Source organism: Pleurodeles waltl, chromosome 3_1, assembly GCF_031143425.1.
Source record: "Pleurodeles waltl isolate 20211129_DDA chromosome 3_1, aPleWal1.hap1.20221129, whole genome shotgun sequence".
Classification (NCBI taxonomy): Eukaryota; Metazoa; Chordata; class Amphibia; order Caudata; family Salamandridae; genus Pleurodeles; species Pleurodeles waltl.
In genome coordinates, this window is record NC_090440.1 from 1,095,589,975 (window position 1) to 1,095,662,063 (window position 72,089).

The window sequence follows — 72,089 nt, forward strand, 5'->3', positions numbered from 1 at the left end:
CATCATTCTCCGCATTTCTGCCAAAAGTACTGGATGCCATCATTCGCCTGACACCCCTCCACATCTGCTTCCCTAACACACTGCAGAAGCAGCAGGAAACAAAACAGGGGTTCTATGCCATCAGTGGCTTCCCACACATCCTTGGTGCAATCGACTGCACACACGTACGCCTTGTGCCACCTGCTGCAACTGAACACCTCTACCGCAACAGGAAGCACACACATTCAATCAACGTGCAGGTCATAGTCGATCACCAGGGATTGATCACCAACATCGTGGCTAAATATCCTGGGAGTGTACATGACTCATTCATCTTCCGTCACTGCACCATCAACCAACACTTCCAGGATGGACGGTATGGCAATGGACTACTTGTTGGTAAGTACAAAAACCTACTTATATACACACTGCACAGCAACCCTCTAGGACACACATCACATACACCACAACAGCAACATGTCGACAGGAACACACTGAGGTCCTGACATCGCTAGCTTTGTTTCTTAACTCACCATTGAACCTGTCACACATTGGAATTTACTGTACAGCCTAATGTGAAGACATTAATGAGTGTGGTTGCCTAAATGTCACCTTGCAAATTGTAAGTAAGTGTCACAATGACCTTTACATTAATACATTGCAGAAGTTTCAAGGGATGGGATGTACAGGGTACTTTGATATGAACGTGTTAACAACACTTCCAAATTTAAATGTGCATGGAACTATCATCTCACCCTCAGTGAAGACACACGGACACCTGTATCACAAGTCACAATGCTAGGGAGGGCACACTCTACTGCAAATCCCAAAACATACTGCTGACAAACGGTTAGCAGACAAACACTTGCTCAGCCAAGGAAAAAACACAATGCAGATGGTATAGCCTACAAGTATAGGATGTCACATTAGTACACAAAAGAGTCACAGACAACACAAGACAACTACTGCCATTAAAGGTCTTTTCAATAGTGCCAGCTACATCTACATGATCCCATTTTGTGTTTTTCTTTCAGCTGATCAGGGGTATGACATCCAGCCATGGCTAATGACACCATTTGGGAACCCGACTACTGCTGCAGAGCGGGCATACAACGATGCCCATAAGAGGACACGCAGCATTGTCGAACGCACCTTTGGGATCATAAAGTCAAGGTTCCGCTGCCTTGACATCACTGGCGGTAGCCTACTATATTCCCCAGAGATGGTCTGTAGGATCATACTCACTTGTGCCATATTGCACAACATTTGTGTAAAAAGGAACATTCCCCTCCTGGAACCAGACCCATACATGCCTGAAGACGACGAAGAGGAGGATGCTGGCCTGCAACAGGAGGGGGAACAACCAAACACGGCTGCTGGAGTGCGTAGGCGCCAGCACATTGTAAATAATTTATTTTCATAATTATCACTATCACCACTTAATGCACTATTGTAAATAAACACTGATAACAAACACCACATCATGGTTTGGCCTATTCTTTTCTGCCCACCTTTAGCTTGAAATAGCTGAAGAAGAATGTCGTCTCATTGAGCAATAATGATATAACAATCATGACACTAAAAAATACACCACAAATGTAATGGCCACCATACAATGGTCAAATACACACACCATGTAAATGACAGACATCCTGTACAGTTCACCTTTGAAGGGCAATAGCTGAGGACCACACATATGACTCACATACATGTAGGAAACATGGATCATCGCAGCAGATGGCACACAACTAAAACACCATCACTCAACTAGGGGAAAACAGGCCTCATACATCAGGCAGTTCACATGCTAATGCTTCAGGAACAGGAATGTAGTACTAGACTCTTGCCAACAGTAATTCCAACTACTTACTATCATTGCAATGACTATCTGTCACTAGAGTTACACATAAGCAGAACATACACAGCACAAGTGCTACACCTATGACAAGCATCCAGCACATCACATCCCATCTACATGTCAGCCCTTTTCTAAAAACATTACACACACTTGCAGCTGCTCACACCCCACCTGTCTGAAGAGGTCCCTGGAATGCCGATTTGGGTACACTGAGATTCCCTCATCTACACACACACACTCACAAGAGTCATCCAGTGTGCCACACCCTTTACTATGCCTACCATTGTCATACTACCATCTCACTGCATGGAACTCAGCTCATATAATACACTGCCTTGGAGTTTATAAGGCCTGGTATCACCTGTAGATTGATTCCTCTGTGAAAGGTACTGTAGGCTATTTATCAGCAAATCCCATCTGACAGGACTAGTGAGACACAGATGGAGGCCACACCTTTGATCCCCTCCATGCACACCACCCAAATGTACATGCCCCGTCCCTGCAGATGCCTCCTACTGCATACATGTTTGAATGTGGGCTATTACATCATTAAGCTTTGACACAAATGTTGCCGTTGAAAACTTTAACAGGGTTCATGTGTCACCTTCAAAGCAACACAGGACATACACAGTGTGACATCTCAACTGTCTAATGCTCCCTCTGACCAGTCCTAGTCAGAACACGTGATCATGTAATTACTGAAAGAACTTGCTCCTGATTGACCCAGCATCCTGTCAGCCTGACTGGCACCTGTCCGTGGGTCACTCTACAGATACCTGGGGTCCACCTATGGACCACACGTGCTGTCCAAAACCTTTTGTACCTCAGACACTAATTTGTCATTAGCCTCATCAATGTATACTCAAATACATAGTAGTGCATCATCTGACTGTCATTTGCATCCGATTTGTGACAGTGCCCATGAATAGCCAAATCTTGGCCCTTCCGTTGTCTGACCTTCATTAATGCCTAAACTACAAAGTGTGACAGTGGACCAGGACCATAGTGTATGATGGTGTAAATGGCCTCCATCAAAGCCAGCAACCTCAGATAATGTCCATGAAAAGGTTACACATATGAGGACCCTGACTGTTCAAAACGCTGAGTAACACTTTTTCAAATGATAAAGATGAGTCGTGTGTTGAATACCAGCCATTTACTTCTGCACAGAGGCTATGATGTTTCATGATACATTACCATCCACAGAGGCCAACTGGAGTAGAAATGTTGCAATGACACATGCCAAATCCAGACACCTGAGACATTCTCTCACTCAGCACACCAAGGTTGCCCATTCGAAAGTCTCATTACACGTGTTCAGTGACAGGGTGGGACCATCCATGTGTAGGTGACCATGTCCTCAATGGCTTCTCTCCATTTTTGCTACAAACAATGCCCAATTGAAACAAGATTAGCTGCCACTAACTCATGAGGAGACCTGGAAGTTACAGTGACAACATACACCCTGACAGTTGATACTGGATCAATATTGGACCAAACACATAAACATGTACCATCCAATCAACAAAATATTTGCAAGCAGCCGATCACAGTAGTGTCCCAGTTGTAACCTAGCAGGAAGAATGAAACATGCCACTAAACCAGGTAATGCATAAAGGGCCACATAGATCAACAACCTATTTGTCATCAGCACATGAGGAATGTTGAGATTTAGCTACAAATATCAATGCAACATGGTATGTCAGATTTCTCCAAAGAATCAATAGGGCAAATGTCAAATGGGCAAATGGGATTACAGAATGACAAACAGTGAATCATACCCTATTTGCTTCCATGAGCCTGCTGCTGCAGGTTTAGCATTACTGAATTTGGGAAACCCTTGGATAAATTAGCAAGTCTGGAAGAGCAAACCCTAGGGTGCTGGGGGCCTAAGTCCACCTCTACCGCCCCCCAAATATACATGATATATGCACATGTGAAGCACACACATGCATAAGGCGCATGTGTGCCCTACATGTCAAAAGTAAAACACATATAAGATACATAAACTCGTAATTAGGACATGGTTACCCCCTTAAAAAGTGTAGGTGACAATTGCACTACCTATTTGGGCTATATATAATTTTGATTACTGTGATAAATGTGGACACATTTTTGCTAAGGAATACATCCTGGTATCCCATTCATAATTTGAAATTAGCCATCAGCAATTACCCACATATGTGTACAATTATGAGTAATAACCATTCTGAGCAATCATTACTATTGCACTGTGAATACCTTCTATACATCCTATAAGGGACATTTGCCATAGCTAACCCCAAATGTGTATCACTTAGCACCGTTTGGTCATGACAAAATTCTTTTCACAACTTGACAAATTAAAGACATATTTGTCATAATGCGTCATATTTCCACGCATACAGCTTGTGCGTCATAATTTTTGACGCATAGGAGTGCACATAATGCTGAGTCAAAAAAAAAAAGAAAAATAGATATACTATCCAGCATTACATGTCCTCTATTTTTATCCATAATGCGTCATATTTCCACGCATACAGCTTGTGCGTCATAATTTTTGACGTACAGGAGTGCACATAATGCTGAGTCAAAAAAATCTAATAAAAATAAATATATTACTAACCAGCATTACATGGCCACCATTTTTTTCTATAATGCGTCATATTTCCACGCATACAGCTTGGGCGTCATAATTTTTGATGCACAGGAGTGCAGATAATGCAGAGTCAAAATTAATTTTCATATTTGGATATCATATTTGCCAGCGGCTTACATTTCAACTCTAGAACTGTAAAATAAGCATCAAACAAATATAAGGGAACAATGATGAATTTTTTTTGACTCTGCATTATGTGCACTCCTATGCGTCAAAAAATATGACGCACAATTTGTATGCGTGAAAAAATTACGCATAGCGGAAAAAAATTAACGGCGGCCATTTTATGCAGGATGTGATGTAATAGGATATCCTGTTTACAGATTCTGTACTGTGGGTGTACTTTCACTTTCACTTTGCAGTCTCAGATTATTCTAGACTGTGTGGCTGTGTGGAAAGTGTTGTCCTGTGTTTTAGTGCTTTTGTGTCCAGTGTACCTTCTCTATTGTGCTTTTGTCATCATTGTCTTGTTGTTGAATACTGTCTGAGTCTGTATTGTATTATTTTGTCAAGTCCAGTGTTTCTTTTATTGTCTGTGGGAGTCTGTTGTGGGTAGTGTAATTTAGGGGTTAGTTGGGCTCTTCTTCTTAAGTTTTCTTTGTTTTTCACTACTCTACCTTTCCCCATTTCCCCCTTTCCTTTTTCTCCAACTTTTTCCACTTTGTCAGTGCTGATATGTCAGGTAGGCCACGGCTTGCCAGGATGGGTGAGGAGGAATTGGGGGGATTTATATGGCTTGTTTGCCATTTCCTCCCACTCATGCTGGAGGCTGGGGGTCGTGTGATACAGGGGTATCACACGGAGGCCCGTAAAGTCCGGTGGGGGAAGGTGCGCCATCACTTGGTCCGTGTCTATGGTAGCCTGAGGAATGACCATCAACTTAAGCACCGCTGGGCTGATCTGATATCCAGGGAGCAAGATCTGCTGGACCACCTGGGAATCAGGATTGGTGGCCATGTTGATGAGTACACATCAATTACATGTGCACAATTGAAAGCTGTGTGGGGACATGTGATGATTGTTACCCAATCTGCCAGATAAGTAGCTGACTGTGTGTAATGTTAGGGAAACCTACTGGGTAATTGTTGCACAATGTGAAGGAAGACAAATGCTAGCAGTCAGGTAGCTCATGTTTTCTACACATACCGGTTGCCTGTAGCAGTATGTAATGTAGTGCTGCCTTTGTGTCAGACAAGCAACCCGTTAATGACTCAATTTGAACTCTACAGGTCACAATAGCCAGTGAAAAATGGATGTTGAAACATCATACCTACATATGTAGACGCCATAGCTAGACTGACATTTGTAAACCCAATATGATGCTATAAATGAGTGCTGCCTTTACGTCAATTGAAGTTAGCTGTGTTGTCCACACATATGTCACATGTGTGTCTGGTTGGTGTGTGGAGAAAATGACCACATAGGCTGTTTGAGTTTGAGGGGTCATGCAGTCCTCAAGTAACCAGCTTTTGGATGTCTCTCTTGGATGCACATGATGAGATGAATGCACCCATATATTGTTGGGGCATACTAATGGAGGTGCATCTTTGACACCACATGACTGTCCAGGCCACTGCATGTGTGTAGTAGGGTGTGTATCTGTAGCAGGACACTCATCCAATGTAAATGTTGCTCAAGAATTATTCCATGAAGTATGAGCATGTGTGAAAGTGTTTCATTACGCATGTCATATTCTCACATTGTCTTTGTAATTGCAATTGTTTGTCAGTGCACGGATTCTGAGTATATTCTTCCTTCCATGCTTTGCAGGTGGACCTGCACCGTACACAGTGGGAGAGGTGGCTCATTTTGCGGACCCCGACACCTACAGTGAGTGTTGCATGTGTGCTATTTTTATTGTTTGCTGGTGATGCATGATGGACTACTGTGTGTTCAACAGAATTCAAGGTTTGATGCGCTGCCCATTCATTAGTATTGTTCCATTAGTGGGATTTCAAATATCACTTCAGTTTGAGTAGACCTATGCTTATCCATTTCTCAGATTTTGGGTCTGTAGGCCATTCTAGTAGGGGGCCGCTATGGGGAATGGGATGAGTCATGTGGAATACACTGGTTAATGTAAGAGTTGCTCTGGGACTTGTCTCGGACTGAGTCTGCATTTCAAACTGACATTCTCCCAGATAGCTTCTGCAAAAGGCTTGTCTGAAATATGCTGCTTCCCTAGTTAAGGATGGACTGAGTACACTGTAGGCTGGATCTTCCGGGGGCATGTACTTCCACAAGTTGAACTAGAAGTGTGTGGGACTAGAGTGCAATGGCCTAGGTGTACATTCTACTCATGATCATGGGTGTTCTTGCTCCTCTGTGTGTGTGGTAAAATATGCCTCACTGGTAGTATGTGATGTTGGCCTAAGTCAGTACATTTTGACATGTGTGGACCTTGGATAGGACAAGGTTTAGCTGACTCCAATTTGTTGCTAGCCCTTCACTGGTGTTGTGTGTGGAGGCAAATACTTGTTGACCTTTCTAGACACTCCTGGGTGTGCATTGAATATGGGATTGTTGGTTGTTCTTCCCACCCCACCCTCAAAGACTGCCATGTGTTTGGGAATAGGGTATTTAGGACTGTAGCAACCAGTATGTTACACATACTTGTGACCATTTGCAACTTTGTTTTGAACCTAGTGAACACACTCGGTTATGGCACATGAGTTCTATACTAGCAAAAAACAATTACAAATGGCAGATATTGAGGGTTGTGATTGTTATCACATAGACTGACATATGTAGTGAAGTCAGTAGGCGGAGGAGGTGCAGCCATAATGTCAGCTGCATTACCAATTATTTGGATGAGAAGTTTAGGCTGATGTCACCCATCATGTAGAGACATGGATATGCTAGGTGTGAGATGCCCTTTTGTATGCAGGCTTCTCATGTACTTCCTCTGAGACTTTCAATGATCTATGTGGTGAAAATAGCTGTTACAACTACAGTAAAAGCAATGTGCAATTGACCCATTGTGCTATTCCACCCAATGCATTTCCTATGGTAAATAGTTGCCCTTTCTCTTCACAGCTGCAAACATGAGTGCCGCACAGAGGCATGATTTTGAAAGGCGGGCAATGAGATACCGGCACATCCTGCAGGTGCAGTCGGGGTTCCGACGAATGGCCCGAAAATACCATGCGGATCGGGCCTCCGGAGCATGGTGGGCCTCACCACAGGGTGGCCCAACGTTGCCCACTAAAGCCACCACCACCACATCCACCAGTTCTCCCCAAGTGGCCCCAGCAACGGCGGGGACAGTTGACCCTGCCTTTGCAGCACGAACTGGACCCAGCAATTTCAGAGCTGCAGGACAGTCCAGTGGGCTACCAACAACTCCCACACCGAGCACCTCTGCCAGCACACAGACAGCAGCAGCCCCTCCTATTGACCCTGCGGCATTCCAGGCTTTAGACAGGAAAATGGACAAGTTTATTCGTAAGGTGGACAAGCTGAGCCAGGATGTGGCGTACATTAAGAAGCGGGTTAGGTCCATCAGGCGGACCCTACGGAGGGCCAACCTCTAGGACTTAATTGATTCTTTTAAATTTATCCCTCCCCTCTCTCCTCTTTCCTTTTTGTCATGATAGTTGGGATTTGGGGATTAGTGTTAGGTTAGTATAGGTTGTTAGCTTAGTTAGTGTTAGGGAGAAGGGTGGGGGGTCCTTATTCTTTCTATTTTTCATTTTTGTGTGGGTGGGTGGGGGTCAATGTTGGGATTCCTGTCTGTTTAAAAAAAAAAAAACACACAAAAAATATATGATTGTTTAGGATAGTATAGTATGTGTGTAGGTTAGTATGTGTTGTCCTGCATGTGACCTGTCTCATAATGGTGGGTGGGGGTTTGATGTTTAGATCGATTTGTTATATATGTAGAGTAAGTTTAGCTTAGGTTAGTTAGGGACAGTTGTGGGTTAGGAGTAGTCAGGTTAGATTAGTGTAGGTATGACTTTTCCCTTAGTTGCCTCTGGTGTGAATACATATGAATAAACATATAGTTAACCCTTTGCATTATGTGTTAACTGCTACTTGATCATGGCCTTGAAATTAGTGTAGGTGATTGTTTTTCTATGACATTTGGGTCCTATGCTACACACCAAAGAAAATAGAGGTTTAAAATGGCAGCTACCCCTGTGCTAACTTGGTAAGTATCCACCATTTGATAGACCACCATTAGTAGTTTACATGGATCACCAAGGATTTGTGTTGATGAGTAGGTATTCTACATCACAAAGTGTGCTTCCAGACTTGGTATTGTGGGTAATTTATTAGGTCGGACTGCAGTGTGATGTTCAGGGACATCTTTGTAGATGAGGTGTTGTTAACACTCTTCTCTTGTTGTCTTCATTGCTGACATAGATCATGTGTGCAAAAATTCACCATGACTTCCCTTCATGGAAGTATACTCAGAAAGGGTGATTGATGCTGTGTTTAGTTGTGTTTGCTTAGATTATACTGCATAATTTCATGTTTTAGTATTGCATCGTGCCTAAATTTATCAGCCACCATTAGTTGACTTGGATTGCTATAGTAGGAGCATAATTCTGTCCAACACAGCATAATTGTGTGTGGTTTGTCCCTTCATCAGTTATTCTCCTCAGGATGGTCAGGCTATGATGCAATCCTGGCCACTGCACAGATGTATCAGACTACATGATGTAAGGACAGTTGTATTGACAAGCTACATGGTTGTCACACAGGCACTTTAGAGTTATCTACTGCACAGTTGATGTGTCAAATAACGCAGAGACATATTAGGTGTGCAAGTGCTATTTATTGATAGGTGCTGTAGTGCAAAATGTACATTGTCCATGTTTGCTGAGTCCGTTCTGGTGCATTCTTACATGGTGATCCTACAGAAGGGGTGTGGATGATGCTCCTGACATGCTGGGGTGAAGTAACAGACAGTGCAGAGGGACAGGATTTGCCGAATAGTAGGAGAGAGACATTCACTGGCAATGCTGACAAGTCATACAGTGGTTAGCAGAACAGTCATTGAGTATAGTTGTAGTGAGACTGGCAATTGACAGAACGTAGGACCTTGGTAAAAGTAGGCCATGGTGCAGGGACTAGTGCTTCCGGGTACTCTTCCGTGTGAATGTGATCTGTTCCATGTCTTCTTCTTCTGATGTGTGTGTTGCCTGCTTTGTCCTTGTTGTTGTTGGTTGTGAAGGGGCAACACACACCTCAGTGTTAGAAGACGTGGAGTCAGACATCCCGGTGGCTGCTCCCTGTGAAGTTCTTAAGGGCAGTACTGCAGCAAGGAGGGCCTGCTGGTTTTTGAGAATAGCAGCTACATCACGATGGTAGGCAGCCACGTCAGCCCTGAGGGAGTCATGATTGCATTCGTGCATGCAGTGGAAAGTTTGGGGTGCGAGGTGTTGTGGAAACTCCCTTACTGCAGTGGTGAATTCCTTTATAGTTTCTTGTAGTCCTTGCAGTATGGATGTTAGGGCTTGCATAGCTGCTGCCTGATCTGCAGATGACATCATGCACGAGCGCACCCCCTCAAGGCTGGCTGCCATAGTTTGCATCCCCACCAGCACCTCCTTGGCCAGCTCCCGCTGTACTCCAACTACAGTTCTTTCAAAGCTGGTGCCAGTGTCGTCAGAGTCCTATGCTGTGTAGGAGCTGGCAGGTCTTGCATTTGGGGTGGTGGGTGGTTCTTCTGTGATGGCTGCTTGTTCTGTGCTCCTCCTTGTGACTGAAGGTGGGGTCTGGAGGGTTTCAAGGGCCTTTTGGATGGTCTCCTGGGGAATGTTTATGGGCTCGTCATCCATGTCATCAGGGAAATAAGGGACAGGCATATCGGCAGGAGATCCATGTTCCTCTGCAATGAAACAGGGTACAATTAGTGTGTCTGTGTTGTGACATTTTTGCCGTAACATGCAAGACTTTGGATGAATTTACTTTGTGATCTTGTTTGGTATTGGTATCTGCTGTCCTTCATATGGGCATTGTTATAGGCCTATGGCCCACCTGTGTGTCACATGTATGATATAGAGTTATCAGACTTGTCTGCCTAATCGCCTCTAGGTGTTGCTTTGTACCAATTAGGGAATAGCCATCTTTTTGTCCTACTCGACCCTCCGTGTATATCTATTCTTATGGTGAGACCTTTCACTGGCTGTGGGTGTTGTGATTGCCCTGGCAGCACACTTGCCTCTCAGGACCTGCCCCAATCTCTGATTGTTCACATTGACCTAATTGTAATTGACATGTGGCATATCCTATGCATGGCAATGTTACGATGTGATATGGATGTAGACATTGTTAATGTTTCCAGCTGATGTTGGGTAATGTGTGTTTAATTGGATTGCCCTGTTTATAGTATCAATGTCCTATTTGGTACTCTGACTGTGCAGGTGTATTTCAGTGACCAGTTGCATGTGTCCCCTCCTCAATGTTGTTGTCTGAGCAGTATGACATTTGTGATGTTGCCTTGTTAGCCAGGCATGTGAAGGACCCTGACATATGCAGCATGTGTGTGTCCTTAGTGCTGTGTGGCTCCTATTGCTGTTTACTTCGGCTGATGTATGTGACAACTATGGGCATTGACATTTGAGTGTACTGGTGCCTTTGTCTTATTTCTGGAGATTGTTGCAGATGTCATCCTCACCCCCTAATTTAGGTATGTATGTTCCATGGGGAGGTTACTGCCATTGGCTACTATAGCTGCACAGAGATCAGAGGTGTTAGTGTCAACTGTTGTTGCAGTTACATTGCAGTTGTTGTTTTGGCTACTGGATTACTGATAGGGACCTAGTTGATGTAGGAGATATTTTGGCTGACGAGTGCCAGGATGTAAGTTTGACGTAGTGGCCTTCCCACCTGTCGAGGCTTTCCCTTAGCTCCATTGTTGTCATGACAGGATGCCCCCATGGGACTGTTGTTGGTGTTGTGTAATGTCGTGCCCCAGCTTCTGTCTGTGCAGGGCATGCCCCCCTGCCGTGCCCCTTTACCCATGCCACTCCATATATATGCTGACTTACATGCAATGTGTAGTGGTATTTCCCCCCTACTTACAGTCCACATTATTGCATTATAATTCCCCATGCGACTTACTCTGCATGTGCGTTGTCTCGTGGTAGTCTGCGCTGTCCTGTCCTTGAATCCCTGTGACGATCTCCTCAGGGATGACGGCTGCGACCATCTCCTCCATGTGGTCCAGGGCCTCCTGGTGTGCTGGACTCCCCCCTCCAGTCTGCAGTGTTGCCTTCCTGTTCCTGGCCATTTTTTCCTTTGTCCTACGTTTGCAGTCATGCCAGCGTTTCTTACACTCGGTGACTGTTCTGCATACTTCAGCCACACTGTTGATCTTGTCAACAATTTGTTGCCATATGGCCTCTCTCCTGCTGATTGGCAAATTAGAGGTGATGAAAAGTTGGTGCTGGTGTTCTGTCACCTCTTTAACCAGGATTTCCTGCTCCTCTGCACTGAAGCAACACTTTCTTTTTTTTCTATATATGTCCTGGTTCCTGTATGGATCATCCTGGCTGGTTCCTGGTCTGCTGTCATCTTCCTGGGGTCTGTAGTGGCATCTGGGATCCATTTTGTCTCTCCTCTGCTGAAAGGGCAGTGTTCCCGGGTATTTTTTACGCTATTGCGTAAAAAGAAACGGCACTTTCCGGGTTGCGCTGTCGTAAATCGACCCACAGTCATTTACGTCGCCTTAACAACGTTTTCCTTTACGACTTGACGCTGCGATGTGCGTAAAAAAAATGACTCCCACCTGGTGGTTGCGCCTCCGTGAGTCAAAGTATAAATTTGACGCCTGCACAGCGCATCGAAATGGCGTTAGCCGGCGGTAAAATTTTTGGCGCAAAAGTGCTCAGAGTCCAATAGCCAAGAATAAGAGGTCAGAACAACTAGAAGGAAGGCAAAACATTTAGGGATGACCCTGTAAAAAGGGCCAGGTCCAACAGCTGCCATCACTTTTGCTTCAGGCACCTCTGCCCTGGTGTGCCAGGCTGCACTCAATGAGGATGCTGTTGATCTTTTAAGAACAATAGCTGAGGCCACATCATACTATTGAATGTCAAGGGGGGCTGGCTGGCCAGAACATCAAGATGCAGGCTTACATGGATGGCATTCACAGTGCCCTGTATTGCCCACAGCGGTCTTTCCAGGGTCTGGCCTCCTCCTTGGCTGCAGCGTCCCATCCACCCCAACCTCATGCCCAGACTCACACCCCTTTCCCATCCCAAATCCCTTAACCCAGCACTGTCAAAAGCACACACAAACATATACATAAACCACCAACAACAACCACAAGTAGCACATACCAACACAGCAAAAAACACAAGCTCAGTCACACACATGCAGACACCACACACACTACTACCACCACTGCACAACCACACACCTCAACACCACCCCAGCCATAGACACAACACCCACCACCACAGCAACACCCACTCACACCACAAGCACACTCTCAGTCAGTGCACCCATCATGACACAACCACACATACCCAATACCACCACACCACACCCACAGACACAGCACTCACTACTACAGCAACACCCACACATACCACTAGCACCCCCAATCACTGTACCCCCATAACATAACCACACCCCCACCATCAGTACACCCACCACTAGAGCAACACCCATAGACACCACAGGCACACACCCAGTCAGCACACCTACCACCACACACACATGCACAGTACACCCACAGACACCACACAATACATACCACATCCACTACACATACATCCACGCGCACACATATACTCAACACAAATACCCATTAGTGTTGTACATTAGTGATGGACAAATTCATTTTGGTGCAAGCATTCATGTGTTACTGGACACTTGCACCAAAATTATATGTGTTTCTGTTTTAGTGAGTAGGGAATGCATCTGTGTTTTGTTTTGACATGATGTGTCAATAATATGCACATATGCATTAGACAGATGACCTGGCACTTTACAGTTGGATGGAATCTTATGTTTGTGATATATTGCACACACATGTGACCTTCATTCATCTCTGCCATGTTTGCAGTTCACCAATAAAAACTGTATTGCATTCTGTGTACACTCACCTGCAGCATGTTGTAGTGTAATTGCTACATTATCATGGGATTGTTTGGTTCAAATTGAGGATACTGTCTGTTTAAGCTGATACTTAAGATATTTTGGGGATGTGATTGCACACACCTTTACAGACACATTTCTGTTTGTGATTATTGAAGCTTTCTGTTTAGGTGTCCATTGCCATGAAGGCAGTCTATCCTAGATTGTTCGGTGCTACTTTTATTTCGAGGTCTGATCTGCTATATTTTCAGACTTCAACATTACACACTTCAGGATTGCACAACATTATGGTGGTGTTTACACAAATTAATGACCCATGCAAGGAGCCCAGTAGTAATGTGAAGCTACAACTCCGAGGGTAACTGGAATGCCTGTGACTTACCTTCTGTTCCAGCAATGACGGGGTTGATTTCCACCTTTGACCTGGCCCCTGAGCAAGAGGAGGATTGGTAACAGCAGGTTCATGGCAGCAGGATACCCTCAAAGCATTAAAAAGGTTTGCTCTCAAACTGCCAGCTCAGTTGTGGAGGTTTAGTCACCACAGTTGTGCCGGTGGGACTGCACATCATGATTGCTTGGCAGTAAAAGGGACTGTGGTCCCACCACCAGTTGCTTTTGCCTATTGTGCCTTCGACGCAGGTGAAGATTCTTAGCGGTTATGGCAAATCATGAGCGGTCTTTCGCTCATGCTCCTGCTGACATCTACATATGGAGGACAGATCATCAAGGCAGCGGGCTGATTTCCCTTTGAAAAGTCAATGGCAGGACTGTTACCGCTAACATCTAAATCAGGCTCTTGGGTGGTCATTACAACCCTGGCGGACGGTGTTAAAGCGGTGGTAAGACCGCCAACAGGCCGGCGGTAAATATTTTGCAATTACGACCGTTGCGGAAACCGCCAACAAAGACAGCCACTTTAAAACTCAGACCGCCACGGCGGTACAAACAAACAGCACGGCGGTCACCGCCAACAGACAGGCGGAGGACAATGTACCGCCCACACTATTATGACAGGCAATCCGCCACCTTTTCCGGGGCGGATACACCGCGGATAAAAACACGGCGGAAACAAGAATTTTTAAGGGAAAACGCTAACCTCATCACACTCCACGAGGAAGGAGGACACCATGGACCCGGAACTCCAAATCCTCCATGCGATAGTCTTCTTGCTCCTGTACCAGGAGCACCAACGCCGGCGGCGAAGACCACGGTGAGTACTGCACCTACGACACAGGGGAGGGGGAGGGAAAAAACAGGGACACACACATGCAACACCCCCACCCCCACCCACTACAACACACACACTAATACATATCTATACATTATAGTTACACCTCCCAACCCCCCCGGAAGAATGCAAAGACAAAAGGAAATGAGTGGAACGATTGCAATATATCAAAATTCAGTAAGCAAAAATAAACATATATACACTATTAACAAAATATACACCAAGATTAGTAGTCCAGGTATTGCACCATTTATAGTCCGTGGACCACTGGGCCCAAAATGCATGGGCGAGGCCCACACACAATACCAGATCAAAACAGAGAGAACACTGCAGGGGCATCAGATAGAAATACAAAAGGCACCTTAGGGGGAAGGGAAGGGGGGGCACCTCAGCCGGATGAGTGCATGACGCCAGATCAACGAGGGGGCACCATGCCCATTGATGTATCCTGGGGAGTGCAAAGCCACAGTCTCTCAAGTCTATACAGTGGGTGGTTTGCCCACTGCTGCATCCTGGGGAGTGCAAAGCCACAGTCTCTCAAGTCTCTACAGTGTGCGGGTTGCCCACTGCTGCATCCTGGGGAGTGCAAAGCCACAGTCTCTCAAGTCTATACAGTGGGTGGTTTGCCCACTGCTTTATCCTGGGGAGTGCAAAGCCACAGTCTCTCAAGTCTCTACAGTGGGTGGTTTGCCCACTGTTCCATCCTGGGGAGTGCAAAGCCACAGTCTCTCAAGTCTATACAGTGGGTGGGTTGCCCACTGCTGCATCATGGGGAGTGCAAAGCCACAGTCTCTCAAGTTGATAACAGTCTCCACTGGTTCTGGAGGGGGACTGGTGCCCAGAGTGCTTCATCTTGCCAAGGACTGATGTAGTGGATGTGATAATCCACTGGTTCTTGAGAGGGACTGGTGCCCAGAGTGTTTCATCCTGCCAAGGACTGAGGTAGTGGATGTGATAATCCACTGGTTCTGGAGGGGGACTGGTGCCCAGAGTGCTTCATCCTGCCAAGGACAGAGGTAGTGGATGCATGTCTCCACTGGTTCTGGAGGGGGACTGGTGCCCAGGGTGCATCACTCACCCCGTGACGGTCCCTGTTGCGTCAGTGCCCCTGCCGCTCATGGGCTAGCGGTGCTTGAGTTGGCGGTCCTTGCCCTGTTCAGCGCTGCTTGCCCTGTTCAGCGGTGCTTGAGTTGGCGGTCCTTGCCCTGTTCAGCGGTGCTTGCCCTGTTCAGCGGTGCTTGAGTTGGCGGTCCTTGCCCTGTTCAGCGGTGCTTGAGTTGGCGGTCCTTGCCCTGTTCAGAGGTCCTTGTCCTGTTCAGCGGTGCTTGAGTTGGTGGTCCTTGCCCTGTTCAGCGGTGTTTGCCCTGTTCAGCGGTGCTTGAGTTGGCGGTCCTTGCCCTATTCAGCGGTGCTTGAGTTGGCAGTCCTTGCCCTGTTCAGCGGTGCTTGCCCTGTTCAGCGGTGCTTGAGTTGGCGGTCCTGGCCCTGTTCAGCGGTGCTTGCCCTGTTCAGCTGTGCTTCAGTTGGCGGTCCTTGCCCTGTTCAGCGGTGCTTGCCCTGTTCAGCGGTGCTTGAGTTGGCAGTCCTTGCCCTGTGCAGCGGTCCTTGTCCTGTGCAGCGGTGCTTGAGTTGGCGGTCCTTCATTGGCCAGCTGGGCTGGGGCTGGCGGTCCTTCATTGGTCAGCTGGGCTGTGGCTGGCGGGGCACTCCTGGGCAGCAGCGACAATGGGGCTGGCAGGGCCCTCCTGGGCAGCAGCGACGATGAGGCTGGCGGGCCCTCCTGGGCAGCAGCGACGATGGGGCTGGCGGGGACCTCCTGGGCAGTGGGGATGATGGCGGTCTTCTCCGGCGTGCTGCTCCTCCCAGACTTGCCGGGTTTCTTGTGGCCCTTCACTACCTTGGGAGGAGTCACAGCTGAGTCCACACTCCCACCGGGACCCCTGGGAGCGGCTTGGGTGGCTGGAGTCTTCCCCCTCTCCCGCCGGACACTGGCCAACTTCTGGTGCTTCACAGGGGGGGACTAGCTGTGCTGTGGCTCCGTGCCACACTGGCTGGCCTGGTGGCCGGTGCACTCCACACACATATGACAACAGGCACCACTGGTCCCGGAGATGTTGTGGCTGAGGTGCTAGTTCGGAACCTATGAGTTGGACGGAGGGGTGGGAAATAGGTTAAGAGTGGACAGGAAAAGTTGTTTGGACACACTGGGACGGGTAGCTGGAGGGGGTTTGGGAGTGGAGGAAGAGGTGGTGGTTGTAGGAGGTGTACGTTTTGTGGCTTTGGGTGCAGGTGCATGCGCTGAAAACTGTAGTGAGGTGGATGGCTGTTGGGTGGGTGTGTGCCTGCGTTTGTGTACCTTGGGAGGGAGCGTCACAGACACACTGGGAGAGGACACAGGGGACGTGTGAATGGTAGTGGGGGTGGTGACTGCACGTGAGCGGGGTGTGCTGGTGGGTGTGCTGGTGTGGGACATAGTGCCTGTAGAGGTAGTGCATGCAGGTGTGAGTGTAGACAAGACTGGGAGGGAGGAGGGAGACGACGAGGAGGGGGATACAGTGGAGGCAGTGGATGTTGGTGTGTCTGTATGTGTGTGATGCTTGCGTGAGTGCCTGTGGGATGTGTGGTGCTTATGTTTGCCTGAGCTTCCCTTGTGTGGTGAGGTGTGTGCAGGCTGGTCTGATGGTGTGCTTGGGATAGGCAGAGCTACAGGAGATTGGGTCTGGGTGGAGGAAGTTGGAGGGGGGAGGCTAGACACAGGGACAATGGCTGCGATCAGTGCTGAGGCCAGAGTTTGAAAGGATCGGTGAAGGGCCGTCTGACCAGAATGAATGCCCTCCAGGAATGCATTAGTTTGTTGCAACTGCCTTTCTACACCCTGGATGGCATTCAAAATGATAGACTGCCCAACAGTGAGTGACCTGAGGAGGTCAATGGCCTCTTCACTGAGGGCAGCAGGGGTGACAGGGGCAGGGGCTGAGGTGCCTGGGGCGAAGGTGAAGCCCACCCTCCTGGGTGAGCGGGCACGGGCGAAGGCTGAGGGGCTGCTGGGAGGGCGGTGCTGGTAGGGGGGGGTGGCGGCGGCTGAACCTGTAGAAGTGGGGGGCACATATGTTGCCGCCACCATAAGGAAGCTCCCAAGGGAGTACGAGTCCGTGTCGCTGGTTTCAGCTCCTGTCCCCGCTGTGGTGCTCCCCTCGCCCCGTCCCACTGATGTATTCTGAGTCCGTAGTGGGGCCCTCCATGGCCATGTGGGATGCAGCTCCCTGGCCTCCGGTGCCTCTGCTCCTCCGCCTGATGATGCTAATGCACACAAGAACAGGGAGACCACAAAAAAGGGGGGGGAGACAGAAGAAAGACATGTTGAGTGCATGGATTACCGCTACCGTTGGCGGACAAGACAGACACAGAAGCCCCCTGCACTACGTCACGCTGTTGGGCTCTGCAGTTTAATTCCTGGGAAATGGCCTACAAGGCTATGGACGACATATGCACACATAGATGACACAGGGGCATGAATAGCTGTACTTTGCACTCTACAGAGGTGGGGTGGGGGGTCACTGGGCCATGCCTTACGGAGGTGCCTAGGCTACGGAACACGCCCTGGCCTAGGGAAATCCACAGCCCTCCTCCCCCACCCAGACACCTCCACTGCGCGAAAAGTCAGCTGAATGAGAGTGTACTCACCCCCTTGTGTCTGCTGTGATGCCCCTAAGCGCCCATCCAACTCAGGGTAGGCCATCGCCAGGATCCTGAACATCAGGGGGGGTCATGGTTCGACGGGCACCCCTCCCACATTGGGAGGCCATCCCCAGCTGAGCCTCCGCCGTCTTCTTGCTCCAGCGGCAAATGTCCTCTTTTTCGGCAGTGGGTGCTCCGTCTGTGGTGGAGCCCCAGGGTCCGGACGTCCTTGGCAATAGCACGCCAAATATCCTTCTTCTGGTGGGCGCTGACCTACATGAAATGTACAGGGGAAGAAGAGAAGTCATTACTGACTGCGTCGTCAAAGTGAGTGGCCCCCATCCCTAACCTTGCCGTGTGGCACATGCACCCACGGTCTTTCATGCACGCAGCACTCTGCCCCCTTCCTTCTTACGACCAGCCCTCTCCACACAGGCATAGCCCATACAACATGATCGCAGTGTACATACCTGTTGGTCTAGAGGACCGTAGAGTAGCGTGTAGTGGGGGAGGACCCCATCGACGAGCTTCTCCAACTCCTCCTCAGTGAAGGCAGGGGCCCTTTCCCCAGACGCATGAGCCATTGTCTCTTCCAGACCGAGGTCACAGCAGCACTTACAGTGTAGGTCCTCTCCTGTCGAAGATCAGGTATCGAGTGATTCAACAGATAGAAAATGGCGGTCACGTCCGCGGCGGTCACGTCCACGGAGGTGCATACCATCACCGCCGGCGTACATCGCCATTGGTTCCTGGGATCCTTACGGTCCAATGTTAACCAATGCAGAATTGTGCCGCGGTCTCCGACCGCCTACCGCGACGGTGTACAATGCCAGCGCAATTACCACACATCCCATTGTCCCACTTTAGAGGTCAGGCAGCCGCCATTTCAGGGGCCCACATGGCCTAATTACCAACTGCGTCACACATACCTAGGCCTAGTCTCAACACACATACAGGCCACATTTTGAGTATGAATGGTGTTCTGTGTAGACTGTGGGTACATACCTCTCAGTTGTTTGACTCTGTGGTCGCTGTTGTCCTTCATAGGCACCGTCCGCTGGGACATGTGAGGAGATGGTGGAATCCTCCGGTGTACTGACCGCTGGTGGACCTGTCGACAATGGAGGAAAGAAATTTGATTATCACCTACAGGTTAGACCGTGCCACAATCCAGGAACTGTGTACCCAGTTGGAGCCAGACCTGATGTCAGCAATCCGCCATCCCATAGGAATCCCCCCTCAAGTGCAGGTGCTATCAGTGCTCTATTTCCTTGCTAGTGGGTCTTTTCAGACAACTGTGGCCATGGCATCAGGGATGTCCCAGCCTATGTTTTCCAACGTATTGTCCACAGTGTTGACTGCCCTGCTGAAACACCTGCGGAGCTACATTGTTTTCCCTCAGGTGGAGGATTTGCCTACAGTGAAAGGTGACTTCTAAGCCCTGGGACATATCCCCAACATCATAGGTGCCATTGATGGGACCCATGTGGCTTTGGTCCCCCCCCCCCCCACAGGAGTGAACAGGTGTACAGGAACCGGAAGAGTTATCATTCCATGAATGTACAGATGGTATGTTTGGCCGACCAGTACATCTCCCATGTGAATGCCATGTTCCCTGGCTCAGTGCATGACGCCTACATCCTGCAGAGTAGCAGCATCCCTTATGTGATGGGTCAACTCCAGAGGCACCGTGTGTGGCTATTAGGTGACTCTGGTTACCCCAACCTGTCATGGCTACTGACCCCAGTGAGGAATCCCAGGACAAGGGCTGAGGAACGCTACAATGAGGCACATGGTCGAATTAGGAGGGTGATCGAGCGGACCTTCGGGCTCCTGAAGGCCAGGTTCAGATGTCTGCATATGACAGGTGGATCCCTATTCTACTCACCAAAGAAGGTGTGCCAGATCATCGTGGCCTGCTGTATGCTTCACAACTTGGCTTTGCGACGCCAGGTGCCTTTTCTGCAGGAGGATGGTCCAGATGGTGGTGTTGTGGCAACTGTGGAGCCTGTGGACAGTGATGAGGAGGAAGCAGAGGAAGAAGACATGCAGAACAGGGACTCAGTCATCCAGCAATATTTCCAGTGAAACACAGGTGAGAATACATTCCTGCCTACTACATGTACTTTAACACTTCTACCTCTGTCCTGTCTGTCGATTTCACCCAGTGTATGGTCACTGAGTAGTCACTTTCCCTTACGGTTTCACAGGTGTGGGTCCCAACGTGTGTCATCTGCTTAGATTCCTCATGGGCTAGAGCTGTGTGACATAGGTATGTTGACATTGCTATTTCATGAACATTTTGTCACTGTAATTGCAAATACACTATTTCAAAATCACAGACAGACTCCAGATCTTTTGGTGCTTTAGGTGTGTTTATTTCAATACAAAATATTGGAAGGGGAAGTTAAATGGTGAGGGGTGATGGAGGAGGAGTGTCCATGGCAGAGTCCAGTCTATTAGTCTCACAGGTGCATTGCCCATATGGGCATAGGAAGTGGAGGTGGGGCAGTTTCAATATGGACAGGGTGACAAAGTGGGACAGTAGGATGACAATCAGAGTGGTCTCATTTCTTGGCGGGGGTATTGGCATCGTGCTCTGTCTTGTTCCTGGATCTCAGGGACCATTTGTGGGGTGGTTCTCCGTCTGCAGGGGGTGGGGTGTTGGTGTGGTGGTCCTGTGGCGGTGCCTCCTGTCCACTAGCGCCGGCGGTGGTGGTGGGCAGTTCATCGTCCATGCTAGTGTCAGGGCCCCTTGTAGTGCCACAGTGTCACTCCTGGTGTTGAGTACTTCCTTCAGCACCCCTACGATGGTTCCCAGGGCGGAGCTGATGGTTCTGAGTTCCTTCCTGAACCCCAAATTCTGTTCCTCCTGCATGCACTGGGTCTCCTGAAACTTGGCCAGTACTGTTGCCATCGTCTCCTGGGAGTGGTGGTAGGCTCCCATGATGGAGGAGAGGGCCTCGTGGAGAGTGGGTTCCCTTGGCCTGTCCGCCCCCTGTCGCACAGCAGCCCTCCCAGTTCCCCTGTGTTCCTGGGCCTCCATCCCCTGGACCGTGTGCCCACTGCCACTGCCCCCAGGTCCCTGTTGTTGTTGGGGTGGTGGGTTATCCTGGGTTCCCTGTAGTGGTGGACATACAGCTGATTGACGTGTCCTGGGGACGGAGGTATGGGTCCGCTGGATGGGTGCTGTGCTGGTGTTTCCAGAGAGGGGAAGGTCTGTGGTGGCCTGTGCCTGTGTGAGGGGAACCGACTGTCCCGAGGCCCATGATGGTCCGGGCTGGTCATCTAGATCCAGGTGGACAGAGCTGCTGTCATCACTGTGGGCCTCTTCTGTGGGTGGAGTGGGCATGTCTGGACCCTCCTGTCTGGTGACGTTGGGTAGTGGTCCTGCAGGGGTGGAAAGGCATGATTATTGCATTTGTGTGTGTCATGGTTTGCAATGGGTGGGTGACCGTGTACCCCAGTGCTAGCATTCCTGTGTGGGAGCTTGTGTGATGATGGTTTAGGTGGTTGTATGGGTATGTGCAGTGGGCATGCTTTAGTGATGGGTGTCCATGCGTCGTTGTTGCATGCAGGGCTTGGTGTTGGGATGTGTGGTTTGTGATAGCGGTACATTTGTGAGGAGTTGGAGTGATGGGGGTGGGGGCGAGGGTTGGGGTACATGATAGCATGCAGGTAGGGTGGGGGATGTAATAGTTAAGATTTGTCTTATCAGAGTCCATTCCTCCACTGACTCCTGCGAGGCCCTCAGGATGCAAAATAGCCAAAACCTGCTCCTCCCATGTTGTTAGTTTTGGGGGAGGAGGTGGGGGTCCGCCGCCAGTCCGCTGAACTGCCTGGTGGTGTCTTGAGACCACGGAACGCACCTTCCCCCGTAGTTCGTTCCACCTCTTCCTGATGTCCTCCCGATTTCTTGGGTGTTGTCCCACTGCGTTGACCCTGTCGACTATTCTTCACCATAGCCCCATCTTCCTTGCAATTGAGGTGTGCTGCACCTGTGATCCAAACAGCTGTGGCTCTACCCGGACGATTTCCTTCACCATGACCCTGACCTCCTCCTCAGAGAACCTGGAGTGTCTTTGCCGTGCCATGGGGTGGTGTGGGTGATGTGTGTGGTGATAAGTGTGGTGATATGTAGTGGTGTGTTGTGTGAGGTGCGTGGAAGTTGTGTGGGTGATGGTGTTGTGTGCCTGTGGATGATAGTTTGTTGATGGTGGTGTCTCTCTCTGGCCTTCTCGCTGACATTGTGGTCGTAGGGGTTTGTGGGTGATGTGGGTGTGTGTTTTATATTGTATTGGGTGTGTGGGAGTGGTGTGTGTATGTGTATCAGGTGTGTGTATTTCGAATTGTCCAATGTAGTTGTGTTTTGTAAGAGTGTGTGTATTTTGAGCGCGGCGGTGTGTGCCGCCAATGGAATACCGCGGTTGAAAGACCGCCGCGTGGATTCGTGGGTCATGATAGTGTGGGCGTATTTCTGTTGGCGTGACAGTGTCGTTTTTTTTTTCGCCAGTTTATCACTGACCTTTGGTGTGGCAGACTTGTGTGGGTGTCTGACTTTTGTCGGATTCGAGATGTGGGTCATAATAGCTGTGGCGGAATTCCACGGCCGCGGCGGTGTGTTTGGCGGTCTTCTGCACGGCGGTAAGCGTCTTTTACCGGCAATGTTGTAATGACCCCCTTGGTCTAATATTGTGTACTCATTTTTGGAACAGTGAGTACAAATAAAAATGTAGTTACTGCTGAAATGGTGGTCTTTTGGTATTTGGGTAGTGGACTGAATCTAGTGCCTGTCAAAAAGATCCACTAGATCACTATGGGCCTGATTACAACTTTGGAGGAGGTGTTAATCCGTCCCAAATATACCACCAGCCGTATTACGAGTTCCATAGGATATAATGGACTCGTAATACAGCTGGTGGTATATCCGTCACATTTGGGACGGATTAACACCTTCCTCCAAAGTTGTAATCAGGCCCTATATCACATGCAAATAATGTTTCTTTCTGCAAAGTTTCATTTTCAGATTGAATGCTATGTGAAAAAGACTCCTTTATCTTCCTAAAGTACTGCATAAAAACCTACCTTGACTTGAAACCTCTCATTGTCTCTTTTTCTTCTTCGATTACATTTTCCTACATTTCTTCCCTGCGCTTATCCTTTCTTGGAACACAGCCTACTCTCTCACATGTGCGCTTCCCTTTATCTCTAATACAGTATTTTTACAAATTGCCTACACCTCTTTTCAAGGATCAAAACTAATCTTTTGTAAGTAAAACCCTGCATACCTCTAGCTCATTTATTAATCCCACCAAAAAACCACATGAATTTACATATCCCTACTAATGACCTTAATCCTATTAATTCCATCCTCCAACAAAAAGAAGTACATGCAAATGCACAGAATAGTTTCCTCAAGAGCACAAGATTAATTCAAATAACCAATTATAACCGATAAACACTGACTAACCACTAACATTGGGTTTCCCGAACAGTGTGCTGCCTGACATAAAGGCCCATATTTATACTTTTTGACGCAAAACTGCGCTAACGCAGTTTTGCGTCAAAAACAATTAGCGCCGGCTAACGCCATTCTGAAGCGCCATGCGGGCGCCGTATTTATTGAATTACGTTAGCCGGCGTTAGCCGCCGGCGCCGTCTGGTGTGCGTTAAAAAAAACGACATACACCAGGCAGCCCCGGCGTAGGGGGATATGGGGCTTGGGCGTCAAGAAATGGGGCAAGTCAGGTTGAGGCAATTTTTTCGCCTCAACCCGATTTGCGCCATTTTTTTTCACTCCCAACCCCCATAGAAACGACTCCTGTCTTAGCAAAGACAGGAATCATGCCCCTGGGCATGGTCATTGGGCATAGTAGCATGTAGGGGGGCACAAATCAGGCCCCCCTATGCCAAAAAAAAAAAAACACTTACCTGAACTTACCTTAATGTCCCTGGGATGGGTCCCTCCAGCCTTGGGTGTCCTCCTGGGGTGGGCAAGGGTGACAGGGGGTGTCCCTGGGGGCATGGGAGGGCACCTCTGGGCTCCTTCAGAGCCCACAGGTCCCTTAACGCCTGCCTTTTGCAGGCGCTAAAAAACTGCGCAAAAGCGGCCGTACGTAATTTTTTTTTACCCGCCCACTCCCGGGCGTGATTTTTGCCCGGGAGTATAAATCCGACGCACATGCCTCGGAGTCGATTTTTTAGACGGGAACGCCTACCTTGCATATAATTAACGCAAAGTAGGTGTCCACGCTAAAAAATGACGCTAACTCCATGGACTTTGGCGCTAGACGCGTCTAACGCCAAAGTATAAATATGAAGTTAGTTTTGCGTCGAAATTGTGTCAAAAAAAACGACGCAATTCCGGCGCAAACGGAGTATTAATATGCCCCAAAGTACTTCAATACCTTGTCAGGTGTAGTGCTACATAAACACAATTACAATGGCTGGGTTGGTTAAGCCTTTCTAACGAGGCACCTATGTCAGGCTTGGATCTTCTGGGAGGGAAGGATTGGTGTACAATGCACATAGTAAATATTGCTGCTTAACACTGGCTTTTCAATTTATGGTTGGTCCTTTTTTTTAATGTGTACATACAAATTTCACATTGGTCCCCAAGAGGTAACAGACACTAAACTAAAACATGTCACACCATCTTTAGTTGTGAGCCTGCACACATTATGAATCATTTTTTTTAACTACTGCTACCTGTACAGTTATGTATGTGATATCTGTTTTGGGCAAGTACTTTAGCAGATCAAATTAAAAAAAAAAACGATTTCTAACAGATTATAGCCCTACATTGAGCTACACAGATCTATGTGAACTTGAATAAGGTCCCCCTTAAGTTGAAAGATAAAGGCAGAATTCTGTCAAATTCTTTCTCTCAAGAATAAGAATACACATTGTCGCTGAAAAAAACATTACTCAGAGTCACCGTTCTAAACTCATCATCCCCAGACATGAGTAAATGAAGAGCACCTGCTGTTTGTGATCATGTAGTTTCATTTCTGATGCTTGTGACACAACACTGGACAAGCAACATCAATAGCACTTGTGGTTCCAGCTCTCCTACCACTATGAAAACTGAACTTCAGAAACAGAAAAGTAAGAAATTGATGAAAAGAGGTCTGTAGAGTAAATATATTGTAGCAAAGATCACAGGAGATTAACAGCTGTCTCCTAGTCATCCAGCTATCCAAATGACTCACAAGGTGGCTCCATGACAACCAATAGCATGAAAATGGTGTCAATTATTAAGTCATGACTCCATATCAAGAATGTACTTGTAATACAATTCCTTTCTTTTCTTGCAAACTAAGAAATTAAAACTTTGACATGGGCTAATAAGACTTTGGACCATACGAGAACAAGTAATGGAACAAAACCTGATGAGTAGAAAGCATAAGCATAAATGATAAAATCTGTAAAAGCTGGGCTTCCAAAAAGCTCAATACAACAATACATTGGTATTACAAATGTACTCCTGTAAAATACCTGACAAGGTGATCAAGTATAAAACATCATCAGATATAATGTGACAGACATCTGATGAGTCCTTGAAAGATTAGATCTTCAGGATCGAACATTCCTTCCCCCATATGAATAACAACATGGTCCATCTGTTTCTCTGCTTTATCTGATTCTCCTTCATTACTTACTATTACAACTTGCATCCACACTGTCCTCTACAACCTCCACACATTCACCCTTCTTTTGATAAAAAGCAACCTCACCTGTTAACCTCTGCCCATTTGCTAGTATCCCATAAATTATCTTTGGCTGTTGTAGCTAATTCAGTCACTTCCTTGAACCACTGATTTTTCCTTTCTACAATACCATTAGTTTGGAGATTGTATGCTGATGTTTTGCAGTGCTTTTCTACTTTTTGTTTAAGAAAAGCCCTCATTTCATCTGAAGTCAATTAAGTACAGTTATCATTAAGCACCTAGGTCAATGTACATTTCCTTAAAAAACCTTTCTCAGTACTTTAATGGCCCCAGATATAGGTTTCTTATTTTTTAATTAAACTTCCATCCACTTTGAAAGCACATCCACCATGACTACTGCAAACCTTAAGTTGTATGGTGAAACATGCAACCTCTCCAATAAAATCAAAGCGCATCCTCAGTCAGGGTACACCAGAGTCCTTAACATGTGGGATGGTTATATCATCATTTTCTCCATTTGAATGCACTGTAAAGGCAGTCGCAATGGGAACTTTGCCTGCTTGTTTTTCGAAGCTGATATATACTCTAATTCATATTTGAAGCATTGTAGTCTACCTGCAACCTAACTTGTCTCACTGAGACATTCAACATGCAACCAGGTTCTAACAGTTTTAACAATAATTTATTAATAATTCGCTGTATCACTCTCACTCCCCATGTATGCATCCTAAAATACTCCATTGCCAATGGAGCTTCTAGAGCCTCTTTCACAATGACTGATTCATTTCTTTCAGGTTCTGTCAATGATCTGGAGGTAAAAGCCACTGTCCTTTCCATGTCTCTGTGTCTGAGCTCACATTGTCCCTATCCCAACTGTACTTTATCCACCGTTATATTCATTTTCTTTTAAACATACACCACTGTAAAAATTGTTGGATTCACAATAGCTCTCTATATAATTTCACACACATGTTCCAGTTCATGCAATCAAAAAAATGTATTTACCTTTCCTTAAAAATGCCCTCAATGGTGGAGGTTCAACTGCAAATCCTTTCACAAATTTTGCTTAATATTCGTTAAGGCCAATATTGGACTTCATTTCACCCTTGTCAGTGGTTCAAGTGCATCTCTTGTGGCCTTCACCAAATCATCTTTGACCTCACACTCCAATCATGGATGGGGTATCCCAAATACTCTGCTTACTCCTGAAGAAAACATGAATCTTTCCTTAGTGTTAATTCATCCTTACCTACGTTATTTGAACTATGTTTAAAAACCAGATTGTGTTCTTCCACTGTTTTCCGAAAGACATCCAAAAGTGTTTTCCCATCTTGGAAAAACAACATGATCCTGATCCTTGAATATATCTGCCACCATACATTGAAAATAAACAGTTCATGCAACCAAAAATCTATTTACCTTTTGTTAGAAATGGGGTCTTTAGTTGGCAGTCAGGTTATCCCCTGTCCAAGCAAGGACGCTCATTTTAGTCAGGGTAAAAGAGCATCACCCTCAGCTAACCCCTGCTTACCACCTTGGTAGCTTGGCACGAGCAGTAGGCTTAACTCTCAGAGTGCTAGGTGTAAAGTATTTGTACCAACACACACAGTACCTTAATGAAAACACTACAAAATGGCACAACACAGGTTTAGAAAAATAGGAAATATTTAGCTAAACAAAACAAGACCAAAACGAAAAAAATCCACAATACACAACTCAAATTATTACTAAAAATGCAAAAAGAGTCTTCAAGTAATTTTAAACACACACTAACACTGTTAGCATGAAAATGTACATTGGGCTTGTCAAAAATAACCCCGCTCGGGCAAGTGTGCATCAAAAAGGGCTTGCGATGCGTCAATTTCACTCACGAGTGAGACCTTCCATCATTTCTCCTTTCACCGGGCCAGTGTGTGTCGTTTCTTCTCTCCGCAGGAGAGCAATGCGTCGATCTGGTCAGCACTCTCGGGTCCGGGCAGGCCTTGTGTCATTTTTACACGTCAAGCGGTATTTGCATTGGAAATCCAGCCGCACAATGATCCAAAAACCACGCAGCGTGGGTTGTGATTTCACCAGCCTCCGTCAGCGATGCTGTGCGTTGTTTCTCCAGCCCTGGGCGTCAATCTTTTGGTCGCGTTGCAGACGAGTGTCAATTTTCAGCTGCGAAGCTGGTGGCGTGTCGATGTTCCAGCTGCACATCGGAGTTGCGTCAATCTTTTTCCCGTACGGCGGTTGGTGAAATTAATTCTTCCTCTTAGGCTGCCAGCTTCTCATTTCAGGGTCCAAGGAACAGGATGGGCACCACTTGGCAGAGTAGGAGTCTCTCCAGAGACACCAGCTGCTGACAGAGAGAAGTCTTTGCTGCCCAGAAACTTCAACAACAGGAGGCAAGCTCTAAATCAAGCCCTTGGAGAGTTCTTCACAAGATGGAAGGCACACAAAGTCCAGTCTTTGCCCTCTTACTCTGGCAGAAGCAGCAACTGCAGGATACTTCCACAAAGCAGTCACAGGCAGGGCAGCTCTTCTTCCTCAGCACTTCAGCTCTTCTCCAGGCAGAAGTTCCTCTTGGTTTCCAGAAGAGTTCTAAAGTCTGTGGTTTTGGGTGCCCTTCTTATACCCATGTTCTCCTTTGAAGTAGGCCTACTTCAAAGCAAAGTCTCTCTTGATTGTGAAATCCTGCCTTGCCCAGGCCAGGCCCCCGACACTCACCGGGGGGTTGGAGACTGCATTGTGTGAGGGCAGGCACAGCCCTTTCAGGTGTGAGTGACCACTCCTCCCCTCCCTCCAAGCACAGATGGCTCATCAGGAAATGCAGACTACACCCCAGCTCCCTTTGTGTCACTGTCTAGTGTGAGGTGCAACCAACCCAACTGTCAAACTGACCCACACAGGGAATCCACAAACAGGCAGAGTCGCAGAAATGGTTTAAGCAAGAAAATTCTCACTTTCTAAATGTGGAATTTTCAAACACACAATCTTAAATCACCTTTACTAAAAGATGTATTTCTAAATTGTGAGCTCAGAGACCTCAAGCTCCACATGTCTATCCATTCCCAAAGGGAATCTAAACTTTAATCATATTTAAAGGTATCCCCCATGTTAACCTATGAGAGGGACGGGTCTTGCAACAGTGAAAAACGAATTTAGCAATATTTCACTGTCAGAACATATAAAACACCCTACTATATGTCCTACCTTAACCATACCCTGCACCCTGCCCTTGGGGATACCTTGGGCCTACCTTAGGGGTGCCTTACATGTAAGAAAAGGGAAGGTTTAGGAGTGGCAAGTGGGTACACTTGCCAAGTCGAATTTACTGTTAAAAACTGTACACACAGACACTGCAGTGGAAGGTCTGAGACATAATTACATAGCTACTTATGTGGATGGCACAACCAGTGCTGCAGGCCCACTAGTAGCATTTGATTTACAGGCCCTGGGCACCTCTATTGCACTGTACTAGGAACTTACTAATAAATCTAATATTCCAGTGATGGATAAACCAATTACATTCACATTTTGTATAGAAGCACTTGCACGTTAGCACTGGTCAGCAGTGGTAAAGTGCCCAGAGTAACAAAAACAGCAAAAATAGCAAAAACAGAGTCCAGCACACATCAACAACCTGGGAAACGAGGCAAAAAGTTCAGGGAGACCACGCCAAGGATGAAAAGTCTAACACGTGTGTCCCCCAGCTGAAAGTGGGGAGCAACTACCCAACCTCATGGGAGTTCTCATCACTAAGACAGAAGAACCTGGACAGACCATCAGCATTGGCGTGCTCTCTTCCAGGACGGTGTTCCACCATAAAGTTCATCCCCTGTAGGGAAATGGACCACCTCAACAGTTTTGGATTCTCACCCCTCATCTGCCTTAACCATCTGAGGGGCCTGTGGTTAGTCTGAACCCGGAAGTGCGTCCCAAACAAGTAGGGTCTTAGCTTCTTCAGCGCCCAGACTACAACAAATGCTTCACGTTCTATGGCACTTCACCTACGTTCCCAGGGAAGTAACCTCCTGCTAATGAAGGCTACGGTTTGATCTAGGCCCTCTTCATTAAGCTGTGAGAGTCCTGCACCAATACCATGCTCTGAGGCATCTGTTTGCAAAACAAACTCCTTGGAGTAGTCATGTGCCATCAGCACTGGTGCTGTGCACATGGCAGCCTTCAGGGCATCAAAAGTGTTCTGGCAAGCCTCTGTCCAGATCACTTTCCTGTGTTGCTTCTTAGAAGTCAGCTCAGTCAAGGGGGTAACAATGGTATCATATCTCTTGACAAACCTCCTGTACTATCCTGTGAGACCTAAGAAGGCTCTCACTTCAGTCTGGGTCTTGGGAGGCTCCCAAGTCAGAATGGAATCAATCTTTGCCTGTAGGGGTGCCACCTGACTACTCCCCACCTCATGTCACAATTTCAAAACCAAACCTGGCCCTATTTGTTACTTGCTTGCCTTAATTGTGGGGCCTCCCTTTGGCAGGGCCTCTAACACTCTCCAAAGGTGTTGCAGGTGTTCCTCCCATGTGGAACTATACACAGCAATGTCATCCAGGTAGGCGGCACTGAACTCATCCAGCCCAGCCAACACTTGGTTTACCAACATCTGAAAGGTGGCAGGGGCATTTTTCATCCCAAAGGACATCACTTTAAATTGAAAGTGTCTATCTGGGGTAGAAAATGCTGACCTCTGCTTGCCCCCCTCAGTTAAGGCATTCTACCAGTACCCGGATGTTAAGTCAAACGTACTGAGGTACTTGACAGCTCCCAACTGGTCAATGAGCTCATCCTAGCTCGGGGATGGGGTGTGTGTCAGTCTTGCTGACCGCATTGAGTCCTCATAAGTCCACACAGAACCTGTGTTCTGGAGTGGCACCAGGTGCAGCAACCTTTGGGATCAATACCACTGGGCTGGCCCAAGGACTGCTGGAGTGCTCAATAACCCCTAGGGTTAGCACTTTGGATACTTCATACTTAATGCAAGCCCTGACCCAGTCAGTCACCCTGTAAGCCTTCTGTTTCATGGGTGGACTGTCCCCAGTGTCCACATCATGTATGCACAAGTGTGTGACACCTGGGATCAGGGAAAACAGTGAGGCGAACTGTCCCAACACGTGGCGACAGTCACTCTGCTTCTCTTCTGTCAGGGAGGGGGAGAGGATCACTCCCTCCACAGACCCATCTTTCTCTCCTGCAGACAGGAGGTCAGGAAGAGGCTCACTCTCCTCCTCCACCCATCTTCTGTCGCAAGGACCATGGACAGTTCAGTCCATTCAAAGTACGGCTTGAGGCAGTACCCTTAAAGGGTTCCTTGGAGACCACAAGTCCACCAGGTAGATGACTTCACTCTTGTACTCCACCACCTCAAATGGCCCAGTCCACTTGTCCTGGAGCACCGTAGGCTTCACTGGTGCCATCACCCACACTTTGGGGGTCATTACAACATTGGCGGTAAAAGGCGCTTACCGCTGTGCAGAAGACCGCAAATGCACCGCCACAGGTATTATGACACACATCTCGGAATCCGCCGAAATTCAGACACCCACACAAGTCCGCCACACCAAAAGTCAATGATAAACTGGCAAAAACAAATCCTCCACCTCCACGCCAACGGAAACACGCCCATGCTATTATGACCCACGAATCCACGCGGCGGTCTTTCAACCGCGGTATTCCATTCCACGCTCAAAATATACACACATCTGCAAAACACCGCCACATTGGACAATTCCAACTACACACACCTGATACACATTCAAACAACACTCCCACACACCCAACACAATATAAAACACACACCCACATCACCCACAAACCCTTACGACCAGAAATTTAGATGAAGGCCAGAGAGACAGCACAGCAAAGGCAACCCCACCATACAGAGGCACACAACACCATCACCCACACAACATCCACGCACAAAACACCACACACCACTACACATCACCACACACATCAACACTCACACCGCCCCACACATCACACACACCACCCCATGGCACACCAAAGACACCCCCGCTTTTCCGAGGAGGAGCTCCGGGTCATGGTGGAGGAAATTGTCCGGGTAGAGCCACAGCTATTTGGCTCACAGGTGCAGCACACATCCATAGCCAGGAAGATGGAGCTATGGTGCAGAATAGTGGACAGGGTCAACGCTGTGGGACAGCATCCAAGAAATCGGGAGGACATCAGGAAGAGGTGGAACGACCTACGGGGGAAGGTGCGTTCAACGGTCTCCAGGCACAACATCGCGGTTCAGCAGACTGGCGGCGGACCCCCACCTCCTCCCCCACAACTAACAACATGGGAGGAGCAAGTCTTGACCATCATGCATCCAGAGGGCCTCGGAGGAATTTGTGGAGGAATGGACACTGGTAAGTCAAATCTTAACTATCATATCCCCCACCCTACCTGCATGCTATCACACACCCCCGCCCTCACCCCCTCACCTATCACCCCAACTCCTCACTAATGTACTCATAACGCAAACTACCTATCCCAACACCAAGCCCTGCATGACACAACTAAGCATGGACACGCATCACGAAAGCATGGCCACTGCACATACCCATAACAACCCCCTAACCATCATCACACAAGCCCCCACATAGGAATGCTTGCACTGGGGTACACGCACACCCACCCATTACACACCATCACACACACACATGCAATAATCATGCTCTTATGCCCCTGCAGGATCACGAAGTACCGTCACCACACCAGAGGGTCCAGACAACTCCACTCCACCCACAGAAGAGGCCCACAGTGACGATAGCAGCTCTGCCCTACTGGAGCCTGATGACCAGCCCGGACCATCGTGGGCCTCAGGACAGTCGGTTCCCCTTGCACAGGCACAGCCCAACACTGACCTTCCACCCTCTGGTAACACCAGCACAGCACCCATCCAGCGGGCCAAAACCTCCCTACCCAGGACAGGTCAATCAGCTGTGTGTCCACCACTACAGGGAACCCAGGATAACCCACCACCCCAACAACAACAGGGACCTCGGGGCAGTGGTAGTGGGCACACGGTCCAGGGGACGGAGGCACAGGAACACAGGGGAACTGGGAGGGCTGCTGTGCGACAGGGGGCGGACAGGCCAAGGGAACCTACTCTCCAAGAGCCCCTATCCTCCATCATGGGAGCATACCACCTCTCCCAGGAGACGATGGCGACGGTCCTGGTCAAGTTTCAGGAGACCCAGCGCCTGCAGGAGGACCAGTATTTGGGGTTCAGGGAGGAGCTCAGGACCATCAGCTCCACCTTGGGCACCATCGTAGTGGTGCTGAAGGACATACAACAGACCATGAGGGACACCGTGGCACTCCAAGGGGCCCCTGACACTAGCATGGACGATGAACTGCTCACCACCTCTGCCGGCGCTAGTGGACAGGACGCCCCGCCACAGGACCACCACACCAGCACCCCACCCCCTGCAGACGGACAACCACCACGCAAGCGGTCCCTGAGATCCAGGAACAGGACAGAGCAAGATGGCAAGATGGCAAGACCCCCGCCAGGAAATGAGACCACACTGATTGTCCCCCCACTATCCCACTTTGTTACCCTGTCCATACTTAAACTGCCCCAGCTCCACTTCCTATGCCCATATGGGCAGTGCACCTGTGAGACTAACAGACTGGACTCTGCCATGGACATTCCTCCGCCATCACTCATCACCATTTTACAACCCCCCTCCATTTTTGAGCACTTCAATAAACACCCTTGAAACACAAAACAATCTGGAGTCAGTCTATAATTTGGTAAATTGTAATATCTATGACAGTGTCAAAATGCGTTGTTAGTTGTAAAGGCAACATACCAATGTCACACATCACATGTCCTTGAAGGATACATGCAGATGACACACGTTGGTAACCACACCTGTGAAACCGTAATGGAAAGAAACAGCTCAGTTACCAAATAATCCCATGAAATTACACACAGGATAGAGGAGGACGTGTGACAGTGAATGTAATGGTAAAAATGAAAATGTTCTCACCTGTGTGTCACTGGAAATATTGCTGTATGACTGACTCCCTGTTGTCGTTGTCTTCTTCCTCAGCTTCCTCCTCATCACTGTCCACAGGCTCCACAGGCTGCACAGCTGCCACAACACTGTCATCTGGACCATCCTCCTGCAGAAAAGGCACCTGGTGTCGTAAAGCAAGATTGTGAAGCATCGAGCAGGCGATGATGATCTGGCACACCTTCTTCGGTGAGTAGAATAGGGAACCACCTGTCATATGGAGGCACCTGAACCTGGCCTTAAGGAGGCCGAAAGTGCGTTCGATCACCCTCCTAGTCCGCCCATGGGCCTCATTGTAGCGTTCCTCAGCCCTGGTCCTGGGATTCCTCACTGGGGTCAATAGCCAGGACAGGGTGGGGTAACCAGAGTCCCCTAATAGCCACACATGGTGCCTCTGGAGTTGACCCATCATATCAGGGATGCTGCTATTCCGCAGGATGTAGGTGACATGCACTGCACCAGGGAACATAGCATTAACCTGGGAGATGTAATGGTCTGCAAAACAAACCATCTGTACATTCATGGAATGATAACTCTTCCTGTTCCTGTACACCTGTTCACTCCTGTGGGGGGACCAGAGCTACATGGGTCCCATCAATGGCACCTATGACGTTGGGGATATGTCCAAGGGCATAGAAGTCACCTTTCACTGTAGCCAAATATTCCACCTCAGGGAAAATGATGTATCTCCTTACGTGTTTCAGCAGGGCAGACAACACTCTGGACAAGACGTTGGAAAACATAGGCTGGGACATCCCTGATGCCATGGCCACTGTTGTCTGAAATGACCCACTTGCAAGGAAATGGAGCACTGACAGCACCTGCACGTCAGGGGGGATTCCAGTGGGATGGCGGATTGGTGACATCAGGTCTGGCTCCAACTGGGTACATAGTTCTTGGATTGTGGCAGGGTAAATGAAGCCATGTGGGCCCCTGAAATGGCGGCTGCCTGACCTCTAAACTGGGACAATGGGATTGTGGGGTAACTGCGTTGGCGTTGCACACCGTCGCGGTAGGCGGTCGTAGACCGCGGCACAATGCTGGATTGGTTAACATAGGACCCTATGGGTCCCAGGAGCCAATGAACAGGTGCGCCGGCGGTGATGATACGCACCACCGCGGACGTCACCGCCGCGGACGTCACCGCCATTTTCTATCTGTTCAATCACTAGACACCTGATCTTCGACAGGAGAGGACCTACACTGCAAGTGCTGCTGTGACCTCGGTCTGGAAGAGACAATGGCTGCTGTGTCTGGGGAAAAGGCCCCTGCCTTCACTGCTCAGGAGTTGGAGAAACTGGTAGACGGGGTCCTCCCCCAGTACATGCTACTCTACGGTCTTCCAGACCAACAGGTTAGTACACAGGGAGCACGTTGTATGGGCTAGGCCTGGGTGGAGAGGGCTGGTTGTAAGAGGGAAGGGGGCAGAGTTCAGGGAACATGAATGCATGTGAATGAATGGGCCACATGGCTAGAGTAGGGAGGGGGGCCACTCACATCGACGGTGCAGTTAGTAATGACTTCTCTTCTTCCCTTGTGCATGTCATATAGGTCAGCGCCCACCAGAAGAAGGACATTTGGCGTGCCATCACCAAGGACGTCCGGACTCTGGGGGTCCACCAGAGACGGGGCACCCACTGCCGGAAAAGATGGGAGGACATTCACCGCTGGAGCAAGAAGACGGCAGAGGCTCAGCTGGGGATGGCCTCCCAACATGGGAGGGGTGCCCGTCGCCCCATGACCCCACTGATGTTCAGGATCCTGGCGGTAGCATACCCGGAGTTGGATGGGCGCTTGAGGGCATCACAGCAGACACAAGGGGGTGAGTACACTCTCAATCTGCGGACTTTGCGCGCAGTAGAGGGGTCTGGGTGGGAGAGGTGGCCTGTGGGTGTACCTAGCCCAGGCAGAAAAACGTAGACTAGGCCCGTCCGTAATGCAGGCCATGTGGCACTCCACCGCAGTAGAGTGCCAAGTACAGGTATAGATGCCCCTGTGGCATCCATGTGTGCAGATGTCCACCATAGCCATGTAGGCCAGATCCCAGAAATTGCATCTGCAGAGGCCAGGAGCACGGTGTAGTGCAGGGGGCTGCTGTGTCTGTATTGTCCGCCAACGGTAGCGGTATGCCATGCACTCAACCTGTCAATCTTCTGTCTTCCCCCCTCTTTTTGTGGTCTCCCTGTTCTTTTGTGCATCATCAGGCGGAGGTACAGTGGCACCGGAGCACGAGGGAGCTACATCCCACATGGCAATGGAGGGCCACACCCCAGACTCAGAATGCACCAGTGGGACGGAGGGTGAGGGGAGCTTCACGTCGGCCACCGGATCACCAAGCAGCGACACGGAGTCGTCCGCCGATTGGAGCTCCCTTGTGGTGGCGGCACCATCTGTGCGCCCCACTTCTACAGGTACAGCCGCCACCTCCCCTACCAGCACCGCCCTCCCAGCAGCCCCTCAGCGTTCGCCCCGTGCCCGCTCACCCAGCAGGGTGGGCATCACCTTCATCCCAGGCACCTCAGGCCCTGCCCCAGTCACCCCTGCTGCACTCAGTGAGGAGGCCATTGACCTCCTCAGGTCACTCACTGTTGGGCAGTCTACCATTGTGAATGCAATCCAGGGTATAGAAAGGGAGTTGCAACACAGTAATGCATTCCCGGAGGGCATTCATTCTGGTCAGGCTGTCCTTCAGCGAACCCTGCAATCTCTGGCCTCAGCACTGATGGCAGCCATAGTCCCTGTGTCTAGCCTCCCCCCTCCAACCTCCTCCACCCAGACCCAATCCCCTGTACCCCAGCCCATCCCAAGCACACCTACAGACCAGCATGCACACAAGTCAACACACAAGGGAAGCTCAGGCAAACATAGGCACCACACAACCCACAGGCACACACACAAGCATCACCCACATGCAGACACAGCAACATCCACTGCCTCCACTGTGTCCCCCTCCTCCTCTTCTCTCTCCTCCCTCCCAGTGTCGTCTACACTCTCACCTGCATGCACTACATCTACAGGCACCAGGACTCGCACCAGAACGCCCAGCACCACACCCCGCTCACCTGCACTCACCACATCCACTCCCATTTACACGTCCCCTGTGTCCTCTCCCAGTGTGTCTGTGAGCCCCCTCCCAAAGTACACAAACACGGGCACCCACACATCCAACATCCATCCACCTCACGACAGCCTCCAGTACCTGCACCTGCACCCAAAACACCTAAAGTGACACCTCCTACAACCACCTCCTCTTCCTTCACTCCCAGGCCCCCTCAAACTACCCATCCCAGTGTTCGTCAGAAACTGTCCCTCTGTAAAGTTTACCTTTTTGCCCCCCCCCCTCCAATTCATCAGTCCCGTCGTAGCGCCTCAGCCAAAAAGCCTCCAATACCAGTAGTGCCTGTTCAAGGTGTGTGGAGTGCACCGGCCACCAGGGCAGGCAGTGTGACCCGGAGCCAAGGCACTGGCAGCCCACCCCCTGTAAAGGCTCTGAAATTGGAAAGTGGCTGATAGGACCCTGTGAAGACTCCTGGAGGCAAAACAACTCACAGGGGTCCCAGGGGGATTGCAGAGTCAGCTGTGACTCCTCCAAAGGTGAGGAAGGGCCAGAGGAAGTCTGCACAGCCTGGTGTGAGCATCACAGCGGAGAAGGGCGGCATCCTTCCCGGCGGTTGGGACGCCACCACCAGCACCGTCGTCACTGGTCCGGAGACCACCGCCAGAGTCATTGCCCAGGAGGGCCCAAGTATCGTCACTGGTCAGGAGACCACCGCCACCGCCGGAGTCAGTGCCCAGGAGGGCCCAAGTATCGTCACTGGTCAGGAGACCACCGCCACAGTCAGTGCCCAGGAGGGCCCAAGTATCGTCACTGGTCAGGAGACCACCGTCGGAGTCAGTTCCCAGGAGGGCCCAAGTATCGTCACTGGTCAGGAGACCACCGCCGGAGTCAGTGCCCAGGAGGGCCAAAGTATCGTCACTGGTCAGGAGACCACCGCCACCGCCGGAGTCAGTGCCCAGGAGGGCCCAAGTATCGTCACTGGTCAGGAGACCACCGCCGGAGTCATTGCCCAGGAGGGCCCAAGTATCGTCACTGGTCAGGAGACCACCGCTGGAGTCAGTGCCCAGGAGGGCCCAAGTATCGTCACTGGTCAGGAGACCACCGTCACCACCGGAGTCAGTGCCCAGGAGGGCCCAAGTATCGTCACTGGTCAGGAGACCACCGCCAGAGTCAGTGAGTCAGTGCCCAGGAGGGCCCAAGTATAGTCACTGGTCAGGAGACCACCGCCGGAGTCAGTGCCCAGGAGGGCCCCGGCTGCCACAGCCCCGCTGGGCAATGAGGGAACTTCATGCCACACACCAATGCCCAGTCCAGGGAACATCATGCCACACACCAATGCCCAGTCCAGGGAGTGTCATGCCACACACCAATGCCCGTTCCAGAACCGCCATGGCAAAGCACCGCTGAACAGTCCAGAACCGCCATGGCAAAGCACCGCTGAATAGTCCTGAAACACCATGGCAAAGCACCGCTGAACAGTCCAGAACCGCCATGGCAAAGCACCGCTGAACAGTCCAGAACCGCCATGGCAAAGCACCGCTGAACAGTCCAAAGACCGCCATGGCAAAGCACTGCTGAACAGTCCTGAACCGCCATGGCAAAGCACCGCTGAACAGTCCAGAACCGCCATGGCAAAGCACCACTGAACAGTCCAGAGACCGCCATGGCAAAGCACCGCTGAACAGTCCAGAACCGCCATGGCAAAGCACCACTGAACAGTCCAGAACCGCCATGGCAAAGCACAGCTGAACAGTCCAGAGACCGCCATGGCAAAGCACTGCTGAACAGGGCATGCACCGGGGAAGAATGAAAAGACCGCCACATCAAGCATCGTCATCCCATGTGCAGCTGGGACAGTGACAGGACAGGAACTTTCACGGGGAGACTAATCCAGTCTGGGCACCAGTCCCCCTCCAGAGCCAGTGGAGGCTGTTATCTACTTGTGAAACAATGGCTTTGCACTCCCCAGGATGGTACAGTGGGCAAGCCACCCACTGTAGAGACTTGAGAGACTGTGGCTTTGCACTCCCCAGGATGGTACAGTGGGCAACCCACCCACTGTAGAGACTTGAGAGACTGTGGTTTGCACTCCCCAGGATGGTCCAGTGGGAAACCCACCCACTGTAGAGACTTGAGAGGCTGTGGCTTTGCACTCCCCAGGATGGTACAGTGGGCAACCCACCTACTGTAGAGACTTGAGAGACTGTGGCTTTGCACTCCCCAGGATACATCAATGGGCATGGAGCCCTGTCGTGGATCTGGCTTTGCACTCATCTGGCTGAGGTGCCCCCCCTTCCCTTCCCCCTGAGGTGCCTGTTGTATTTCTATCTGATGCCCCGGCAGTGTTCTCTCCGATTGTGGACAGGTATCTTTTGTGGGCCTCGCCCATGCATTTTTGGACTAGTGGTGCACGGACATTGATATGTGCATATCTGCACTACTTCTCGTAATGTATATATTTTTTAATAATTTTATAATATATCTGTATATTTTTGAAACATGTATATTGATACATTACAATGTTTGAACTGATTTTGTTTTGTCTTTGCATTCTTCCGGGGGGATTGTGGGTTGTTACTGTGATTTTTGTAAATGCATTGGTGTGTGTGTTGTAATATGCGAGGGTGGGGGTGTTTCGTGTGTGTCCCCCTAACTTTTGCCTCCCCCCTCCCTTATGTCGTAGGTGCAGTACTCACCGTTGTCTTCGCCCTCGCCGGTGTTGCTCTTCGTAGATGAGTAGGAATACAAGGGCCGGTAGAATTTGTAATTCCGGCTCCATGGAGTCCTCCTTCCTCGTGGGATGTGTTCAGGTGAGCGTTTTCCCATTGCAAAAGCTGTTTCCGCCGTGTTTTTATCCATGGTGAATCCGCCCTGGAAAAGGTGGTGGATTGGTAGGTTGTGATACTATGGGCGGTACATTGTCTTCCGCCTGTCTGTTGGCTGTGACCGCCGCGCTGCTTGTCTGTACCACCGTGGCGGGCGGTGTGTTAAAGTGGCTGTCTTTGTTGGCGGTTTTCGCCAGGGTCATAATTCCCTTTTTTTGTCCGCGAGCCTTTTTGCGGTATTGCCGCACCTTTAACACTGTCCGCCAGGGTTGTAATGACCCCCTTTGTGTCCAGGTTGAAACTCGACCAGAGTGGCATTCTGGTTATACCAGCGTTTCATGTCCTCCTGGCTTGCTTCCAGGTTCTCCTGTGCGAGTATCCGGAAGCGGGCAATCTGGTTTCTCAGAGTCAGCATGTAACTGAATACATTGTGGGGGGGGGGGTTTACTAGGAGCTTTTTCCAAAGCCCCCTTGACCAGACTTAAAAGTCGCCTCATAAGGTGGCCATAACTGAGCTCTAAGGGACTAAACCCAAGTCCCTTTTGAGGCACCTCCCTGTAGGCGAACAGAAGGCACGGCAAGAGGACGTCCCACTTCCGCCTCAAGGGCTCTGACAGCCCCATGTTCATGCCTTTCAAGGTGCGGCTGAATCTCACAACCAGACCATTACTTTGGGGGTGGTAAGGGGTGGTGAACTTGTAGGTTACCCCACACTCCTTCCAATGAGACTTCATATAGGTAAATATGAAGTTGGTACCCCTATCAGATGCCACGTTCTTGGGGAACCCCATGCCTGTAAAAGCCCCCATCAAAGCACGACCCACCACAGGGGAAGTAATTGATCTCAAAGGAATGGCTTCTGGGTACCTGGTGGCGTGGTCCACCAAGACGAGGATAAACCTGTTGCCCATGGCTGTCTTGGGATCCAGAGGGCCCACAATTTCAATGCCTACCCTCTCAATGGGAGTACTGACAACAGGTAAAGGTTGGAGGGGAGCCTTACAAATTCCCCCCACTCTTGCCACTTGACTGAAAAGTCTGGCAAGACCTGCAATGTGCATCTGATTGTCTGCGCATTAGGGGCCAGTAAAAGTGGGTGACAAACCTCGTAAAGGTCTTGTCCTGCCCCAATTTTCCTGCTAAAGGCACATCATGAGCCAAACCCAGTAGGAAGGCCCTGAAGCACTGGGGTACCACCAGCACACTGGTTGACCCAGGCTCAGGAACCTTAGGCTCACTAAACAGGATGTCATCGACCCAATAAAACAGGTGTGATCCTGGCTCCTTGCCAGCCGCCTGGTCTGCAGCCTGCTGCCACAAACCATCCAGAGAAGGGCATGTCCTCTGTGCTACACAGAATGCTTCCCTGGTGGGCCCCCCTTCCTGCTGCCACTGCAACAGTTCAGGGACCTCACCCAGTTCAGACACCTGTTCCCCTGTAGGCTCCGGGGCGTCACCCTCAGGCTCTGCCTTCTTCCGGACCATTGGAACTTCTGGGGCCGGTTTTCCACACCCCCTGCCCTTCCTCTTTGTGGCAGTCCCCTGGACCACTGTTTCAGGCTCCAGGGGCTCTTGACTACCCTGACGGGCTGCCACTGACCGGGTGGTTACGCATACCCACCCAGGCACACCCAACATATTAAAGTGAGACCTGTGTTCCACCTCCTTTAAAGGGGAATCCTCCAGGTCATTGCCTAGCAAACAATCAACAAGCATGGTTGGACTCATAGCTACCTTCAAGGAACCTGAGACCCCCTCCCCCATTCAAAGGAAACCTGCGCCACTCTGCACAAGTACTCTGAGTTATCCACTGCAACTACTTGGGGAAGTACCCGGGGATCAATCTGCTCTTCAGACACCAGTTGACTCCTCACTGTAGTCACACTGGCTTTCATGTCTCTCAGAGCCTCCACCCTCTGTCCATTGATAGTCACCCACTGCCTGTACTTTTTAGTGTTCTCTGTCACAAGGGTTCTCTGGACCATCTCACTGTCCCCTAGTTAGACAAGGGTAATATCAGCTGGCTCCCACCCTCCTGGAACTAACTCCTCCCCAAGTGCTACACTGGCCAAACCCTGGGACGGTGCACCAATGGGTGCCGGTGTACTTTTGGGCCATTTGGGGTCCCCCCTCACGTGACCCACCTGGTCACATGCATAGCACTTACGTGGGGACCACCTGCCAATGGCTTCTCTTTGGAGAACCATGTTTTTTTCTCACTGGGGGGTTGGGAATCCTTACCCTGGGAATCAGTCTGGGGCCCTTTAGAGAACTCCCCCTGTTTACCCTTACCCCCCTTTCATCTGAGAGAGACCCTGCCCACCCTTGGCGTGGTATCCCCCATACCTTCTTTGGACCCTGGTGGTCTCCCAACGGTCTGCTTCCTGCACAAGCTTCCTTGGATCAGTCAGCTTTCTGTCAATCAGGTGCTGGTGCAGCTCTGGAAAACCTAAACTGTACAAGTGCTCCCAAGCAAGCAGATTGTAAAGCCCCTCATACGTAGTTACCTTACTGCCCTTCACCCAACCATCCAGTGACCTTCAACAAGAATCAACACGTTCCAATCATGTTTGGGATTCCTTCTTCTTAGAGGACCTAAACTTATCCTTATACTGCTCAGGGGTGAGACCATACCTTGTATGTGGGGCATCCTTCATGATAGTGTAGATGAGATTCTGAGCATCCTCTAAGGCTGTCAGTGCATCCCTCCCCTCTACCTCAAAGTGCTTCCACAGACCCACCCCTCAATGAGCTTCAGGGACCAGATTCATATGGAGAGCAGAATCAAACCCCTTAAACCACAAGTATATGTCGCCCTCCCTTTTATAATCCTTCACAAGATCTTTAGGAATGTGCATCCTCCTTTCAGGCTGCACTGTGATGTGGCTGCCACCATCCCTACTAGACTGGCTCCTCTGATCCATGAGCCAACAACAACTTTTTCTCTTCAATGGCCATCCTCATTTTTGCCAACTTGCTCTGTTGCTCCCTCTCTGCCTGTCTATCCTGCAATGCTTCAGGGTTCAGACCCTTAGATGAGACACTGCTACCTGCCCTGAAGAGCCTCTTGCTGGGTATAACAGGACCACCCACAGTACCATTGTGTGTAGAATGCTCTTCCTCCTCCTCCTCCTCTGTGTGCCCTTCAGTCAGTGCTCTTGGCTGTCACCCAGGCTCTCAGTGCCTTTTGCAGCTTCTCCTTCTCGGGTGAGCTCTTAATGGAATAGTCAAAACCTTTACAGAACTGCTTTAACTGAGCCTTGATATAGCTTTTCAATTTCTCTAGGTCATAAGCAGCTGCAACTGATGCATCTCTGGATTGGGACATGATGAAAGTTAACAAAAGTGCAAAGTTCCAAAAGGCAGAAAACAAGTTCCCAAATCAAGTTGAGAAGTCAATCAAAGATTACCACAAAAATGGATGTGGGGAAAAATCCAAGCAAAAGAGAAAAATCAAAAATCACAAGACAAGTAGTATGTGGTCACGTAGTAGTCTGCACTCAAAACAGTAGTGTTAACTTAATTACTGTATGTCAAGTACAAATACAAGTCCAATCCCAACTGCTGATCACCAATGTTTGAAATGGGGCCTTTCGTTGGCAGTCAGGTTACCCCCTGTTCAAGCAAGGACCCTCACTCTAGTCAGGGTAAAAGAGAATCACCCTTAGCTAACCTCTGCTTACCCCCTGGGTAGCTTGGCATGAGCAGTATGCTTAACTTCAGAGTGGTAGGTGTAAAGTATTTGTACCAACACACACAGTACCTTAATGAAAACACTACAAAATGACACAACACAAGTTTAGAAAAATAGGAAATATTTATCTTGCCTTGCATCGTTTCTCCAGCCCCAGGCATCGATCTTCGGGGGGCATTGCAGGCGAGTGTCAATTTTCAGCTGTGAAGCCAGCGGCGCGTAGATTTTCCAGCCACAGATCGGAGTTGTGTCGATCTTTTCCCCGCACAGCAGTGGATTTCTTCCTCTTAGGCTGCCAGCTTCTCCTTTCCGGGTCCCAGAAACTGGATGGGCACCACTTGGCAGAGTAGGAGTCTCTCCAGAGACTCCAGGTGCTGGCAGAGAGAAGTCTTTGCTGTCCCTGAGACTTCAAACAACAGGAGGCAAGCTCTAAATCAAGCACTTGGAGAGCTCTTCACAACATGGAAGGCACACAAAGTCCAGTCTTTGCCCTCTTACTCTGGCAGACGCAGCAACTGCAGGATAGCTCCACAAAGTACAGTCACAGGCAGTGTAGTTCTTCTTCCTCAGCTCTTCAGCTCTTCTCCAGGCAGAAGTTCCTCTTGGTTTCCAGAAGTGTTCTAAAGTCTGTGGTTTTGGGTGCCCTTCTTATACCCATTTTCTCCTTTGAAGTAGGCCTACTTCAAAGCAAAGTCTCTCTTGATTGTGAAATCCTGCCCTGCCCAGGCCAGGCCCCAGACACTCACCAGGGGGTTGGAGACTGCATTGTGTGAGGGCAGGCACAGACCTTTCAGGTGTGAGTGACCACTCCTCTCCTCCCTCCTAGCACAGATGGCTCATCAGGAAATGCAGACTACACCCCAGCTCACTTTGTGTCACTGTCTAGTGTGAGGTGCAACCAGCCCAAATGTCAAACTGACCCAGACAGGGAATCCACAAACAGGCAGAGACACAGAAATGGTTTAAGGAAGAAAATGATTACTTTCTAAAAGTGGCATTTTCAAACACACAATCTTAAAGTCACCTTTACTAAAAGATGTACTTTGAAATTGTGAGCTCAGAGACCCCAAACTCCACATTTCTATCAGCTCTCAAAGGGAATCTACCCTTTAATCATACTTAAAGGTAGCCCGCATGTTAACCTATGACAGGGACAGGTCTTGCAACAGTGAAATACGAATATAGCAATATTTCACTGTCAGGACATATAAAACACATTACTATGGCCCTCATTGCAACTTTGGCGTGCGGCAACCTCCGCCCGCCAAGTTGTAACCGCTGTGCAGCTGCCAATGCAGCCACACTCCCGCCGTGGCCATCACGAGATCCCTGCTGGGCCAGCAGGTGGAAACTTACTTTCCGCCAGCCGGCCCAGCAGGGATGTCGGCCGCAACACGGGAGCCGGTTCCAAATGGAGCCGGCGGTGCAAAGGATGCATTTGCACCCGTCGCGCTTTTCACTGTCTGGTATGCAGACAGTGAAAAGCTCCATTGGGCCGTGGCAGGGGGCCCCGTGACTCCCCTTTCTGCCAGCCTTTTAATGGAGGCAGACGGGTTGCATAGTGCAGTTCAGTGGCGGGTGCCCCATGTAAATCAATGGTGGTTATTCCAGTCACAAAGATGCTGGAGACATGGACTGAGAATCCAGATGGGGTGAACCACCAACAGGGTTCAGTTTTTGCTATGCTTGGGGATGTAGAGACACCATTGGTCCTGTTCTCCTTGGTCTGGGTCATCCGGTTGCAAAGGTAGTCTGTACCATTGGGTTTCCATCACTGGGGGTGGTCACGGTAGAGGGGGCCTAGAGAAACAGGCTCCAGGTGTGGACTAGGGATCCAGTCTGACCAAACCAACAAGTGGGCTCAGGTCTCACAAGCCCATGGGATATAGGGACAGCAGTGGACCTTTTCTCCTCAGTCCGCTGCGTCTGGGTGTGGGGGTGTAGTGGACCGTTGGGTCTCCATCACAGGAGGCAGAAAGATGCTGTAGACACCATTGGAAAGTCCACAGTGTGCAAACTCAATGTGGGCTTCATCTCTGGAGGTCCTGGGAACCATGTTGACACCACTGGCCCACCTCAGCTTGGGTTAGGCGGCTTAGGTGCAGTGGTGGTGTCCGGCGTCGCATTTTGGTGGTCCCAGGTCATCACAGTTCTTCTTTTGTTGCCTGCAGATGCAGGGAAGCAGCTCCTCTGCTCCATGGAAGTTCTTGGTGGTTTTTAAAACATAGGCAGCTCTTCCAGTTTTAATGGGGGACATGGCACACATACTCCTTGCTCTATGCTTCACTGCCTAGGCACCTTCCATTAACACAATCTTGTTGGCATACCCTTTTAAAGTTCCCAAGCTTCATTCATACACTTCTTTGGCATTTTCTGTGATAACTTCAACACTAGTGTCCTCTACCACCACTACTTTATATTTAGTCCATAATAATGATGTGTAGGTCGTCCTGCTATGCCCACTCCAATACTGAAGGTCCCGTTTTAGCCACATAAACTTTGCTTTGGAATTTCCTGTCTTTAAACACTCTCTTGGCCTTCATAAATTCTAAGACTCAGTGGTATGTCCTTAATACCCTGTAGGGTTGATGTAATTATGTTTAACCCATTTCTTCACCATGTTCTCTCTCACAGAGCTTTTGGAGCTACAATAAACATTGATTCTAAATCAACCATACAGTCTACCGACCTATTTTTTATCAGAAACTTAACTTTAACCCTTGTCCTCCCTCGTTGACACTCTTCCTCTTCCTCTAATATGCTTTAACCTTGCCTTCTGTGTAAATCTATTTCTCTCCTTCTACACTCAATTCCCTCTCTTTGTCATGAACATCCCCTTCAACTGATGCCTCACTGCCTTTCGTCTTCCCTTTATAAACGCTTTATAAATGCTGGCAAAATGGTCTTCCTTTCTGAACATTTTACACTGATTATCAAGGTTATAATTATTTTTGACATCTCATGCAAGGTTTTGCTGGTATTGGTATCGCTCCTTTCACAAACACACAACCCCTGTTGGGTCCCCAACCTTGGTATTTGTTGCCTGATTTTTTTATTTATCACATTTTATTAATCACGTTTATCCTTTATGCCACTATTTGGATCTCCAGTCGGTGCTACTTCTTTCCCATGTTTATTTTTCTTGAGCACCATCCCCATGCACGCTAGAGGAGATTGTTCAACTGAGCAACTTCAATGATCTCCTTCACTGTCGGAGTTTTTGCTGCCCAAAGTCTCTACTGCATCTTCTTTTTGTAGCACTGAAAAATAAGCTTGTCGTTTATCAACTGGTCCGTCATCTCACCAAATTGGTGTGTTATTGCCAACTCTGTTGTTGCCAACTCTCTTTAACGTGACTCAAATTGTTGTACTGAAACATCTGATCTTTGTGGGTGCGTGTAAGACCTATGTGTCATTGCAATTGTTACAGATGGCAGATCTTGCTTCCAACCTTTGTTTTGCTTCATAATATATACATACATAAATAATATACCTCCATTGAATACTAGGGTTTCTGAACACCTAGGCTGCCTAGTCTTGATTCCACCTCATGCCTGTTTCTTACAACACCTCCTTGCCTCACTTTTGCTGTCTTTTTCATCTGTACTTTCTCTCTTGGTCATTATTTTCCTTTCTTTCTCTCCCATTCCTGTACTTTTCTCTCATACGCTGGGTCATAGACTACTGATGGAAAATAAGTTTTGACCTTCAAAAAGTAGGTCTGGTGCACACCGCCTGTAGTGACTGGCACAAATTATGCTCTGTTAAGGAATTCGAGTTCTCCCATTGCAATGTGCTTGCAATCTTTGAAACCTCCTCCATAGGACAACAATCTCTACTCATGGATGTAGATAGCAACTTCACCAACAAACTTGTAAGTGTTAGAACAGTGTGCTAAGTATGCAGGTTGTCAAATGTGTTTGGGGAAGATTCCCTCATAAGAAATATGTGTTGAAAAGCAGTTTCTGACAAATGATTGCAACTGAATCATCCTTCGGAGATGGGTTATCTCGAAAAAATCTACTAAAAGTGATAGCCTTATCTTGGTACCGCAAAACATTGTGGGCATTTGAAAAGAGAATTCATTAAGATGTGAAGGAAAACCTTTGGCCACTCCACACTTTATTGAATTCACGACGAATAGTCTTGTGTGTTGTGGCCACCATAAAAATTCCATAGACTGGCAAATGTATAGTTCTAGCAAAATATCTTGTTCATTTTTATATTTTTTTGCTCAAAATTGAGTTTTTCTGGCACTGCCTAACGTTGAAAGGTAGTTTCAACATTGCCATAATTTAAACCTGTGCCTTTGAAGAGTCTCCCAGTTTTCCTATACCGAAGCACCTACGTAATTTCCTCACAAATCAGTTGGTGCAATTACTCTTGAACATTTTGTATGTGAGTGCATTCTTGCTTGGATTTTTTGTCAGAAGTGTCCCAAAAAATTACAACCATGTACAACATACTTCGATTCTTGATTTTCATGAAAAACACAACTCATGCTCAACATTGCAACTGTAGGCAGTTTTCCAAAGAAAATTCAGAACTCCGTACACTGTAAAAAAGAGCAAAAAATGAAGATATTACAGGAAGGAAACCACATTGTGGGCAGCAGCACTTAATGTGAGCTCGCAGTTGTAAATGGGGCTCACCCGCAAACGTTTTTGGGGACTGACACTTATTTTTCCTGAACAGACTTTGATGTAGAGCAACATATAGAATCAACTCAAAGGAGAGATAAGGAGTAACAAAAAGATGATAAAACTATTACAAATTCAGAGAGCAGGAATGAAAGAAAATCTGCAAGCATGAGACAAAGAGGCAGGGAGTGCCTAGTGGTGAATTTAAGTCACGTGGTTTAGAATCAAGACTTTGCAGCCTTGGTAATCTGCACTCAGACCTTTGATGGCGCCGGATGCTGGCTTCTGAGCAAAACTTTGGGCCCGGCACTTACTATTTTACAAATTAGGCACTCGTGAGTGTGGTTCATAAGTAAACATAGTCATCTTCATTTTTCTTTCCACTTCGTGCCTCACTTCTTATTGCATCTCTCTCTCAATCTTATTACATCTCTCATTTTCCGTCCCTCTCATTGTGCACAACTTTTTACTGTGCCTCTCTTGTTGTGGACCTCTGTATCTGTACTTGAGATGTTTCAAGTTTCAAGACTGCCGGAAAATGTGGCACTGCTTGCTGAACCATGATGGTCCTGTATTAAGACACACACCCATTAACAAATGTGCAAATAAACCAGATGCTTTGAAGTAGCACTTACCAGATGTGTCCTGATTGCTGTCTTAAGTTCTCTTACCTCATGCTCGGATGAAATGTTACTCAGTCAAAGGCGGACTGGCCACAATCATTATTGTGGGTACAAACCGTTCAGTGCACAAAAAGAGAGGAATGTAATGGGGAGATTCTTAAATCAGAAAAGGTTAAGAAGAGACAAGGCTATGTGCTTAACCTCTGATTTTCACTACAAATGAATTATTCTGCAGTTTCCTATACAGTCTGTATAAAGGGCAACCATTTTGACTTGCTTGTAAGTTAAAAAATATGTCATTGGAGGAAAGAAACAACATTGTGAGTACTGCCTCTAGGTCCGTGTTGAGCAAAAGAGTGTTTCTTCTGGTACTAATATTTACGTGAAGGGGACAGAATCATGTGACAACTGGTGGTCAAATTTTGCTTAATGTACATGTTTGCTGGTTTTTAACCTTTAAATAAACCCAGTCTCATGTATGATCTATACCGTTATTCATTATGAAGACCACAGAACATCTCAAAAACTATTTTGTTTTGTACATGTATTAGGCGTCTATGTACTTATATTGTGTGACCTTCTCCACTGTGTCCATAAAATGGACCTTTTGTCCTGAATTTTTGTTCTGAATTTGAACCTTTTGTCCTGAATTATTGTACTAAATTTTGACCCTTTGCCCTTAATTTTTCAGTCACTGTTTAGAATTTGCCTATGTGCTATGTGGTCACCCTAATACCCATGAGACCAGAATTTAGTAGGGGTGAAATCCTGTTGCTAATAACAAACAATGTCAGAGGAATTGTCCATGAACTTAATGGGGCCTGCAAACAACATCTTATCTGTTAATGCAGACAGAAGGGTTTAGAAAAACCATATAATTTTTGCAAAGGTAGACTGTCATTGGCCGGCCAATCCATGTTGTAAGAGGACAGACCCCTTGACGAGGATACTATTATTACTTTACTGAATGTTTTGAAATAGACTTTGTCCTTCAGCATGACTGTATTTATCTGAAAATCCTTGCAGCTAATACATAATCTACTATCTAGTATTAGCGTTCTCCGCATCCCTTGGTCAATAAAAACATTTCAAGCTTATGCTTGAAGAATTTTCAATTCTATTAAGGACAAGGAAGCAAGAATTATGCTTCTCTTTTCTTATCTACCAAATGTCAGCAGCCAATCACAATAAAGTAAAACAAAAACTACATTACCCGTACACACTGTACACACATATCACATGTTCCAACCACAGAAGAGTACTACTATCAGTACAGCATGCCACCATATTGTTTCCTCTCTCTTTGAGAACAGTCTCATAAGTATGGAGCATTTCGGTCAGATAAATGTATAGTCAACAACTGTCCAAATCGATCCAAATGTAGATCTGAGAAGCTTTCAAACTACTATCCTTCAAGGAAGACCACCACCTCAACCAGAGCATGAGCAGGACGCCAATGGGCCTGTCCAGAAGTGCAGATGGTCCCATAGGAACTCAGATTCAGCTTGTGTGAAGAATTTCAACCATTTTTCTGGTTGTTTCCTGAAACAAAAAAATTACAAACTGTAAAACCTGCAGAAATAATCAGAAGGCAAAAACCATATAATGCTGAAAAAGACCTCATCAAAATTGTACATCGATACTTTACAACAGTTATCAGAATTATATAGGGTGGGATAATCCTTGCCTCTGTGTCCTTAAAAGAATTGAAAATTCTTGACACGCAAGCTAGTGATTTTTAAATTCTATGTCAGGACCCAAGACTCTGATTTTGCTTGTTCAAGCTGCATCACCACCACAGACGCTACATCAACAATAAGTTTATAATACAACTTGTGAAATGTAGACCAACTGCTGCCCTCATTATGTCTACCAAATGAGAACCTAAGGCACATGAGTTGGATGCCACAGCTCCCTGGCCGAATGGGCTCTGAAAACTAAGGTATCAATACCAGTTTCAGCTATAAACGATTTAATCCACCTGGCTAAAGTAGCTGCTGATACTGGTCCAAGAGGTTTCTGCAGGGCAATAAGCAGCTGGCCACTAGAATCCTGTCTCAACTCACAAGTAATTTCCCACATAGGCTTTCAAGGCCCATTATTGATATTTTAATGGCATATTTACAAATTCACTGTGCTACTTCGCTTAGTGATTCAGTACAATATGTCTGTGAGACCTGCATGTTTGATATGGGATGGATTAATTTAGTTTAGTTTTTCCCCGGAGCTGGTTGGCCTTCATTTGTGCTTATGCCTAAATTGATATTTGCAGATGGACAATCATGAATGATAGGATTGCCTTACTACAGATATGATTGTACAATTTGTAAAAATGAATGAACATGAACAGACTTTTGCATAAGTAGAATGTGGTTAATGAGTTTATTCATTCTATCTTTTTTTTCCTGAGTCTAAATTTCTTCACACAAGCACCCCTTTTTTGAGCGCTCTCCTTATACTTCTTTGGAGCAACTGTATATGATTGAAATGTATTTATATTCATTTTCAAAATATAGAGAATGTTTTTCATTTATATGTGGTTCTCTTGTGTGTGATGATTGATTTGATTACTGAAGGAAGATGTTCTCACCTGTTGGGAAAGTTTTTTTTATCCTTTCTCCTGAATCAAAGGAATAATTAGCTCAAAACATTTTTTATAAGAGTTTTCCCATTGGACCATTGTTGTTTTGTATCATTGATGGGCGAGGTCCTGTGGATTATGTCTGGGGGACCCCATTGTTATTTAATGTCTAATGAAGCCAGCAGCCTGGTGCAAAAAGCTTGGGGTATACCATCTTTCCCTGAAACCATCCAAGACTTCAATGAAAGCAGGCATGAGAGGACTAGAGGACGAGGAAGACCATCAGGGTTCAATAGAAGATTTAGATGGAAAAGAAGAAGAATCAGAGGAGCACATGCTGTCGGTAGGAGCACCAGGAACCACAGTGAGCTCTCCAAAAAGGAGTCACTAGAATGATCGCCGATCTTTGGCATCCGAGTTGTGATAAGACCCTGGAAATGATCAGGAACAGGGGAAAGGCATAACCCCAGAACTGGGACCAGTCCTGGAGAAATCTGTCAGTCACTAGGGGTTCCGGATCTGGACACCAACTGAAAAAATTGACCAATGGACGATTGGACATGATGCAAAGAGGTCCACCGTGCAAAATGGTATTCCCTCCCTCCAAACTTGTTGACATAGTGAACAGCCAAGATGTTGTCCATCCTCAGCAATATGCAACCATCGTTTCTTTGAGGAGAGAGACTCCTGATGGCAAAAGAGCCCTCCAGTAGTTCCAGGCAATTGATATAGAGACCTGGCTCAGCTTCTGACCATTTCCCCCCATTGAGAGAGATCTGCATCTCGCTCCCAGCCCCATCGACTGGCATCCAAATCTATTACTATCTCCGAAGAGGTGTCAAAAATGGCTTTGTTATTCCAGGGCGCCATATGTTCTAACCACCATCTTATCTCCCCCTGGTTTCTTCTCAAAGCAGAGCTTGTTCTGAATAAGATGGATGCTTTCTCAGATGTTGAATATTTAGCCTCTGAAGAGCTCTGTAATGGAGGGGGCCTGAGAAGATGGACTGAACTGAAGATGCCGGTAGCTCCAGAGTCCTGGTGATTGACATCAATGATTCAGATTGTCTGGATAATGCAGACCTAAATTACCACTTGATATTGTGAATTTTATGTGAGGGAAGAATCAGGTGAGTCTGAACAGAATTTATCTGGAAACCTAGAATTTTTATCTGCTGTGCAGTGAACAGGAATTTCTGATAATTGATTATGAAGCCCAAGAAGCTGGGCAGTCCAAGAGAAATGCATCAAGAGCATCTGCAGATCCTGTGCCATCAACAAGAGATTGTCTAGATATACAATCAGCTGAACTTCGCGGGATCTGAGTGATTCCACCACATGGCTCATGAGATTGGTAAAACACCATAGAGCTGAAGACAGCCCAAAAGGGAGATCCTTGAATTCCAGACAGTGGTCTTGCCATCTGAACTGCAGGAATCTCCTATGCAGAAGATACATGAAAATGAAAAGGTAAGCCTCTATCAGGTCCAAACAGACCATCCAATTACCTTCCTGCAGAATATCTCTTAGCATATGAATGCCCTCAATTTTGAAATGCCTGTATAAAATCCAGACATTGAACTCTTTGAGATTTAATACTAGAGGATGTCCACTGCCTTTCTTTTCCATGAGAAAAGTTGAGCTGATGAAACCCTTGGGTGGGGCGTGAAAAAACATATTGCTCCTTTGTGAAGCAGAGATTGTATTCCTGAGTCTATAAAAGGCTCTTATGTTTGGGAAAATACATTTGTCTTGGTGGACTCAATTGAATGGGAGTATCATAAAACTCCAGTTTGAAACTTTGAATGGTCACTAGTAAGTTGTTTTCAGTTGTCTGAGAGCAGACCCACTCTTCCCCTCAATTCTACCTATGAAAAAGGGATAATTCTTACCAGAATATACTGCAACTTGTATTGCTCCTTGTTGTTCACAAAGGGAGTCTCATCGGAAGCGAGGATGTACTCCTCTGGAACATGTGGGGTAGAAGGTTGTGTCTCATGTTTCTCAGTGCCAACCACTCCTACTCTGGGGGTAGTAGCTGTGTTGAGATCCTTGGAAAGAACCTTGGCCTGGCGTGTCCCTCCATACTGCCTGGCCTTGGCAAAAAGGCCCCTCTTATAAACATTTTTAAGGGACATTTTAGCCTTATGGAATAAGTAGAAAATATTTTGGCAAATTCTATCACAAAAGGACCTCCGAACAGAATTCATTCAGCTATGGGAGAAGCTTCGGAGGTGGCCAAATCATTGAGTTTTTAATTGATCCGCATAAGGATGGATCTCTGACGTTCAGCAGATTTAGTGGAGTTGATGTTTCTGTTCTGGCATATAGCTCCCTGCCCCAAACTGATCAAAATATCAGCATCCACTGGTAAACAGGAATCCTTGGCGTGATAAGCTAATTCAAGAATCTTTGTCAAAGAGCCAGCCATGTCTGGTATCTTGTCTTGGCAAGTACGCCACACCCTATCCAGGCCCTTCCTAGGGTCCTTTGCTAATTTGTTCATGAACGTGACCATAGTGGGGTCTCCTTCTGTTGTGTAAGCAACCTTCCATTTTAAGTCTGGTTGAGGGCATTCCACTTGTAAGCGAGTGCAAACTTCCTTGTCGAAGCTCTGCCAAAGGTGTGACTGTACATATTTTGCCACCTCAGGAGGAAGGGTCCAATTAGAAGCTCTCGAGTGCATTATTTCTTTGGGCTCAAAAGTAAGAACACAAGGAGGTTCAGAAGCGCCCACATGTTTCTTTTTACTGGGACCTGGTTTGTCTGCATCATCGCTGACATCAGAGCGAGAAGAGTCACACTCATAGGAACTAGAGGGAGGGTGGGAAAGGGGGGACCCAGTTTGATGGGGAGTGCTACAGTCATTATCATAGTCTCTCTTGTGACACAGTTTATTAAAGCCCTCTGCATGAACATCACACTGGAATTCTGCACTGGCTTTGCCCTTATCTGGTGGGGTAGGTTCCTCTCCAGTCGCAGGACGCTCAGGCAACCAGCCTCGATGGCGCGCATAATCCTGTCCTGTAAATGGGCCCGAGCCCGGACAAGGGCATCATTTATTGACAGCTGCACCCTGCAGTCCAAAGCCTAAACCAAATCTATCTCCAACTGGTTGCCAGTATCATCAGGGAAGTTTTCCCCATCTGCCTCATAAGGGTCCCACTGAGCCATTTTCTTGAACTATAAATCAAAGAGGGGAAAAAAATCAAGATAGAGAAGGAGGAGTGCAACCCCTTAGAGGCAAAATGTATCTACCTCAGTTAAAGCATGGAGGGAGCTGCCTCAAAAGCACTCTAGTTCATGCCTGTGTCCAATTTACGACTCACAGCAATCAGGTCATCAGGAGCATCAGGGTATCAGGGGTTCAATATGAGGCCACACTAAGCAGAGGAATAAAGCGGTGTGCAGAAACGCACACAAACGCTTTGAAATAGTTTCATTATCTTCGTGCATGCACTCTCCATATGCACGTGGCTCTACATGTTATCAAAACAGAAAAGGGACTGTACGTGTCTTAGGTAAATGAGTCCGCCAGTATGCAGCAACAAGGATTGCCAACCGCTCAATGGAAAAGAGCATCAGGAGACGCGAGGAATGAACAAGGGGTTACCGCGCTGAATCGGTTTGTTGAGAACAATGCGCATATGAACAATATGGTATAAAATGCAAGTATCATGCGACAGTAAGCGTAGAACCATCAAATAACAATGATTCTGGCATGTATATTAGCATATAAAAACATTGGGAGAAAATTATCATATAAGCAGCATAAAAGTACGTATCTGGTTGCGAAGCAACAAAGAAAGAGGACACAATATGGTGGTATGCTCCACTTACAGGGTGCATTCTTCTGTGATTAGATTCTTCTGGTGATATGTGTGTTCAGTGATACATGGGTGATTTAGTTTTTGTTTTACTTTATTGTGATTGGCAGCTGAAATTTGCCGGTCCTCACATAGAATTAAAAACCGCTCCCGCATATTAATCCGAAAAAGCTATTTGCTTCGCTGCATCTCCTTCAGTGAAGGCTTCTATAGAGGCAGCTCTTTCCTTGGTAAAGGTGAGACATCCTGTGACATACAAAATGAGTGCTATTGCTAGCAGGGAAGATTGAGCTTGATATTTCCATGTTTTAGTAATTCATCCTTGGCTGCAAACGTGTAAACTATAATGAGGTTGTCTCATATGTTCCCCAAGACATCTTTTTCTTTAATATTTGTGCAGGAGAATAATGCACACACTCGCAAATTATTGTTAAAATCTGACACTGAGAGAAATTAAATCTCCATATTGTAATGCAATTATATGACATGGGCCCGTGCTTTCTTTTCAGAGCTGTACATGCATTTTTCCAAACTACTGCTTGTACCTAGGCCTGGCCAAATCTACCTAAATATTCCCCATGACATTGGGAGACTACCCCCTGGAAATAGTCTTTGCAACATAATATGGGTTTACATTTCCCCTCATGAATATTGCCGGAGCCCACCTGAAAACGATTTCTTTAATTTTTTTTGATTTTGCCACATTCTAAGAAGTAGTACCGGCCCAAGCAAGGCAGGTAGCTTTTATTTAAAAGTTGGCTTTCCTGCATGCAGTCTGCTTACTATATCTATGGGCTATGCGCTACACTCTGCTACTTTGCCAAATACTACACAGAGTAGTGGAAAATACTATGTTTATTATATGGTACTTATTTAATCTGTCACTGGGTAAATAGTCAATTTTCACTGCTACTTACTTGGCAGTTGGGTAAATAGTCTAAGTGATCTACTAGTTGGATGGTAGCCTTGAAAATCGTAGAGAAACTTCACTATATCCCCAGCAGTTGAATGAATGGTAGAGGCTCTGCACTATTTGGTTGTCAGTCATGTAAATAAAAAAGAAATTTCACTATTTACCTGGCCACTGGCTAAACAGCAGAGTAAATGTACTATTTGGCCAGTGGGCATTCAAATAGTAAAGAAACATTTACCATTTACCTGGTCTGTGACAAATTGACAGACATTATGTACGGTCTGGCCACCAGTCAAGCAAAGAAATTTCACTCATTACCGGCTGCTGGCAAAACAGGAAACATTATGTACAATATGGCCAGCAGCCATGAAAATAGCAAATAAACTTCAATATTCACCAGGCTGCTGGTTGAATAGCAAAACGTATGTACTATTTGGTAGGTGACCTTGATAATAGCAGTTAACTCCATCGGGATAGAGTTGTCCACCAGCCTCACAGACAACTCTCTGTAATGACATAAACTGCTGACATGGTGGTTCCTATCTATGTAAGACAAGTTTGACCGGCAATACCATTAGACGTGACAGTCGGCCAGCAAACTTTCAAAACGTTTGTGTTCTTCAAAAGCAAACTCTCAACATGGGCGGTCAATACTTTCTTTTCCTGTACCTCACAGCCAGGATTTTACTGTAAATAGGGCAGGCAGTGTAAAGTCCCTCCTTTGACATGGCCGGTTTGGACAATTCGTAGAGATAAGGCTCCCTCCTTTCCCTAGTGCTGGTGCTGATTTCAGCTGCCATGCGCCTCACACACACACTTTAGCGCCATAGTGCTAGGGTATGTGCATAGATTAGCATAGGTTTTCTACAGGAAGGGTATCCTTCCTGCACACAATACCAAGCCTAAACATGTACTTTGTACATGTGCTGTACAGTGCAGCAGACATGCAAAGTCAGAAAAGCAAGGAGAAATGAAGGTGTTTCTCCGTTTAGCACCATCTTTTCAAAGGTGTTAATTTTTGACACTAAACCTTTTCTTCTGATGTTTCAGATTATGGTTTAGTGTCAAAAAGCATGGGTGGTAGTACCGGTATGCCCATGTACCACCCATGTAACGCCTCCCTGACGCAAAGTAATGCAAAGCAGCGTTTTGTGTTGGTTTGTGTTAGTTTGCTACACAAACCAGTGCAAATAACTATTTACATTGGTTTGTGAATGCCAAAAAAGCTTAGTGTCGGTTTAGCATTACAAAAGCAATGCTAGACTGATGTTAAACCTTTGACAATCTGGCCCTAGTATCGCTTTGCTGGCTTTCCAAGCATTTCTTCTACAATCCTTCATCTGGAACACAAAGTTTCACAGGCCACTTGTATGATGCTGAAGCTATCACTGCACTCCTTACTTTTTAATGCTATCACAGCTGGCAATTAAGCCTTTGCTACACAGGATCTCCTTGTGGGCCATCAGAAGTGGTCTATCTGTGGCCCCCTTCACCTTCTCTGCGATTCATTGTGGCCTTCCTATGATCATAATCATGACTGCCAAAGCATTTTGACCACCTTTTTACCCATTAACCAATTGTGATGACTTCATCCCTCTATGTTTCTCAAACTCTTTCTACCATTCTTCATAGACCACACTCCTTTTCACCTATCCACCTTTAAATCTTTCTGCCAACTTTCAATTCCTCTGCCCTCTGATCCAACCTCAGATTAATGTGCCAGCATCACATAGTGTTTGCTAACGCTCAGAATTCATAGTGTATCAGTCCTGGCTTGTTATTTACCTAACATGCTATGATTTTTTAGCAAATACTTATCAGTTCTGCACGTTGGCTGAAAATGTGGTAGTTTTTAGGGGTTAACGGCATAAGAAGCATGAATAAGAACCATTTGCAAAAGGCATAGCCTAATACATGTGGTGTAGAGTTACATTAAGTGTTCTCTGGCACCTGCTCTTCTTTGTCCTTCTCTTCCAGGTACTTCTATGCCTTCTGGTGTTAGTCCTCTAGGACGTTCTGTCCCATGTCTTCCTTTTCTGCATTGTTTCGGTCCTCCTGGCCTTAGCCTGACTTGTTCTTTTCACCCTGATCCTGGTTTCCAGAACGTGGTGCTCCTTCTTGTAGTCCATACTTATATTGGTTGTCCCGACTCTGCTCATGGTCATTCCTTCTATTAGCTCTTCCTGGGCCTCCCCATCCTGGTACTACTGATCCTCCCCTTCCAAATCCTTCTGGTCTTTTTAGTCCTTCTACCGTGCCCTGTTGGCCTGGCTTTCCTTAACTTGGCACTACTAGTCCTCCCGGTTTGGGTCATCCTGATTCTCCTTACCCTGGTCCATATCCTTGTGGTCCACCTGGTAGTGTGTACATTACTCTTGCTCTTCTTCATTAAGTCCTCTTGGGCGAGGACTTACCATCTTGATCTGGGTCTGGTCACTTTGCATCTCATCACTTTGGTTGCCCTGATCCCCAGATCCTTGCCAGCTTAGTCCAGGTATTCCAGTTCCTAGTCGTCCTGCTCTACTTGGCACTTAGTTCAGGTCCTGGTATCCTTTGAGTCTGGCCCCTGGTCTTCCTAGCCCTGTTCCTGATCCTGCTTTGCCTGCCTCTCCTGGTCCACCTAATCCTCCCCATCTGATCCCTGGACCTAATGACCTTAGCCCAGTTCGTCCTGATCTAAATAGATCTATTGGTCCTCCTTCATCTTTTCATGTTACTCTTCGCCCAGGTCCTCCTTCTCCCTTTCATCCAGGTTCTGCACTAATTTGTCCATGTAGTTCCTAACCTCCTTATTCAGGTCTTCCAGTTTTACCAACCCATTGTGATCATCCTGCCTCCTGTCACCCTGGCTCTCCCTGTCCTGATCCTCATTTTCATCCATGTACTGGTCTTATTGTCCTGGTAAGTCAGGTCTTAACCCTCCTAGACCTCTGTGACTTTATCTTTCTGTCCCCCTTGGTAGTCGCCCCACTGGTCTTCTTTGCCCTGGTCATCTTAGCTCTTGTACTGCTGGCCTATGGTTCCTGGCCATCTGATCCTGATTCTCCAAGTCATATTCTCTTAGTCCTCCTCACTCTCTGTATGACTGGCCTAAGTTTGGTCTTCCCACTCCTGGTCCTTACAGTTTGTGTTCTTTTCCTAGCTTTGTGCTCAGTAGCCTAGATCCTCTTGCTTCAAGCCTTTCTTGTTTGTGTCTATGTATACCTAGTCCTCTTGGTCCTGGCCACTCTAGTCCTTCCAGACCCTTATCTCCTAGCTCTTCCTGTTTCTTCCTTGGTCTATTCTTCCAATTCCTGGTACACCTATTCCTGATAATCACCTATGTGCACCCAGCCAGGTCTTCTTAGGCATCTCCCTCCTAGCCTAGTCCTCCTGGCTTGGATGATCTCCTGGCCCTGTGTCTTGTCCTCATTGTCCTTCTGGCACTACAGCCACTAGTCTGGGCCCTCTTAGTCCTGGTTTTCTTTGTTTGGGTCCCTCTGAGCCTCGTCATTTTGGGTCTGGTCCTCTTCACTTAGGGTCTAGTATCCTTGCTCTTCCTGGCTGTTCTCGCCCCCTGTTTTTTTTCTAACCCTGCTACTGCTACTCCCAGGTCCTGGGCTTTCTACTCTACTTGGCATTCTGTCCCAGATCCTACCGTCAGGATCCCACTGGCACTCCTAAGACTGTTCCCTTTCCTGTTGGCCATGATCCTTCTAATCCCCCTTGCTTTAGTCCTAGTCATCCTGGCTTCCCCCTTCAGGTATCCTTGGTACTGGCCCATTCAGCGTCCTTGGCTATCTGTCCATAATCTGTATGCTACTAACCTTCCTAGTCTTCCTGGATCTGCTCCTGATCATCTCAGCCCTGGTCCTCCTGCTCCTCGTCCTTGCAATACTATACCAACTGACCATGGTCCTTCTTATTCTGGTCCTGCTGGACCTGTCAATCCTGTTCTTCTTCTTCCTGGTCATCTGCTTCCTAGCCCTGCCTTGAGGTCCTCCTGTATGAGGTCACCGTAGTCCTGATATCCCTGTCCTAAGCCTGCTTTTCCTTCTAATTCAGGCTCCCTGGTCCTTGTACTCGGCATCCATATCCCCCTGGCCCTTTGATTCCTGTTCCCCTTAGAAATTTACAGGCGACCAGGGCTCTGGTTGCCTGTGTCCCTGGTACCACCTTCCGGTCTTTCTGGTCATCATCAACCTGTTCTTTTTTTCCATTGTCCTTTCCTTCATGTGATTTGGTGCCCATTGGTCCTGATCCTCTTAGTCCTTGTAATTTTAGATTTCCTGAGCCTATATATCCCCTGGACTTAGTCCACCAGCCATCCTATTCTTGGTGTCCTTAGTTGTGGCCACCCGTTTCTGTCTTGTCATATTGTGCTAGTCATGGCCCTTCTTGGTCCTCATAGTCCTGGCCCTTCTGACCCATGTCTACCTTGTCCTGGTTCTTCCCACCCTGCTGATTCACTTGGTCTATCTGGGCTGTTTTGTCCTGGCTGTTTTAGTCTTTGTCCACCTGACTTGCCCTGTTCCTTATGGATCTGTTTTTCGTTCTCTTAGTCACTCAAGTACTGCAGCTGGCGGTCCTGACACACTTGATCAGATTTTCCTTGCTCTGGTCCTCCTGAGCCTGGCCATTTTGATCTCAGTCTTCCTAGTCATGATTTTGTAGTCCTCTTAGACTTCTAGACTCCTACTGGTCATCTTACATCTGATCCTCCTCACCCTGGTCCTGCTACCCAAGATAATTGAACAGCTTCAATTGGTAATCTGAGCCCTGGTCCCTGATCTTCATGGTCCTCTTAGCACTGTTTCCACCATTTACTGGTAATGGTCCTTTTAGTTCACCTAGTCCTCACTGATCTGGTCCTCTGGGTGTCCTTGTTGCTGTCCCCAGGTATGTCTTTTTTATACTTATCTCCTGGTCCTACTGGCAATTGCCTTCCTGGTCCCATTGTTCACAGTCCTCCTCAGTCTGGTCCTGATCCAGACCTGACAGATAGACAGATAGATAGAAAGCTAGAAAGACATAGCTAAACAGACGGACAGATAAGTAGATAGATAAATAGATAGATAGATAGATAGATAGATAGATAGATAGATAGATAGATAGATAGATAGATAGATTGAAAGGCAGATCGCCTGCACGCGTATGTGCCTGGATCGTGCCCAGCATCATGGACCTTGGTTCTCGCTGGTTCGACGCCAGCACTTTACACGCCCTCAACCCGGGAAGATCATCAGCCTGTCACCAAGTCGACCCCAGGAACACCCATGGACCTTTTTCTTTCTGTGCCTGCTCCAGCACCCATACAAAGGCCGCCCCATGATCCCACACCAAGCACGGACAGCCACCTCAAGTGCATACTCTTCAACACATTTTCCCTCGTCAAGCACTCAGTAGAAGTCTGGGACATGCTCAACGCCACAGCCCTGGAAGTTGCCTTCTTCAAGGAGGCTTGGATCACCCCCACCACTGCCCCAGACATCACCTGGGCCATCCCGGACAACTACAAAATCATCCACAAAGACAGAGCAAACTGACCTGGAGGAGGCATTGCCATAATCTACAAGAACAATCTCCGCCTGACTACAACCATTGGGTCGCAGTCTCAGTCAACTCACGAGCACCTACATTTCCAGATCCAGACCAACCCAAATACCTCCCTACATGGCACCCTCATCTACAGGCCACCTGGTCTCCGACCCCAGTTCTGTGAGGTCAATGCTAACCTCGTCGCCCACAAATCGCTCATCTCCTCTGACTACACCCTACTTGGCGACCTCAGCTTCTACCTTGACACCCATATTACCCTAACACCTCAAACCTCCTGCACAACCTCACAGCTCTTGGCCTCAAACAACTCTCAACGTCCCCACCTACCCACAGAGCTGGCCACATTCTTGACCCCGTTTTCTCAGAAGGTGACAACATCACCATCTCCCACACCCTTGAACACCATTGGACCAACCACAAGTGCATCCACTTTACCTACACAAAGAACACCACACCCCAGACAACCCCTGTTTCCCTGGTAGACGCTGGGGCAAAGTCATGGAAGCACAATTTACCAATGCTCTCAACCACTCCCTCCCACCAGACGCAGCGGATGCAAATGAAGCAGCAAGCAACCTACACTGCTGGCTATCAAACTGCACCAACAACATAGCCCTCCTAAGGAAACCAGCAGGGAATCGGCAGAGCAAAACACCTATGTGGTTTATGACAGACCTACCGGAATCCAAGCACTCCTGCAGATGACGGGAACGTAAATGGAGGATCAGCAAATCAACCAAAGACCGCACAGCATCCAAAAATGCAGTCACCATGCACCACCAGAACATCAGAGCCACGAAAAAAGCTGCCTTTCAAGCACACCTCAACACCAGCGCTTACAACAGCAAAGAGCTCTTCACCATCGTCAAAGAGTTCACCAACCACGGAACAGGCACCGCTTCCATCCCTCCCTTCCAAGACCTGTTCAACGACCTCACCACCTTCTTTCACTATAAGTTTCAAGACATCTACGAAGGTTTCAGGAACCAAATCCTGCCAGCACCACTCACCATCACGGATCCTAGCACCTCACCAGATACTGAACACCTGGACCCCCATCACCATGGAGGACACCCAAAGACTGATGAAATCCATCCACTCTGGAGCACCCTCGCATCCATGCCCTCATCAGATCTTAAACCTGGCCAGTGCCACCATAGCACCGTATCTCTACCGAACCATCAACCAATCCTTCAAGACTGTGACATTCCCCTTAGACTGGATGCACACCGAAATCAGCCCCCTACTCAAGAAACCCGTCGCCCACCCAAGGCAGCTGAAGAGCTATAGACCCATCTCTCTGTTCCCTTTCCAATCAAGGTAACAGAGAAAGCCATAAACCAGCAACTCACCGGATTCCTCGAGACACACCGTATCCTAGACCCATCCCACTCCAGATTCAGAAGCAACCACAGCGCTGAAATTGTACTCTCAGCAGCCACGGACAACATACACATCATACTGGACCGTGGAGGCATGGCAGCACTCATCCTCCTCGACCTCTCTGCCGCATTTGACACCATCTCTTGGTCTACCCTCTGCAACAGACTGAATGACACCGGCATCTAAGACAAAGCCCTGAACTGAATCAGGTCCTTCCTCACCGGAAGTACACATTGTGTCAAACTACTGCCATTCATGTTAGAACCTAAAGACACTGGCTGCAGAGTGTCCCAAGGATCTGCACTCAGCTTTTCAACATCTACATGGCCCCCCCATGCCAAGATCACCAAACAGCACGGGCTAAACATAGGTGGTCATTCTGACATCAGCTGTAAAAAACGCCTACCACCGCAGTGACAGCCACCAAAATACCGCCACCGCGGCTACCATCTGTCTGCCATATTATGAGCACTGCCAGACTTCCGCCACAAGAAGGGTGGAAATCCGGCAGTGTTCATGGTGGTGGACGGTAGTAAGGTGGCACTGCTACCACCAGCAGCGCCAGCCAGTTGTACGCCACCATCCTTATTATGACAATTCATACAGCCTTGCGGTGTTCTGCTGGTGGGGCCCTGCTGGCAGTAGCAGCGTCCCTTCCCTTTCCCTGCTGGAAGACCTCCTGGCTCAAGGTAAGTTGGGCTTCCGACAGGGGAGAGGGGCAGGTGGTTGGGGGGTGCTGTGTGTGTATGTGTCTGAGTGTGTGCATGAATGTGTGAGTGAGTGTGTGAATGAGTCTGTATGTCTTGTATTGTTTGCGTGATTGTATGCGTGTGAGTGAATGCGTGTAAGAATGGTGAAGTAAGTGCATGTCAGTGTCATTGTTGTAAGAATGTGTGTGAGCATGTCTGAATGTATGCATGCATGAATGCGCGTATGCCAGTGTTAGTGATTGGGTGTATGCGTGGTGCGTGTCTGCGGGTGTGTGCATGTATGGGGGTGGGGATGTGTGTATGAGGATCAGAGGGGTGGGGGTGTTTGGATGGAGGGGTGTTTCAGGTGAGTGATAGAGGGGTTGGGGAGCCACCTACCGGTGAAAGGGAAGCAATTCCCTGTCACCGCTAGGACCTACCAACATGGTTTTCGTGGCATTGCTAATGCCATGAAAACCATGGTGGTAGGCAGGCTCATAATGCCTAGGTGGTACATCCTTCTCCGTCCAAGCAGCCAAACTATGGAATTCATTACCCCCATCTATAAGAGCCACAGATAACTTTCTTGTTTTCAGAAAACTACTCAAGAGTTGGCTCTTTCCTTCATAACCACCTTTTTCAAACAACTATGAACTGCATATGCCTATGTGGATAAATATTTTTTCAGATTATATGTATATTTCTATTTATTTATAGTTTCTTTGGAAAATATGTATTGCTACTGTCATAACAATAAAATACACACACACTCTTTTAAACCTGTCTGACTAAGTATTTTTTACCCATGATTCTAATTATGTATTGTATGTTCATATGTGTGTGTATTCATGTGTGTGTGTATAAATATATATATATATATATATATATATATATATATATATATATATATATATATATATATATATATATATATATATATATATATATATATGTGTATGTATGTGTATATGTTGTTTCTGTGCTTGGCATGTTTGTGGATCATTGCATGGCTCCTGGTTTTTGGGTTGTTATACTAGATATCTATGAATTTCTGCTCTCATTTTTCATCACTCTTATGTCATGTCTCTATCAAACTATCCTCCATTCTCACTCTGACTCATCCCAAATCCCTTCGACCACTTTCATCTCCTAAATATCTCTGCCTAAACTCTTCCCTCCACCTCCACATCTAACTCACCAAACCTCACTCTACCTCTGTGACCTCCCACACAACCCTACTAAATTCTCCTGCATTCATCTCACCCTGCTACTATGCTCTCCCTAACCCTTCCAGATACTCTTCCCCCCTCCGCCCCCCTTTATTCATCCCAAGCCTTTGGATTGAGTAAATGAAGGATATACTCCCAATTAACACTTCTTGATTTCTTTCCTCCTCCACCCCTCCATTACTCCAGTCAATCTAACTAACAAACTCTCATATCCGCAACTCAAATTAACTCATAATAATACTAAAACTGTACTCATTATTAAATGATACTAATCCATCACTAATTCTTGTTGGGTTCCGGAGTAGCGTGCTACTCATTGAAAAGCGCTTCGACGCCTCGTCAGGGGTAGTAAGCGCTATATAAATACGATTACAATACAATACAATGCCGGCCACGGGCTGGAGATACACATCTCTGGCCCGCCAGCTCATACCGCCATGGTGGTATGAGTGGAGAAATGGTGGGTTGGCTGCAGCCAACCCGCCAGTCTCAAAATGTGGCGGTATGTACAGACAGCCTGTTGGCGGTTATAAAGCCACATTAACACACACCGCCGGGGTCATAATGACCACCTAGTCTCCTACATCGACGACACCCAACTTATCCTCTCCCTGTCCGAGGACTCTGCTCAAGCCAAGATGAGTTTCCACAACAGGATGAGAGCAGTCGCCGCCTGGATGGAGGCCATCTGCCTCAAGCTCAGCTCGGACAAGACAGAGATCCTTGTGATAGACTCCACCGCCTTCTGCCTGGAATGACTCCTGGGTGGACGACTGCTCTGAGTAACGCCCCCGCTGACCATGCACACAACCTGGGCATCATCCTGTACCACTCACTATTGATGACCCACCAAGTCAACGCCGTCTCTTCGTCATACCTTAACACCATCCGACTCCTGCAGAAGATTTTCAAATGGATTCCCCCCAACATGAGGGAGACAGTCACCTACGCATTCATCACTAGCAAACTGGACCATGGCAATGCACTCTATGCTGGCATCACCAAGAATGATCAATCAAGACTACAAAGAGTCCAGAATGCAGCAGCCATACTCATCCCGGACATCCCCCAACACAGCCACATCTCCTCCCACCTCAGAGACCTACACTGAATCCCTGTCAACAAGCGTATCATATACAAACTCCTGATCCACACCTACAAGGCACTGCACAACATAGGACTGGCACACCTCAACCACCACCACACCTTCTGCGTACCCAACAGACGTCTCCGTTCCTCTCAGCTCGCCCTTGCAGCTGTCGCCAAGATCGGTGAAAGTACAGCAGGAGGAAGATCCTTCTCCTACCTAGCAGCCCAGACTTGGAACACGCTACCTCTCAAGCTCAGGCAGACCGCATCACTGAAGCAGTTCGGGAAGGACCTAAAAACCTGGCTCTTCGATTGAGCAGCACATCCACATACAGTGCCTTGAGACCTTCTGGGTGATTAGCCATGCTCTATAAATCTTAGATAGATAGATAGATAGATAGATAGATAGATAGATAGATAGATAGATAGATAGATAGATAGATAGATAGATAGATAGATAGATAGATAGATAGATAGATAAAACACCAGCCATTCAATTAGTTAGATGGACAAATAAGTAGATAGAGGGACAGATCGATTAGATAGATAGGTAGATAGATAGCTAGATAGATAGCTAGATAGATAGATAGATAGATAGATAGATAGATAGATAGATAGATAGATAGATAGATAGATAGATAGATAGATAATTAGAATAAACACCACACCTTCAATTAGTTACATAGGGGCTGATTTAAATTTTTGGCAGATGGAGGTAATTTCATAATTGTGCCCATACCAAGGGTCCTCTCCCTGCCAAATCTAGAGATGTTGTCTGGCCCATCAGGCATCTCTTAAAACTGGCAGGTACTGCCATGATGGCGGTTTCTGTCAATGTTATTAAAGTTTGATGAATTGTACCGTCAAAATGATGGCAACATCTGTCAAACTTAGAACATCTTTTTGTATTTCCAAAAAACAAATCCCAAAGAGAGATTTGAAAATACAAAAACTGATGGTTCCTTACCACCAGGTTTTATCTGACTATAATGGACAGTGAAAACTGGCTATTCGCCCACCCACCCTGAATCAGATAGCAGAATAAATTGCCAGACCTCTGACGGCCCTTGGTCTGTCGGGCCATCAGAGGAGTATCTCAACAACGGAGATAGAGTGGTGGACCACCACTGACATACTTAAGGTCCGTCCATCTGTAAATCACACGGGCAGAGATTCAGTTTGGTGTAGAGAGTTCTCCATCACCATTGTAAAGGAGTATTCTCCTGTCTGCCAAACTCTAAATCAGCCCAAAATAATTAAAGGACTACAATTAGCATTAGCAGGAGAGAGGAACCTTCCAGTGCACAATCTTGGAACTACACAGAAAGACCTTTCCCTACTCAGTCTCATCAAAGTAGTCTTGCATAGGCAGAGCATTTGAAAGCTACAATGGGTTTATTTTGGGTTAGTTTAGACATCCCAGCTGACAAAGCAAACATGAAAAGCGTGTTAAACACAGACCACCTGAACATACTGATTGAACCAACAATGCCAAATTAGAAATTATTTCATCATCAATGAAACTAAGGGGGGACTGGCAATAAGATTCAATGAAACACATGTGAGGAATGTCCACAGTGGAAACTTATGAAACATCAGTTTGGAGAGATAGGATGTAGTTCATTCTTGTTGAGCATGTGTATGTCCTAGAATAGATCTGTCAAAGGACAAGGAAACCACAAATTTATCCAACCTGAAGCAAGGTTTTCTCTCTGTGAATTAACAAAAGAGTAGGAAAAAGCAAGATGTTTTTGCAACCTCCGCAAAGCTCTATCAAAAACTTTACAACTATGTGTATGTTATATTACTAAGTATTCGTATAGCATAGAGTTCCACAATTAATTGTTTTTGGCATTTCGTGCGGACTTCAGACTGTGGTTGTATTTTATCCAGGTAGGAAATGTATTCCTGAACTACAAAGGCGTGAACAGATTGCTTGGATGGTGTAGGGTGTCTTCACAGAGTTGGGGGAAGAGATATACTTGAAATCTTCCAACATAACCTGTGTGGATGTCGAGTGTGCAATTGGCTGTTTTTGAGTGTGATTCGGAGTGGGGTTTAGATCTTGTGAGTTTCCACCTAACCTGAGTCAGCTATGACAGTTCTGTTGTGTAGTGTAACAGATCCTGTGCCAGAGTCTTCCTTCTGCAAGGTTTATAAATCTTCTATATCTCATCTGTGATATTCTGGTGCTGATCTAGGGTCTAATGGAAACCTTGAGTTCTTGTTTCATGGTTGCTTTACATGTTCTGCCCTATTATGCACTGTTGCAGTTTTACCAGATGCAGTGTTCCTTTGTTGCATGTGGAGAAATTAATAAAAATTAAAGGTTCACTTGCAGAGAAATATTCTACATGAATTTTCCAGTTTGGGAGCATTCACCTGGATTAATAATTATCTTGCAATGGGGAAAAACACTTATAGGTAATTTTAGAGTTTATTGGACAGGGTTTAGTCTGTCAGAATGGAGATTATTCTGTCGGGGTGACAGAGAACATTACTCCATTGAGAGGTAGTTACTCCTCTGTTGAGATGGACATCACTTCTGCCATTCTCGAGGGTCTTCAGCTTGCTGAATTTTGAGCTATCCACTGGCCCCATGGACATCTCTCAACATTGACAGCAACTGCCATCATTGTAGTTCCTGTTAATGTATGGAAAGTTTGATGGATGGTACCATTAAATATTATAGCCCCACTGACACACTTTTCAAAACTGTTTTTTTTTTTTTTTTTTTTAAATTGTCTCCCAAGTTGGGGTGCTGTTTTTGCAAATTGAAAAAGACTAATGGCCTCCACACCAGGGGCTTTTTCTCCCAGGATGTGGGGGTCATTTTGTTTTTTGCCTGTTCTCCACCTTTTCTTGTGGAAAGGGAAAAATTGCATTTCATCATACACCCTAAAAAGGGAAGATGGTGTAATGTCCTTCCTCTGACATCACCTACTTAACTGGTCCACCAGAGGAAGGATTATTTCAATGGTGCCAACAGGGGTTCCAACAAAAGAATACTCAGGGTCTACATGCCTCTACATGATGTGGGAGTACCAAGAGTTTGGAGGACAGGATACTTAGTTGATTTTGAGACAGAGGGGGTTATTCTCTAAAGTAAAGTGACGGATATACCACCAGCCGTATTACGAGTTCCATAGGCTGGTGGTAAATCCGTCACTTTTCCGTCACTTTTGGGACGGATTAACACCTCCTCCAAAGTTGGAATAACCCCCAGAGTGTCCTGTCTGCAAACTCTAAATTTGGCCCTTAGTTTTGATCAGGGTCAGTTTGAAACCCAAAAGCTGCTCTGGCAAACTTTGTCAGTTGAGTCCACTTACAGTGTGGAGTAAGTATGCACAGCTAATGAGCTCAAGCCATGCAATGGGGGTTGAAGAGGGGTACCACCCCAAAAGTGTTTTGGAAAAAAATGTGGAATGTGCACATTACATTTTAAACACATTTTTAATTAACTTTTCTGATTACCTGTTCACCTCACTGACCTTTCTTCTTTTCTCTCAATCGTTTGTCTCCTTTCTCTAACCGTTAGAGCCACTTTCCTCTCTCACTTCTCCTTTCTTATGCTCCCTACTTAACATTTTTCTTAGCTTCTCTGCTCAGGGGTGGCTTTAGGGCAGTGCGAGTGGTGAGGTCGTACTGGGTGCTGACCTCAGGGGGGTGCTGTGTTTAGCAATAACTTATGAAAATTGCAAAGTACCTGCTGAAAAGTTCCTTGTCCGTCCAGCCTTCAGGAAGCAACTAAGGGGGTCATTCCGACCTCGGCGGTAAAAGGCCCTTACCGCCGGTCAGAAGACCGCCATAACACCGCCGCGGTTAACCGCCACGGTCATTCTGACCCACAACGGCCAAACCTCCAAAAATCCGTCCTCCACTGCAGCCCGCCACATCAGCGGGCAGCGAGAAACTGGAGATGACCAAACCTCCTCCGTCACGCCAACAGAAATATGCCCATGCCATTACGACCCACGAATCCACACGGCGGTCATTCAAACGCGGTATTCCATTGGCGCTACACACCGCCGCGGTCAGAATACACACACAGCACCAAAACACAGCCACATTGGACAATTTGAAATACACACACCTGATACACATACACACACCACTCCCACACAATCAACCAACTATAAAACACACACCCACATCACCCACAAACCCCTGCGACCATAATTACTGAGAGAAGGAGAGAGAGACACAGCAGACAATCCATAGCAAGACACACTGAGGCACACTACACCATCACACACACCACATAGTAGCACAAAGCACCACTCACCAACATACTTATCATCACATACACCACCCCACACCTCACCCACACCACCCCATGGCACCCCAAAGGCACCCACGCTTTTCGGACCAAGAACTCCGGGTCATGGTGGAGGAAATCCTAAGAGTGGAACCCCAGCTCTTCGGCTCGCAGGTGCAGCACACCAGTATAGCTAGGAAGGCGGAGCTATGGCAGCGGATCGTGGACAGGGTCAACGCGGTGGGACAGCATCCCAGGAATAGGGAGGACATCCGCAAAAGATGGAACGACCTACGGGGGAAGGTCCGATCGATGGTCTCCAGGCACAACATCGCGGTCCAGAAGACTGGCGGCGGACCCCCACCCACCCCTCCCGAATTCACATCGTGGGAGCAAGAGGTCTTGAACATCCTGCATCCTCAGGGCCTCGCAGGAGTAGCCGGAGGAATGGACTCTGGTAAGTCCAATCTCAACTACTATATCCCCCCCACCCCACCAGCATGCCAACCCACACCCCCACCCTCACCCCCAACCCCCCAGCACACATCCTCCCTGACAATGTCTCACCAGCACAACCCACCCATCCCAACACCAACTCCTGCATGCCAACACAAATCATGGGCACCCATCACCTAAGCATGACCACTGCACTAACCCCCCCCCCACTAACTACCCTCACAACACCTCCCTCAAGGGAATGCCTGCACTGGGGGACAAGGGCACCCATAACACGCACGCTATTGCACACACAGAAACAATAACCAAACTCTCTTACCCCATGCAGGACCCGAACGACAACACACCAGCCAGGAGGGTCCAGAAGTGTCCATCCCACCACCGGAACAGGCCCACACTGAGGATAGCAGCTCTGTCGACAGTGAACCTGATGACCAGCCCGGACCATCGGGGACCTCTGGGCAGTCGGTTCCCCTCAGGCAGCCACAGGCCACACCAGACCCGACCCCCTCTGCCAACACCAGCACAGCTCCCACCCAGCGGGCCCATGCCTCTGTCTCTAGGACAGCTCAATCAGCGGTGTGTCTGCCACTACAGGGCACCCAGGCTAACCCAACACCCCAACAACAACAGGGAACTGGGGGCAGTGGTAGCGGGCACACCGTCCAGGGGACAGAGGCCGGGGGAAACCGGGCAGCTCGGAGGGCTGCTGTGCGACAGGGGGGGGAGGAGAGGCCCAGGGAACCCACTCTCCAAGAGGCCCTCACCACCCTCATGGGGGCATACCACCACTCCCAAGAAACGATGGCGACGGTACTGGCCAGGTTCACTGAGATCCAGGCACAGCAGGAGGAACGCTACATGGGGTTCAGGGAGGAGCTGAGAATCATCGGGACCGCAATGGGGACCATCGTCCTGGCCCTCCACAGGATAGAGGACGCGTTGCGGGACCATGGTGCACCACACAGGGCCCCTGTCACTAGCCCGGACCAGGAACAGCCTACCACCTCCGCCGGCGCTAGTGGACAGGAGGTCCCAACACCTCGACAGTCCCCCAGAACCCCACCTCCTGCTGAAGAACAACCACCCCGTAAGAGGAGCCTGACACCAAAAAAAAAGACAGAGTAGGATGTCAAGACCCCCGCCAGCAGGAC